At 40.6% G+C, this 54552-nt stretch overlaps 1 protein-coding gene across 2 annotated transcripts; it reads right to left on the bottom strand.

Moving 5' to 3' along the window:
• Nucleotides 1–1124: 1124 nt before the first annotated feature.
• On the bottom strand, nucleotides 1125–32277 carry pik3ap1 (phosphoinositide-3-kinase adaptor protein 1). Of its 2 annotated transcripts, none has more exons than XM_014199451.2 (17): nucleotides 32064–32277; nucleotides 30638–31063; nucleotides 28289–28518; nucleotides 26128–26272; nucleotides 25774–25916; nucleotides 24801–24933; nucleotides 21710–21906; nucleotides 21327–21513; nucleotides 21164–21235; nucleotides 18840–19088; nucleotides 18670–18732; nucleotides 18356–18555; nucleotides 18136–18208; nucleotides 16109–16276; nucleotides 15558–15628; nucleotides 14721–14821; nucleotides 1125–2057 (listed from the first exon to the last, which is right to left on the bottom strand). In XM_014199451.2, exons 2-17 carry the CDS (start codon nucleotides 31059–31061, stop codon nucleotides 1943–1945), a joined length of 2571 nt encoding a protein of 856 aa, XP_014054926.1. In that variant the 5' UTR covers nucleotides 31062–31063; nucleotides 32064–32277; the 3' UTR covers nucleotides 1125–1942. The 2 variants fall into 2 exon arrangements, with proteins under 2 accessions (XP_014054926.1, XP_014054916.1); XM_014199441.2 differs by having other exon boundaries at nucleotides 32001–32238.
• Between the last annotated feature and the right edge of the window lie 22275 nt (nucleotides 32278–54552).

Genomic DNA, 54552 nt, shown 5'->3' on the forward strand with positions numbered 1-54552 from the left:
TTTCGCCTACTGTTCTGACTTGATGGTGCACATGTAGCCTATAGCCTGTTTAAGAGAAATTGAATCATTGAATATTGTTAGAACTTTCATTGTCTGCTTATATGCCCATTTTATTGAACAAATAGTTATATTGACTACGTCCATCCTACCTCGCTCATTAAGGTCTTAAATCGAAATTACGGATTGCCTCTTATCCACTCGTCGTTCCCTAATGCCATAGTTTGTACATCTCAATTGTCAGTAGAAACCACATTTGTTTATTAAGCAAGTCAGCCATACCAGCTATGTTTTTTTAAAAGGCAGTAAATGAGGCTGAAGGAACTGTTTCGCTGCCAGACAAGGCTCCGCTGATAGCCAGGTGTAGCGGTGGTAAGGTGTTGGGACTGCTGTTGAGACTGCTGTTGGGACAGCTTTATGTCGGCCCTAACAGTGTGTGGGCACCGTTTGTCAGCATTATAATGCAATTAATGTATTGTTTAGTGTTGGGTTGTGGGTTTGCTGGCAGGCATCTAAAAAAAAAACATGTTGTTTGACACACCAAGATTTACATGCTAAAATCGCCACTGAACTCAACACATTTATTTTAAAATTGTACATGTTAGTCATTTAGCAGATGCTCTTATCCAGAGCGACTTACAGTAGTGAATGCATACATTTCATACATTTATTTTTGCCGTACTGGTCCCCCATGGGAATCGAACCCACAACCCTGGCGTTGCAAACACCATGCTCTACCAAATGAGCCACACGGGACGCATGCACAAGCTGTTACGACTTCTGCCGAAGTCGGCCCCTCTCCTTGTTCGGGCGGCGTTCGGCGGTCGACGTCACCGGCTTACTAGTCACCACCGATCCATGTTTCCCTGTTCGTTTTGTTTTGTCTTGATTATACACCTGTTTTCAATTCCCTTATTATGTTCCTTATTTAACCCTCTGGCTTACCTTTCTGTTTTGTCCGTGATTGTTCTTTGTCAGTGGTTGTTGGAGGTGTTTCTCCTCACCCTGTTAGTTTGCTGTTGGAGATTTTTGATGGTGTTTTTGAGTAAACAAGACTGTTTTTGCACTCAAACCTGTGTCCTGCGCCTGACTCCGCTACGTCTCCAAACCAAAAGCGTTACACAAGCTTGATAATAACAAACACAATCTTTATTTGATCACTTTGTTGAAAACCCTTTACAATTCTAACGCATGCAGTTATTACAAGATCCATGTACAGTATCAATGGGTCTATGGTAGGGTTGGGGTCAGTTAGAGTTCAATTCTGAAAATGATTGAAATCTAAAATTCTAAACAAATAAAAACTTTTGAAATGAATGGCTTCTTTTAATTTTATTAAGAAGTCATACAAAATGTTTTCCCTTTTTTTTATTACATTTCTACAGGCCCATCTCTCAGTGGTTCACCTAAAAAGTGACGTGGTGTGCTTTGTTGTTTGAATCCAAGATTGGCCATTTAAATTGTAATTTCAGTTTACTTCCTGAATTGACTGACTTGATGATCATGTTCTATGTGCTTCTGTTCTACACACTCAAACCTTCATGTCTGATGTTGATATAAATCAGCGATCATCAACTAGATTCAGCGATCATCAACTAGATTTATTGAGCAGGGGGCCGGGAACATAGTTACACATAATTTATAGACTGCAAATTGACCACAAGAAGCCCAAACAGATACAATAATTGACTAAAACATAATCATTTCAAACCCTGCTTACATGTGTATATGATCACATACTGTATATCTCTCTATTATGCATGGGAATAATTTGGAACAGATTTCAAAATAAAAATCAACTGATTGCAAATGATTTGCTGGTGTTTTTACAGTCTTTTATGCCCCCCCCCCCAAAAAAATAAAACTAATAAATAATACTGCCTGATTAGACATTGATATTCATTTTAAAGGGCAGACATTCAAAATGATACAGCAGAGATGTGCGTCACCGTGCTCTCCGGGGTATGGGAGGGGGAAAGGTGGTCCTCTGAGTTGGTCTTTTAGGAAGTGCTCGAGTGGGGCATGATGTGTAACGCTCCTGCAACAAACTCTCTGAAGCCCTAAAATGTATAACAGAGAACAACACGGTTGTTACACTTGGCATGGCAAATTAAACAGAGATTAAGCAATGCAGAGTGTATTCGTGTGAGTCACACAGTATTTTCAGTCATCTCAAATGAGCGTGTCTCTCAGGGGAATTATTAAAATAGTCAAGGTGTTGTGGAGGTGTCATTCTGTAGAACCCCTTATAAGCTGATTGTCTGTTTCACAGTTAGTCCAGTAAGTCTCAGCTTTATAATCATTAAGAAAACAGTCATGTCAGCAGCAGTAACTGGATGTGGGTTATGACACAGTTAAACTTACATCTAGGTTAAAGATCCATGAGAGCAGTTGTTTGGCAATCATTAGGGTCGGGTTGGTTTTGTGGTTGGCAGTTTTAAAATGCACATCGACTCGGATTACCCAAACGATTTCGTTTGACATACAAAATTCACAGAACTATCAACAGAAATATACCCAGACCAGTTTCATTACAAGTAAGAAGAATAAATGGTAACACTACATATGAATACCCTCTTCATGATGCATATTTAACTGCTTATGAGAAATCCATTACAATGGAGAAATTGGGCGCTAATAACTGCTCATAGACATTCAAACTGCATTATGACCAAGGCCATTGTCTTACGTCAGATAGCGCTTCAATTCCGCCTGCTCTGATCTGTCTCGTATATCGCAAAGGGTAATGGGATAGCTCGAAAGTAGTTCTGCTACTCTGAGTCGATATTCAGGTGATAATAAGGCATTCCACTAGACCACCATAGTCAGAGGCTGGCACTAAGATAGCGTTGAATGAGCTGTATTCTGCTATAAGCAAACTAGAAAACGCTCACCCAGAGGTCGCGCTCCTAGTAGGCGGGAACTTTAATACAGGGAAACTTAAATCAGTTTTACCAAATTTCTATCAGCATGTTAAATTGCAACCAGATGGAAAAGAACTCTGGACCACCTATACTCCACACAGAGATGCATACGAAGCTCTCCCTCGCCCTCCATTTGGCAAATCTGACGATAATTCCATCCTCCTAATTCCTGTTTACAAGCAAAAACTAAAGCAGGAAGCACCAGTGACTAGATCAATAAAAAAGTGGCCAGATGAAGCAGATGCTAAGCTACAGGACTGTTTTGATAGCAAAGACTGGAATATGTTCCGGGATTCCTCCAATGGCGTTGAGGAGTACACCACATCTGTCATTGGCTTCATCAATAAGTACATCGATGACGTCGTCCCCACAGTGACCGTACGTACATACGCCAACCAGAAGCCATGGATTACAGGCAGCATCCGCACTGAACTAAAGGCTAGAGCTGCCGCTTTCAAGGAGCGGGACTCTAACCCAGAAGATTATAAGAAATTCCGCTATGCACTCCGAAGAACCATCAAACAGGCAAAGCATCAATACAGGACTAAGATCGAGTCGTACTACACCGGCTCCGATGCTCATCGGATGCGGCAGGGCCTGCAAACCATTACAGACTAATAAGGGAAGCACAGCCGAGAGCTGCCCAGTGACACGAGCATACAGGACGAATAACACTGAAACATGCATGAGAGCACCAACTGTCCCGGAAGACTGTGTGATCACGCTCTCTGCAGCCGATGTGAGTAAGACCTTTAAACAGGTCAACATTCACAAGGCCACAGGGCCAGACAGATTACCAGGACATGTACTGCGAGCATGAACTGACCAACTAGCAAGTGTCTTCACTGACATTTTCAACCTCTCCCTGTCCGAGTCTGTAATACCAACATGTTTAAGCACCATAGTGCCTGTTCCCAAGAACACTAAGGTAACCTGCCTAAATGGCGACCGACCCGTAGCACTCACGTCTGTAGCCATGAAGTGCTTTGAAAGGCTGGTCATGGCTCACATCAACACCATCACCATCAGTCTGAATCTGATTAAGAGAATGCCAAGAGTATGCACATCTGTCATCAAGGCAAAGGGTGGCTACTTTGAAGAATTTCAAATATAAAATATATTTTGATTTGTATAACACTTTTTTGTGTTACTACATGATTCCATATGTGTTATTTCATAGTTTGATGTCTTCACTATTATTCTAAAATGTAGAAAATTGTAAAAATAAAGAAAAACCCTGGAATGTGTAGGTGTGTCCAAACTTCTGACTGGTACTGTATAGTCCATTTGTTTGTGCTGTTGGTCTTGGCAAGCTTAATGTTCTGGTCGGCTAGCTAGCGCTCACTCACTCACGTGGCTGCTAGCACCGTCAAGGTGTCATGAAAAGGGGCATGAGGGAAGCCCTACAATATTACGTTTTACTAAGTAGTGAGAACGCTCAGGAGCAGGCAATGCTGAAAAGTGATCTTTAGTCATGTACCTTATTAAATGTTGTTTTGTAATGGTCTAAAACAAACGGACAAAAAGACAATTGCATTTGAAAAAGGACAATTTTTTTTCTGTGAGCCAATGTGGTATTCTAGGTAAGCACAGGTTTTTTTCCCCCACAGACAGGCCGGACCACGACATTATATCTAATACCGACTGGGAGCAGTATTAAGTTTGACTATGGCATGAAAGCTAACATAAATGTGTCCTTTAACATTAGCTTGCTAATGCGTAAGCGGAGCCAGTCAATTAAATCATCTTTGACAGAAAGGATGCTGCTAACCAACCGGCTTCCTACTTAGCGCTGCACAGACAATGTTGAATATTCCAACAAAAGATAGCTAGCAAGCTACTATTGTGGCTAGTAGTGCCAAAGCTTGCACATTATGAGTTTTTATGAAGCAGTTGTTCTTCTGCCACGAGTCATTGCGGTAGCCTCCAGTCAGCGGCTGACTGTGCTCAGTTGACTCAACAATACGATCACGGAGAAACATGCTGATCTACGGACTGATTTTTGAAGTCAGTTCCTCTTATATGTGGGTCTACAACTTCAAGGTCATTTAACCTCTTTTAATAACCTTTTAGAACCGATAGTGTTTTTTTTAAATTACCATAGCAGCAGCCAACGGCTATGTTTTTTTAAACAATAATATCGCAAAATGAACTTGCTATTGTATTCGCGTTGCTGTTGTCATCAACCAGAAACCAGGTATGCTGTCATTTTACTTTTCAAAGTTTTTCTTACTTCATTTCTCAAAATGACGGCGCCGAAGCAGTCACGACATTTCACTGTGAAAGAGGCTTTATATATGTTGGTTGGTGATATGGATTTGCACATGTCCTTGGACTTTGAAAAGCGATGGTGTCGAGGTGAGTGAAGTTAGTAAACGGTAGATATATGTTTGGTCTTGTCGATGTTTGATGCTTTGAAATTTGGGGATTATTTCAGATTAGCAAATCCCATCATGTCATGATAACTTGGTTGGTACAGGCGAGCACATCAGCAGTAGCGCTTGAATTCTTGCTATAGCTAGCTAGCTAACTAGTTAGTCTGTCGGGCAAGAAAAGTTATTTGTAGCGGTAAAATTGGGTGTGTCAACCTCAGTCACTTTCACTAGCTGGCCATACAGACAACCAGCTAACTTGCCACCGAAATAAAGGCTAGAGCAGTGGTTCTTAACCTTGTTGGAGGTACTGACCCCCACCAGTTTCATATGCGCATTCACCGAACCCTTCTTAATTGGAAAAATAAAATTCAAAACATAGGTATATATTTTACTGGTGCACAAAATGAACCGTGCATCAACATCAGTGTTCAAAGAACAAAACCATTAAAACATGATTTTCACACAAAAACAAAAACATAATAATGAATATTTACTGCAAATCAGTGTGACTTCTGCTGTTGCCTTTCAGAGACCAGTTCAGAAATGGGCGGCTTCACCTTGGCAAGTGCCACTCTCATGTCATTTTCGCAGCAAAGTCTGTTCCTTTTCTTCGTTTTTATGTTCAGCATCCTCGAAAAGGATTGCTCGCAAAGATATGTTGTAACAAACGGTATGAAAATCTCCAGAGCTTTCTTAGCAATAACAGGGTACGTTACCATTTGTTGACACCAAAACGTTGAGAGCGTTGTTGTTCTGAAGAGTTGCTGTTGAACCTGGCTCTGCTGAATTTCAATGATTTCATCGAGGTATTCATCATTGACATCTGTTGTCTCAACACTAAACGTGAACGGCTGTCTCACCCATGCTGGATATGACTCTCTTGTAGGGAAGTATCCGTCGGGAGACTTTGCAAGCTCATCTAAGTGCGTGGCAATTGCTTGCTTCAGTTCCGCGGGTACACAAATGTCTCCGATTCCAGATACATCTTCGATCTTACTTACACAGTCGTCCAGCAGGGGAAAGTTTGCGAAGTTATCGTTCTCTGTTCGTCGTTTCCATAACGGTAGCTTTTTTTGAAAAGCCTTCAGGTTTTCTTCCGCTTCGATGATGTTGACTCCACCGCCCTGCATCTGTTGATTGAGATGATTGAGAGCTGCGAAGATATCAGCCATGTACGCTAAAATGAGAATGAACTCAGAATTTTTTAAGCAATCTGCATGACGATGTTGGTGCTCTTGCAAAAACAGGGCTAATTCCACACGCACGGCAAAAACACGATTCAGCACCTGTCCCCGGGATAACCACCGAACGTTAGAATGGTACAGAAGTACCTCGAATTCAGAGCCCATTTCTTTACACAGCTCACTGAAGATGCGGTGCCTCAGAGCACTATTTCGCACATAGTTCACGCATTCCACTACAATTTTTAATACTTCTGCCAGTTTTGGAGGCAAGGTTTTTGTTGCCAACGCATGCCTGTGCAGAATACAATGCGTAACAATGATGTGTGGTGCATCGGCTTTCACTAGCGCACCAAAACCAGACTTTCTTCCCAGCATGACTGGAGCTCCGTCCGAACAAACTGCAGAAACCATATCCCACGAAAGATTGTTGTCTTTGAAGAAGTCATCCACAAGTTTCTTCACATCGGCTGCCTTAGTTGTTGTCGTAAGAGGCTTACAAAATAAAAAAATCTTCCTTTATCACGACGTCTTTCACATAGCGCACAAATACAGCAAGCTGGCTTAGATTGGAAACGTCTGTGGTCTCGTCGAGTTGAAGGCTGAATTTTGCCGGGCTTGAAATCAGATCTGCAACTACTTGAGCCAAGATGTCTTTGCTCATGTCCTCTATTGTGTCGCTAATGGTGTCATTTGAAAGAGGAATTTGGGATAACTTAACTTCAGCCGCTTTTCCCAGTATGATATTCGCCATCTTCAACACAGCTGGTTTTATGAGTGTTTCACCAATGGTGTGTGGTTTGCCCTGCTTTGCGATCAGGTAAGCAACTTCGTACGATGCTGTGAGGATCGGTTTGTTGATGGGTACAAAGGCGAGAACAGGCAGAGTAGCCTTTTCATCGAATCTGGCTCTCTTCACCTTGAATTCAGCGAGCGTTGTGTTCTTGTATTGTCCATCTCCATGCAGCTTAAGGAAGTGTTCTCTTAGTTTTGCCGGTGCTAGACTAGAATTGCTCAACTTGGCATTGCAAATCATGCAGTTAGGACGCTGACTCTCATCACGTTCCGTTATACATGTGAATCCATATTGTACATATTCGTCCGACCACTTTCTTTTTTTGCTCGACATAGTTAGTATGAAGGGATTAAAATATTAAGAAAGAAATCACACGACGTACCATCACGACAGTCACAATTCGACTACTGAGCGCGCCAAATTCCCTGCAGCACAGATAGGCCAAGCGATGTTGCGTGATCACCTGCAGCCAATGATGGCCAAGCGGGGCGTGTCATCACGAATCATATGAGTCGGGTGTGTGTCTTGACCTCCGCCGAACCCCTGAGACTGACTCACCGAACCCCTGGGGTTCGATCGAACCCAGGTTGAGAACCACTGGGCTAGAGTAATTTGTGTTTATATGTTGGGTTTAGGTTATGGTTTGTCGTGTTTGCTAGGTGCAGATATTCATAGGCTATACATTGTCTCGTTTTACTATTATTTGACAGTTTAGCTGTCGTGTTAGGGTAGTAGATGCCCACGCATTGGAGCTCATATGATGAGTTGGATATTTGTTTACATAGCCAGCTAACATGTAGCTTGTTTTGTCCTGTTTCTACCGATGCAATTACTTTGGAAACTGGCCCAGTTTCACAACTAATCAGCTAACATTGGCAAACTCTGTAGTTAGTCTGGCAGGCAAGAAAGCAAGAGTTGATTGGAGGAGAGAGAGAGAGAGAGAGAGAGAGAGAGAGAGAGAGAGAGAGAGAGAGAGAGAGAGAGAGAGAGAGAGAGAGAGAGAGAGAGAGAGAGAGAGAGTGAAACTCTATTACACAATTTATTATGGAAACCCCTTATTAGGAAGAGAGTATGTGTATGGTTGAGAAAAATAAAGAGGAAGGAAGAGAGACAGTGTGAGGGAGAGAGAAAGTTGATGTTCCTGACTACAATTGTATTCTATTTGTTGCTCTTCTCCTTTTCCTCTGTTACTCTGCTCCTCTAGGTCAGTGCAAGTCAGGGAAGTCATGTGGAGAGTCAGGGCTCAGCAGCAAAAGGCAGGGAGGAAGAGGAGTTAGAGATGATTGGAGGGGTAGAGATGTGGAGTGGGAGAGAGGAAAAGGAGAGTGAAGAGGAGAGAGGGAGGGAGAGAGGAAGAGGGGACTGGAGGTAGAGAGAAAGAGGAGACTGAAGAGGAGATGGAGAGGGAGGGAGATTAGGAAGCAGAGAGAGCGGAGGGGAAGAGGGAGAGCACACCCGAGAGGGGCGCCTACGTCCCACCATCCTTGTACCACACAGCCTGGGCCTAAAGTGACAGTGGCAGGGGTTTTGGAGTTGTTTTTAAAAGTGGTAGGAACTTACAGTTGAAGTCGGAAGTCATTAAAACTTGTTTTTCAACTACTCCACAAATTTCTTGTTAACAAACTATAGTTTTGGCAAGTCGGTTAGGACATCTACTTTGTGCATGACACAAGTAATTTTTCCAAAAATTGTTTACAGACAGATTCTTTCACTTATAATTCACTGTATCACAATTCCAGTGGGTCAGAAGTTTACATAAGTTGACTGTGCCTTTAAACAGCTTGGAAAATTCCAGAAAATGATGTCATGGCTTTAGAAGCTTCTGAAAGGTAAATTGACATAATTTGAGTCAATTGGAGGTGTACCTGTGGATGTATTTCAAGGCCTACCTTCAAACTCAGTGCCTCTTTGCTTGACATCATGGGAAAATCAAAAGAAATCAGCCAAGACCTCTTTTTATTTTTATTTTTATTTTTTTTAGACCTCCACAAGTCTGGTTCATCTTTGGGAGCAATTTCCAAACGCCTGAAGGTACTACATTCATAGGTACAAACAATTGTACGCAAGTATAAACACCATGGGACCATTCAGCCGTCATACTGCTCAAGAAGGAGACACGTTCTGTCTCCTAGAGATGAACGTACTTTGGTGTGAAAAGTGCAAATCAATCCCAGAACAACAGCAAAGGACCTTGTAAAGGTGCTGCAGGAAACAGGTACAAAAGTATCTATATCCACAGTAAAATGAGTCCTATATCAACATAACCTGAAAGGCCGCTCAGCAAGGAAGAGGCCACTGCTCCAAAACCGCCATAAAAAAGCCAGACTACGGTTTGCATCTGCACATGGGGACAAAGATCGTACTTTTTGGAGAAATGTCCACTGGTCTGATGAAACAAAAACAACTGTTTGGCCATAATGACCATCGTTATGTTTGGAGGAAAAAGGGGGACGCATGCAAGCCGAAGAACACCATCCCAACCGTGACGCACGGGGTGGCAGCATCATGTTGTGGGGGTGCTTTGCTGCAGGAGGTACTGGTACACTTCACAAAATAGATGGCGTCATGAGGAAGAACAATTATTTGGATATATTAAAGCAACATCTCAAGACGTCAGTCAGGAAGTTAAAGCTTGGTCGCAAATGGGTCTTCCAAATGAACAATGACCCAAAGCATACTTCCAAAGTTATGGCAAAATGGCTTAAGGACAACAAAGTCAAGGTATTGGAGTGGCCATCACAAAGCCCTGACCTCAATCCTACAGAAAATTTGTGGGCAGAACTGAAAAAGCGTGTGCGAGGAAGGAGGCCTACAAACCTGACTCAGTTACACCAGCTCTGTCAGGAGGAATGGGTCAAAATTCACCCAACTTATTGTGGGGAGCTTGTGGAAGGCTACCCAAAACATTTGACCCAAGTTAAACAATTTAAAGGCAATGCTACCAAATTCTAATTGAGTGTCTGTAAACTTCTGAACCACTGGGAATGTGATGAAAGAAATAAGAGCTGAAATAAATCATTCTCTCTACTATTATTCTGACATTTCACATTCTTAAAATAAAGTGGTGATCCTAACTGACCTAAGACAGGGAATTTTTACTAGGATTAAATGTCAGGAATTGTGAAAAACTGAGTTTAAATGTATTTGGTTAAGGTGTATGTAAACTTTCGACTTCAACTGTATATCTGTTCCAGAGCTTGAGGAGCGATATTGAGCTATTACAATGTTGGTCACACAATGGTGGAAGTATGTGTTTGGGGGATGCTCAACATTGCCATCATAAATGCGTACATTGTGTGGTGGACCCTGCAAAGGCCCCTTCCCAGAAACCGCAGGCGCTGGTCCATGAAGGCATTAAAAATGCAGCCTGGGCATTCACTTTGGGATATGGCTACAGTGGCAGGAAGAGGTGAGCCAAGAGTGTGGCACCAGGGCATGTGGACCGAGTTGTAACTAATTTGAAAGCAGGTGAAGTTTGAAGGTTGCAAGAGAGGTTGTGTGTTGTGCATCCCAAATGGATGCAGGGTAAAGAGTGGGAGATGTATAGAAACCTCCTTTGGGTGCTCTACGTGTTCTGTGCCACTTTGCAGGGTAGGGCTGTGCTTCCAGAAGTTCCATGACATGTTGTAGGCTAAATGCAAACACTAAAGTGACAGTGTGAAATATGAATTTGTCCTATGCATCTTTTATTGCCTTTGAACAGTTATGTTTTGTATCTTCTCTCTATCTGTCTCTATCTAGTACTTGTTGCATCCACAGAATTGTTGTCAAAGTAGGCTAGTCTTTCTACATTTTGTGTCAGACCTGTTCTGTACTAAATCTTATTGAGAGTTTACCTACATTTTGAAACAGTCTCTGAATAGCTGTTTACATTTTTACATTGTTACAGAAGTATGAATTGTTGTCAATCAAATAGCCTACTTTATGTGGGTTTTGAAATACTTTCTGAATATTGTCCTCTGGTCACATTTTGGATAATTGTTTATTTATATGTAAATAATATTTACAAGTATAGCATATTATACTTGGTACATTTTCAGTGAGTAATTTAGTCACATTTACTTCAATTTAAATACTCTAGGATTATTATGAGTTATTCTGCCTATTTCATGGAGAGTCATATGAGGGCGCAGTGATATTGTTACAGTTTGTACTGTTTTCATTTTTTGAATGGCGGTTTGAATTTGAGTTCCATATCCTACAAGACAGATCGGCTGAGGGACGATCTTTACGGAGGAGTGACGGAATCTGACGTGAGACCATGGACCTTATGAAGCAAATTAACATAAAATTAGACAATAAAAGCTTTCTATGAGTTGCCTAATATACAGCAAGTTGTGGTAAAAGCCTTTTGATGTTAAACTCTAACTCAATATACACTGAGTGTATGAAACATCTGCTCTTTCCATTATATAGACTGACCAGGTGAAAGTTATGATCCCTTATTGGTCTCCTATTAAATCCACTTCAAATCAATGTAGATGAAGGGAAGGAGACAGGACAAACAAGGATTTTTAAGCCTTGAGACAATTGAGACATGGATTATGTATGTGTGCCATTCAGAGGGTGAATGGGCAAGACAAAAAATAGAAGTTCCTTTGAACAGGGTATGGTAGTAGGTGCCAGGCCCACCGGTTTGTGTCAAGAACTGCAATGCTGCTGGATTTTTCATGCCCAACAGTTTCCTGTGTGTACCAAGAATGGTCCATCACCCAAAGGATGTGGAACTTAATACACTGCTCAAAAAAATAAAGGGAACACTTAAACAACACAATGTAACTCCAAGTCAATCACACTTCTGTGAAATCAAACTGTCCACTTAGGAAGCAACACTGATTGACAATACATTTCACATGCTGTTGTGCAAATGGAATAGACAACAGGTGGAAATTATAGGCAATTAGCAAGACACCCCCAATAAAGGAGTGGTTCTGCAGGTGGGGACCACAGACCACTTCTCAGTTCCTATGCTTCCTGGCTGATGTTTTGGTCACTTTTGAATGCTGGCGGTGCTTTCACTCTAGTGGTAGCATGAGACGGAGTCTACAACCCACACAAGTGGCTCAGGTAGTGCAGCTCATCCAGGATGGCACATCAATGCGAACTGTGGCAAGAAGGTTTGCTGTGTCTATCAGCGTAGTGTCCAGAGCATGGAGGCGCTACCAGGAGACAGGCCAGTACATCAGGAGACGTGGAGGAGGCCGTAGGAGGGCAACAACCCAGCAGCAGGACTGCTACCTCCGCCTTTGTGCAAGGAGGAGCAGGAGAAGCACTGCCAGAGCCCTGCAAAATGACCTCCAGCAGGCCACAAATGTGCATGTGTCTGCTCAAACGGTCAGAAACAGACTCCATGAGGGTGGTATGAGGGCCCGACGTCCACAGGTGGGGGTTGTGCTTACAGCCCAACACCGTGCAGGACGTTTGGCATTTGCCAGAGAACACCAAGATTGGCAAATTCGCCACTGGCGCCCTGTGCTCTTCACAGATGAAAGCAGGTTCACAGTGAGCACGTGACAGACGTGACAGAGTCTGGAGATGCCGTGGAGAACGTTCTGCTGCCTGCAACATCCTCCAGCATGACCGGTTTGGCGGTGGGTCAGTCATGGTGTGGGGTGGCATTTCTTTGGGGGGCCACACAGCCCTCCATGTGCTCGCCAGAGGTAGCCTGACTGCCATTAGGTACCGAGATGAGATCCTCAGACCCCTTGTGAGACCATATGCTGGTGCGGTTGGCCCTGGGTTCCTCCTAATGCAAGACAATGCTAGACTTCATGTGGCTGGAGTGTGTCAGCAGTTCCTGCAAGAGGAAGGCATTGATGCTATGGACTGGCCCGCCCGTTCCCCAGACCTGAATCCAATTGAGCACATCTGGGACATCATGTCTCGCTCCATCCACCAACGCCACGTTGCACCACAGACTGTCCAGGAGTTGGCGGATGCTTTAGTCCAGGTCTGGGAGGAGATCCCTCAGGAGACCATCCGCCACCTCATCAGGAGCATGCCCAGGCGTTGTAGGGAGGTCATACAGGCACGTGGAGGCCACACACACTACTGAGCCTCATTTTGACTTGTTTTAAGGACATTAAATCAAAGTTGGATCAGCCACCAGTGTGGTTTTCCACTTTAATTTTGAGTGTGACTCCAAATCCAGACCTCCATGGGTTGATAAATTGGATTTCCATTGATTATTTTTGTGTGATTTTGTTGTCAGCACATTCAACTATGTAAAGAAAATTGTATTTAATAAGATTATTTCTCTCATTTAGATCTAGGATGTGTTGTTTAAGTGTTCCCTTTATTTTTTTGAGCAGTATATTAGGAAGGTATTCCTCATGTTTGGTATACTCAGTGTATATCCATCTCTCTATCTTTTGACAAGTTTTTTTTTTAGATAATAAAGAGAAAGTTGACATGAATATAGCTATCTTCAAACTTCAGGTTTCCTCTCTGGCAGTGCAGTCATCAGTCAGTGAATATTTCCCTTTATCATTTCCGTCATCTCACTTTTACCACTGTGTGTAATGCGCACTGATGTGTTTCTCAAGTTGGCTTGTCTTTTCAATATGTAATATTCTCAAATAAACTACTTGTTTTCATATTACTCTTTATTGAGCTGCTATCTAGATTACAGCATTAATACATCATATTGTAACATTGGTTGTTAAACTGCAATATTAGACCATTTGTGATTCTATACTGTCATAATACTCATATTGCTGTAGTACTATGATGGTGATTTTCCGTCTACCCCAGTGTTTTACTCAGGCTCAGGCTTCTTGTTGTCTCACTGGGCCATGGCTCTGGCGGAACTGCTCTAACTTGGAGCCAAGGCAAGGACTTAGGTACTTTTCAGCTGTCATTTCCGTAACAATGGCTAGCTGTGAACTTTAACACTTTCTCACAAAGCAACAGTCTTGAATGTCACACTCCAGATGGAAACACAATAACATTAAAGCTTACATTAACATAAAACACTGGCAGCCCACTGGTGTGGGGGAAAGTCTAATCAGAAAAGCATCATAAGTTGACATACATTTAAGTTACATTTTGTTGTTGATTTCTGTGTGCCGGAAGGCAAGTCTGCTGTTTGTGATGACGATGTGGCAGGTAGCCTAGTGGTTAGAGTGTTAGGCCCGTAACCGAAAGGTTGCTAGATCGAATCCCCGAGCTGACAAGGTAAAAATCTGTCGTTCTGCTCCTGAACAAGGCAGTTAACCCACTTTTCCTAGGCTGTCATTGTAATTAAGAATTTGTTCTTAATTGACTTGTCTAGTTAAATAAAGGTAAAATATTACTGATTCTATTTTTAACTCCTGCAATGTTGCCTTTCTGTAATTCCATGTTGCATTACATGCAATTACATTCTGTAATCAAGTTACATCAAGTTTCTGTGATCCTGACACAGGAACGTATGAAAGGGCCTCTCTTATCCAGAGAGAGGGCTTACCGGTCTGGGAGTCGTGGAGGGATTCTGGGGGGAGGAAGTAGAGGTGCAGACTCAGTGATCCTTGGAGGTCGTGGAGGAAGAGGGAGGAGGTCAACTGTGTCCTTTCCATGGATCAAATCAATATACAGCATAATTAATAATCAGGTTATCAACAAAAGCGCCATTGACAGAGTACATTGTAAATAAGTACCGTCGTGGCCAAAAGTTTTGAGAATGACACAAATATTAATTTTCACAAAGTTTGCTGCTTCAGTGTCTTTAGATATTTTTGTCAGATGTTACTATGGAATACGGAAGTATAATTACAAGCATTTCATAAGTGTCAAAGGCTTTTATTGACAATTACATGAAGTTGATGCAAAGAGTCAATATTTGCAGTGTTGACCCTTCTTTTTCAAGACCTCTGCAATCCGCCCTGGCATACTGTCAATTAACTTCTGGCAAAGGCAAAGAGGGACTTTGCAATTAATTGCAATTCATCTGATCACTCTTCATAACATTCTGGAGTATATGCAAACTGCCATCATACAAACTGAGCAGCAGACTTTGTGAAAATTAATATTTGTGTCATTCTCAAAACTTTTGGCCATGACTGTACATGCCTTCCTAAGTATGATTTTTTTTTAATCAAGATGCTTTAGATCAATTACAAAGGTGTTTATAACGTAATGCTTTTGCGGTGATTTGACTCAATTGGATTTAATGTCTCTCAGCAACTACATGTAGGAATAAGGATAAGCTATTTAGCTTTGTTGACTAAGCCATGTATTCACAAAGACAGAAATATACCAAAAGCGTGTTGGGTGAACTGGGCTTTGAAGAACAATTTGGCCTTACCTCAAACTCAGGCTCAGTTCCACTGCTGTAGCTAATGTTACTATGTGTGCTGAGTCTGTTACTGCCACTACCTGAGAAAGTGAAAGTAAAAACTATATGCTCAGGAAAGAAACACCAGAAGTAAATGTGAAACAATGTCTTGAAGAGTTAAGAGCCTGTAGTAGGATGTGATGAATGCCCCTCTTCAGACAGTAGGCTTAAGTGCACATTAATAGCTATAGATGAAGGCGACTCAGAGAGAGCAGCTGAGTAAAGCAACAATAATGGGGAGAGAAATGTAGCTACCGGTCTAATCTTTTAGACGTAATGACATAGATGATATGGAAATAATCAGAGTTGATCAGCACAACAATTGACCACGTGTTGCAGATTTCATCACCTCTGCGAAGAAAAGTATATTCTATAAGAACTAAAACAGATTTTTGATCAAGACAATCCACACTAACATCATCTTGTAATATATCCAACATCAAAACTACATCAGCTGTCATTTTTGACTGCCATCCTGACATAAGGATCATAGTGACATGAAAATGACAGTTAAGACTCACTGGATGTGCTGGAGGTACTGCCAGTCTTCCAAGTGTTTCTCTGGATTGGCCGGGCCACAGGAGGGGTTTCGGCCATGACCTGTGGTGCAGGATCGTACACAGAACACTCCACAGCCATGTTGGAGCCCCAGTGAAGGTTCCTCTGCAAAGGGGCGCTTATCTCCAGACCTCACAGGGAAGAGGCCAGATCAACAATAAGCTAAATGTCATATACAGTACATATATGTTCCAAAGTATTTCCATTTAAGTGTTTTACTGTAACATTATCATGATTTTATACTGGACAAAAATATATACGCAACATGTAAAGTGTTGGTCCCATGTTTCATGAGCTGAAATAAAAGATCCCATATGCACAAAAGATTTCCATATGCATGAAAAGCTTGTTTCTCAAAGAAAATGTGCGCAAATTAGTTTACATCCCTGTTAGTGAGCATTTTTCATTTGCCAAGATAATCCATCCACCTGACAGGTGTGGCATATCAATAAGCTGATTAAACAGCATGATCATTACACAGGAGCACATTGTGCTGGGGACAATAAAAGGCTACTTTAACTTCTTCTTTGTTTTTTTTGTACCATCATATTTGAAATGCAAGAGAAAGGCCATAATGTATTACTCCAGCCCAGGTGCAATTTAGATTTTGGCCACTAGATGGCATCAGTGTATATGCACAATTTTAGACTGATCCAATGAATCATTACATTTCTGTTCAATCAAGACTGCCCAAATGTGCCTAATTTGTTTTTTAATAACTTTTCATGTTCAAAATTGTGCACTCTCCTCAAACAATAGCATGGTATTCTTTCACTGTAATAGCTACTGGAAATTGGACAGTGCAGTTAGATTAACAAGAATTTAAGCTTTCTGCCAATATCAGATATATCTATGTCCTGGGAAATGTTCTTGTTACTTACAAGCTCATGCTAATTGCATTAGCCTATGTTAGCTCAACCGTCCCGTGGAAGGGACACCGATCCCGAAGAAGTTTAAAATGTGCAGTTTTGTCACAACACAATGCCACAGATGTCTCACGTTTTGAGGGAGCGTGCAATTGGCATTCTGACTGTAGGAATGTTCACCATACTTGAGTAAAAGTAAAGATACCTTAATTGAAAATGACTCAAGTAAAGTGAAAGTCACCCAGTAAAATACTACTTGAGTAAAAGTAAAAAAGTATTTGGTTTTAAATATACTTAAGTATCAAAAGTAAATGTAATCGCTAAAATGTACTTAAGTATCAAAAGTAAAAGTATAATTCATTTCATAGTCCATATATTAAGCAAACTAGACAGTACCGTTTTTTTTTGTATATACGAATAACCAGGGGCACACTCCAACACTCAGACATCATTTACAAACGAAGCATTTGTGTTTAGTAAGTCTGCCATATCAGAGGCAGTACGTATGACCAGGGAAGTTCTCTTGATAAATGTGTGAATTGGACAACTTTGCTGTCCTGCTAAGCATTCAAAATGTAACGAGTACTTTTGGGTCTTAGGGAAAATATATGGAGTAAAAAGTACATTATGTTCTTCAGGAATGTAGTGAAGTAAAAGTAAAGTACAGAAAAAATGACTTCAGTAGTACTTTAAAGTATTTTTACTTAAGTACTTTACACAACTGATCAAATGTGACCACTAATGCTGTCTTATGGACTGACATAATTGTAGGCATAGTCAAAGAGGAAAGGCCAATAAAATAAAAAATGTACACTTTTCAGTAGCCTGATAAATGAAATGTGCAAAGTTGTCATCAAGGCAAAGGGTGGCTACTTTGAAGAATTTCAAATATAAAATATATATTTGGATTTGTTCAACACTTTTTTGGTTACCACATTATTCCATGTGTTATTTCATAGTTTAACAATGTAGAAAATAGTAAAAATTAAGAAAAACCCTGGAACGAGTAGGTGTGTCCAAACATTTGACTGGTACTGTTATTGCAGTTAAAGTAACCTATAAAATACAGTATGTTCTTGTCACATGTAGAGGAAAAGTATAGAAGAGTCTCCAAATATGCCTACCAATCTCCTTCCCAATCTTCTCCCTCTCTTTATGGCGTCTGGAAATGCTGTCTCGGAGTCTTTTCAGATTTTCCTGTGACAAATAATATTTTCTGAATTCATGGAGGTAGTATTTCAGATAATCATTGTACCCCCAAAAGCTAGGCCCAGGCCACAGAAAATATCTGTTTCTTGTGTTCTGCCAAGAGATATGAGCATTAACTATAATCTACTACTGTACCTGTTGATAGCGCAGAGAGTGAGATCTCCTTTCCTGGTCACACTGCCAGGTCTTGAATTCCTGCACAGCATCATCCACACTCAGGACCCCCACCTTCACTTTCTCCTGCAAGGCTATGAGCTGCCTCTGGCCTGGGGTCTTCATTCCAGCATAGGGGTTGTGAGAAGAGGAGGTGGCGGCTCTGTCACTCACAGGCAACACTGGAGGTTTGGAGTCACATACATTGTTTACTAATTAGTGGAGACGCTGTGATTCAGGGCAATGTGCAATACATGGAAAATAACATCTCAAGTGATGTTCAATTTGATATGTACCTGTGTTTGTTGGGATATCTCTGAGGTTCCTCTGTGGATTTGATTCTTCATTTCCCGAAAACACTGTGAAAAGCATAGTCATTCACCTGGACCTTAAATACACTGCTGGTTTGGCGACTTATGCGCTAGCTAATAGCTTTGGAGAACACTTGTGCTGTTCAGTCATGTACCTCTTGAGATGTAGGTCTTGGACTCCTCAGGCTCTGAAAATGTTACAGGTCTCGGAATTGGAGCTGGTGGACGGTTTAAAATGTCTGGGATATAGGTCGCATTCTCGTCCACCGTGTCATAGATTTGATCTTGAACACACATGTTGTAAGGGTCTTCCTCCTCAAACCCCTCTGGTTCTTCCACCTGGTCTCCCACCTCTTCATTAGCTGTATGCGCCACAACTTGGGCCACACCTGCATCAGGTTTCCCTTAAAAAGCCACATCATTTGTAAAGTACAATGTAGTACAGTATTTTGTAGTGAAGTTTAGACAACTGTTGATTGCCCCTTGAGCCAGATGTGAATGCTCTGGGGACATAAACTTACCCAACCAGTTTAAATACAATGAGAACCCCATCAACCACTGAGGGCCCATAAGCAGACAATTATAGTGCATTCAGATAATATTCAGACACCATCATCAATAAACACTCAATACCCCGTAATGACAAACACAAACAGGTTTTAGAGATTTTTGCAAAGTTAATAAAAATCAAAAATGGATATATCACATTTACATTTAAGTATTCAGACCGTTAACTCAGTACTTTGCTGAAGCACCTTTGGCAGCGGTTACAGCGTGGAGTCTTCTTGGGTATGATGCTACAAGCTTGGCACACCTGTATTTGGTGAGTTTCTCTCATTCTTCTCTGCAGATCCTCTCAAGCTATAGGAGGTGGGATGGGGAGCATCGCTGCACAGCTATTTTCAGGTCTCTCCAAAGATGTTCGATTGGGTTCCATTCTGGGCTCTGGCTGGGCCACTCAAGGACATAAAGAGACTTGTCCTGAAGCCACTTCTGCATTGTCTTGGCTGTGTGCTTAGGGTCGTTGTCCTGTTGGAAGGTGAACCTTCGCCCCAGCCTGGGGTCCTGAGAGCTCGAGCAGGTTTTCATCAAGGATCTGTCTGAACTTTGCTCTGTTCATCTTTCCCTCTATCCTGACTAGTCTCTCAGTCCCTGCTGCTAAAAAACATCCTCACAGCATGATGCTGCCAACACCATGCTTCACCGTAGTGATGGTGCTTTGTTTCCTCCAGATGTGATGCTTCCCATTCAGGCCAAAGAGTTCAATCTTGGTTTCAACAGACTAGAGAATCTTGTTGCTCCATGGTATGAGTCTTTAGGTGCCTTTTGGCAAACTCCAAGCAGGCTGTCATGTGCCTTTTACTGAGGAGTGGCTTCCGTCTGGCCACTTTACCATAAAGGCCTGATTGGTGGAGTGCTGCAGAGATGGTTGTCCTTCTGAAAGGTTAGGACAACTCTGGAGCTCTGACAGAGTGACCATCGGGTTCTTGGTCACATCCCTGACCAAGGCCCTTCTCCCCGATTGCTCAGTTTGGCCAGGCGGCCAGCTCTAGAAAGAATCTTAGTGGTTCCAAATTTCTTAGATGAGATAACCTTTCAGAAGGACAACCATCTCTGCAGCACTCCACCCATCAGGCCTTTATAGTAGAGTGGCCAGATGGAAGCCACTCCTCAGTAAGAGGCACATGACAGCCCGCTTGAAATTTGCCGAAAGGCACCTAAAGGACTCTGACAATGAGAAACAAGATTCTCTGATCTGATGAAACCAAGATTGAACTCTTTGGCCTGAATGCCAAGCGTCACGTCTGGAGGAAACCTGGCACCATCCCTACGGTGTAGCATAGTGGTGGCAGCATCATTCTGTGGGGATGTTTTTCAGCGGTAGGTATTGGGAGACTAGTCAGGATCGAGGGAAAGATGAATGGAGTGAAGTACAGAAAGATCCTGCTCAGGACCTCAGACTGGGGCGAAGGTTCACCTTCCAACAGGACAACGACCCTAAGCACACAGCCAAGACAACGCAGAACTGGCTTCGGGACAAGTCTTTGAATGTCCTTGAATGGCCTAGCCAGAGCCCGGACTTGAACCCGATTGATACAGGTGTGCAAAGCTTGTAGCGTCATACCCAAGAAGACTCAAGGTTGTAATCTCTGTCAAAAGTGCTTCAACAAAGTACAGAGTAAATCTGAATACTACGTAAAGTCTGAATACTTACGTAAATGTGATATTTCAGTTTTTTATATGCAAAAATGTATAAAAAAAACTATTTTTACTTTGTTATTATAGGGCAATGTGTATAGATTGATGAGAGAAAAAAACAGTTAATACATTTTAGAATAAGGCTGTAACGTAACATAATGTGGAAAAAGTCAAGGATTCGGAATACTTTTCAAATGTACTGTTTATCGATATCAAACGATATCAATATCATATTGAATAATCGATATTGGTTCCCACCATTAGTATTTTGTCAATTTACCTTGAAAAAAATTTCTAAGTATGAATTCTTCTGGGTTATGCGACTCTCCTAATGCCTTCTCCATGTCCTCATCTGAGGGAAATAAATATTCAAAGATTATAGTAATCCATCATCATTATCATCATCATCAAAGGGAAATGGTACTTCATGTAATTAATCATACATAGGTCTTCCATGTAGTCTGGGTTTAACCCCATCATGGACTCATAGATGTCTTCTTGGCACCCGGGGTTTAGGGAATACTTCATGATGATATCTCGAGAGGAGTTGAACGTGGACTCGTACACATCCTCATCTTCTTCAGCCGAGATGGACTCATTGATATGAGACTTCAGCAGGTCAGCCGTCTCCTACATACGAGATATCGTGCACACAGTCCGTCTTCACTAATGATATGATTTCACAAAGTTACTACAATAAGATTTACCAGTGGCTGTTATTTGAAATCATTGTTGTGCAATCCAGAGCATTTTCCAAAATTGAGATCACACTAGAGAGATACAAGATAAACACATCACTGAATGAATATACTAACAATGGACTTACCACAAAGTCGTCCATGAACTGTCTCAGGTCAGAGAAGCCGCTCCTCTCTGCCAGTGTATTTGGGTAGTCTCCATTCTTATTCATCACGCTGTAGGCCTGCAAGGCACCTGGACACTGTAGCAGGACTGTGGTAAGCTTCTTCAGCCCATACTTTGCAGCAAAATGAAGCAGAGTGGGAAGCTCCTGCTTTCGCTGATCTGAGTGACAAAAACAGTCAACTGTGATCTATTCCACTCGTTATGAACGTTCTTGAAGTCTCAAAACCTTCAGGATATAAGTTGAACTTGATAAAAAAAAGAAATGTTCCCAATTCACCTAGAACACAGAATGTATTGACCTTTTGGACCTTGGATCATATCCCTGGATGTCAACATAACTCAATGGGGATAAGATTCTTGGACTCTTAGATAAAAAAATGTGGACATCATTTGATGGCATTTTTGGGTGATGTCCAGATAACATTTTTGGGTGATCAGTGGCCATGTCCCACATCACATTTTTGGATGTGCCAGATAAAAAATGTGGATGATTACAGCAGGTGAATGGTAGTTCATCGGTCAAATGAAAAAATCACATTTTGGGAACTTATTTTTCTCGAAGTGTCCCATTTATCCAATTTCATAACCATAACTGTCTGCTTTAGGATGGATTTATATACGTCCGACTGAACTAAGATGACTGTCAGAGTAAATGTAATATCACAATCTAATTAATTTAAGGCATAATCTGTAAAAGTTCCTGTAATTAAATGGTAATGCCAAATAATTAAATGAGAAAATAACTAATACAAGGCTTTTGGCCTTGCTTACTACAACTGTATTACACTGTCATAACCCAAATTGCAAGATTGTTTTTCTTCATTGTTTATGTTTTAGTGTCTTTTGATTCTCAATATATAGGGAATTTCAATCAACCCCCTATTTTTAAATGGAATTGACCCCAACTCTGCATAGAGCCACTGTCTGTATTTTTTCCCCCTTTAAAAAAAAAAAGCAAAAACAGTTGCGCTTTTCTGAAATAATTCCCTATTTCCTCTAAAATAAGTTGAAATTAAAATAACAAAATGTCTCCACTCATTATTGGATTTCAACATTGCAGAGCAAATTACATTTTTGTTAACTTAAGTTCTTAAAACAAATAGCATGATCAAAATGACTAGCCAAGATAACTGCCAACAAATGCTTCTTGTGAGCTTGATGCATCTTTTTACTGGAAATTTGGGCCACTCTCCAGCAGCAAACATATCTAATTATTCAATGTTTGAGGGGTGCCCTCCACCAACTGTTGTTTTCAGCTCTTGCCATAGGTTATGTATGTGATTCAGATCTAGACTCTTTGCTGACCACTCCAGAACAGTCCAGCGTTTCTTTTTTAACAATTCCAGGATGCTTTTGATGTGTTTTTGGGGTTGTTATCCTGTTGGAAGACCCACAACCTTCAACAGAGACAGTTTGCAGACATGGGTTGAACATTGCACTCCAAAACAACTTTTTACGCTGCTGCTACTCTCTGTTTATCATATATGCATAGTCACTTTAACTATACATTCCTGTACATACTACCTCAATTGGGCCGACCAACCAGTGTTCCCGCACATTGACTAACCGGGCTATCTGCATTGTGTCCCACCACCCGCCAACCCCTCTTTTACGCTACTGCTACTCTCTGTTCATCATATATGCATAGTCACTTTAACCATATCTACATGTACATACTACCTCAATCAGCCTGACTAACCGGTGTCTGTATGTAGGCTCGCTACTTTTATAGCCTATCTTTTTACTGTTGTTATATTTCTTTACTTACCTATTGTTCACCTAATACCTTTTTTGCACTATTGATTAGAGCCTGTAAGGAAGCATTTCACTGTAAGGTCTACACCTGTTGTATTCGGCGCACGTGACAAATAAACTTTGATTTGATTTGATCATCTGATGATCACATTCAAGGCTTTCAGTACCAGAGGCAGCAAAGCAACGCCACAGCATTATCGAACCTCCTCCATGTTTGATTGTACGGTAGGTGTTTTTTTCTTTGAATGCTTGATTTTGTCGTTGGTAAACAAATCATAGAAAGACTGCAATGCTGAAGGAGGCACAAGAAAGCCTGATTGAACTTCTCAAAAACCCACCTAAACAAGCCTAAATCCTCGGGAACATGTTGTGCGGACCAATGAAATGAAATTAGAGCTCTTTGTCAATACAGATCAGTGCTGTGTTTACTGACAAACAAATGAAGCATTCACAGAAAATAACAACCTCCCTACAGTCAAATATGGGGAGGTTTGATAATGCTGTGGGGTTGCTTTGCTGCCTCTGGTACTAGGAGCCTTGAATGAAATCATGAAATCAGCAGATTATCAGGTGTTTTGGAGTCCAATGTTCAACCCGGTGTCCAAAAACTGGGTCCCCATTGAAGGTTATGGGTCTTCCACCAGGAAAACGACCCCAAACGCACATCAGAAAGCACCCAGGAATGATTCCGTAAGAGATGCTGGACTGTTTTGGAGTGTCTAGCGAAGAGTCCAGATCTGAATCACATCCAAAACTTATGGCGAGATCTGAAAACAGCAGTTGGTGGAGGGCACCCTTTAAACATTGAAGAATTAGAGCAGTTTGTTGCTAAAAAGTGGGCCAAATTGCCAGTAGAAAGGTGCAGTAAACAAGAAGCATTTGTCTATCATGGCCAAAGGCTGTGCAACCAATTACTAGCTCCAGGGTGGCAATAATGTTGGCAAAAGCCATTTATCTTTATTTTCTCAATTAAAATAGTAAACTTAAGTTTAAAAAAATGTAATGTTGAAAATCCAATTACAAGGTCTGATGGCCAAATGTTTAAATGTCAACTTATTTTATAAGAAATAGGGGAAAGTGCAATGGTGCCAATATATTTGGCCGCAACTGTATCACTCCCTTTACTCTCTTGTGAAACATCTACAACAATGTAGTGTAAGTATTCACTAGAAACTAGCTAGCACATTGTTTTTCCTTACAACAAAAACACGCATAGCTGTGTCAATAGAACTGTTAGTGTGTAGACAAGCAAATGTATCATTCCATTATATTTTCTGGTCAAAATGTAAAGCACTTACATGCAGCCATATTGTCTTTCTCGATCTGTCTGATTCCAAACACATGAAGTCCACTTGCAGGAATCCTGCCTTTTAACGAGTCTGTCAGCATATTGTCAAGTGACTCTGTGGCACTGGATGTGATATTGAATGCCTAGAAACATAGAAATGAACAACACACTATTGAAGGAAATAGAATATGTTCTAAAGAATTTAAACATAAATGTTTTTTAGGTTTCCTTGAAGCTTTAGTCTGTGTGAAATGCAATGCAGCCTCCAATGAAAATGTAGACATTTGACATAACTGCAGGCAACAGGAGATGGCCTCTTTTGCCCTTTTAATTACAGCGTATTCGCCATATATTAGCGTTCAGTCAAACTGCACAAAAATGAAACCGAAACTTAAGTTTAGGCAGTAATTCCAACTGGTTAAGGTTAGGGTTAAGGTTTGGGATAGGGTTAAAACAGAAAAAACAAAAATAGCAAAACGAGTGCTTATCACTGGGATGGAACCCTCGATGCTTGGAGCCGTAGCTTGCATTTTAAGCCCATCCCCAGCACCTTAGCTTGTTGCAAGCCTAGTAAATGGTAACAGGGACTCGCATTTGTGGCACAAATCCCATTCAAGTCATGGTACCCATATTAGCGTTTTTCATACATCATGTTCAAATCATCTAAAAGTGATTTTGTTGAGCTTCACAATGAATTTGAGATACTTTCGGATGATTTGGACAAAATTCTAATATCGGTACCAGGACTTGGATTTGGCACAAATGATAATATGTTAGCATTTGGAAACAGTGCCATGGAAACTAAAACAAAGCATGGATTGCTGTCAAACCTTGTCCATAGACTGCTTACAGGGTAAAGAAACCAATATGTCATTTTGTATTTTAGGTGAATTATCCCTTTCAAATTAATTATTTAGAGGGGTTGAAAACAAAATTTGTCAGTCTTCAGTATTGTGTTTTTACTCTATACTCAGCACTCTCACCTGACACATAAAGTCCATGGGAGCAGCTGCAAGTTCAAGGTAACGACTGACTTCTCCCATGGCTGTGTAGTATGTTACAGGCCTCAAACAGACTGGTGAGTCGTTGCCATGCAGAGTGAGTGACATCTCTCCTGCTGGCATATCTGGTAAAGATAACATTTACCTGGGTTAGCATTCTTTATCTACTGTACAGAATAGTGGCAGGCAAATCACTTCAAGTTATTCACATTGGTCAAAGAAATGTCCACAATTAGAATGTAATAGTGAAATAGAATAATAAGTGAAACAGAAGACTGGGTCTAAATGTTCCTCTATAGCTTTGCGATCGAAAGTCTCTAAAGGTAGCATACTTACCAGGCGCATTAACACTGATGGTGTATTCATTCTCCAAAATCCCTAAAACCCGTTTCGCCGCTAAATCTTTTGAGGAAAACTCCACCTCCATTTTCAATTGGTTGTCCAGTTTATTCGAAAAGATTATGAAAATAGTTGCATGGTCCTGTAAAACATGTACAGTCATCATGGAGACATCAGATACCGGAAGAAATTGTAATCTAGGCTTAATAGGAGGTTGCTAAAAAAAAAATGCAATTGCAAATAAAGTTGTCCTTGGCTGACTATAATTTGAGTGTAATTTAAGGGTGTGCCTCGATATGGATCAAGAAATAATCAGACAAATTCACACACCAAAAATGATAGTAACAAAGAGGTGTGTGTGTGTGTGTGTGTGTGTGTGTGTGTGCTAGTGACCAAAAAATCTTATTGATGATGTTTGCCTGTTCTGGTCCGGCTCAGAAGATGAACTTATTTCCTTCCACCAATACCTTAACAGCATTAACCCTAACATCAAACTATCTATGGAGTACAGCAAGGATAACATTCATTTGTTTGGACATTGACATCAGTAAAAATGACAAAGGTTGTTTGCACACATCAATCTTTAAGAAGCCTAAAGACGGGAATACCATTCTGAGGGCAAACAGCTTTCCTCCCAAAAGGCTAAAAGAGAACATTCTATATGGCCAATTCCAAAGAGTCCGCAGACTTTGTGATCAGGAAACTACAGTGTCAAATCTGCTAAATTGGAGAATCACTTCTTGAATCGGGTCTACAGCGTTCAGGTCCTGAAAGATGCAGGTATAAGGGCCCGGGACGACTTGACAGAGAGAACTTGTTGCGAAGGGGAGTGACTCGTGATACATCAGAGAGAGTGTACTTTGTTGTCATTGCAGGCAATCTCAACGCTGTGCGTTACAGAGAAGACAGCCTCCTCCCTCATGTGATACCCTTCCTACAGGCTCATCCTGACATGACCCTCCAGCATGACAATGCCACCAGCAATACTGCTCGTTCTGTGCGTGATTTCTTGCAAGACAGGAATGTCAGTGTTCTGCCATGGCCAGCGAAGAGCCCGGATCTCAATCCCATTGAGTACGTCTGGGACCTGTTGGATCGGAGGATGAGGGCTAGGGCCATTCCCCCCAGAAATGTCCGGGAACTTGCAGGTGCCTTGGTGGAAGAGTGTGGTAATATCTCACAGCAAGAACTGGCAAATCTGGTCCAGTCCATGAGGAGGATATGCACTGCAGCACTTAATGCAGCTGGTGGCCACACCAGATACTGACTGTTACTTTTGATTTTGACCCCCCCTTTGTTCAGGGACACATTATTCAATTTCTGTTAGTCACATGTCTGTGGAACTTGTTCAGTTTATGTCTCAGTTGTTGAATCTTGTTAGGTTCATACAAATATTTACACATGTTAAGTTTGCTGACAGTAAATGCAGTTGACAGTGAGAGGACGTTTCTTTTTTTGCTGAGTTTGTTTAGACTGTTGTTGTCCATGTTTGCTGTGTACTATGGAAAAGATTGCTTTCCTTTTCTTGCCACTTTGCCCAGTCATATTTAAGGTTAGAACTGCCTTTCTAGGGGTTCTGATGCTTCTAGCTTGGAGTAAACAATGTTGATGAGATATCTACAGTATTTCACTTTTTAATGTGTATAGTAGTGCTTACTAGGTGTTGTCCAATCAATGTTGTAACCACTCCCTCTTCTAATTTGGGCTGATTAGAAAAAGCTGTTCAAAAGAGGACATTGTATTATAATTTCTTTTGTACTCCCTGATGAAGGCCATGCAGCCGAAACGCGTCGGATCTTTAAAACTTTGTTTCTATTGAACATGCCATACAAATAAAGACATTTCAATTAATTATATGAAGAGTGCCTTGGTCCGCCTTTCTTTTTGATGACCAATTTACCCCTTTTACCAAAGAGCACCTTCTGTCTACCAAAATGTACTATTGTGTACCTTAGTAGCGCTTCCCTTCCTCCTCTATTTCTTCTACAAGTTAATCCATTTTAAATTCAGTCTGCAAAACTACAAATGTGGAAATAATCAAGGGGTCTGAACACTTTCTAAAGACACTTTCCTTATGCTGTGCTGTACAGAAGAAATGTTTGAACTTTGTTCAGTGCCATTACAGCGTTGTCTATATAGTATATTAAGCAATTCTTACCCCACATAGAACTCTGTTTGGTTGTACAGTGAGGCAGGCGGGATATGTGGGGCTCGTTGCCTGGTTTGGGTGGACCTCTGTTCTCACATTGTCACTGTCATCCTGGACACACTCTGGTTCTGTCAATGACTCGTCCTCTATCCCCTCAGCTTTGGGGTTCTTGACCACAGGGATTTTTGCTTCTGTTTTTGCCATAGCTTCCACATCATGTTCAGCCTCTTCTGTATTACCTTTTGAATACAAAGTCAAAATAAAAACCTATCGGTAGGTCTCAGTTGAAAATTGTGAAATGGGTGAGTTTAATGAACTGAAAGTTTAGCCTGTAAGTTCACAACTAGATGGTACATTGAGGGAAAAAAGTATTTGATCCCCTGCTGATTTTGTACATTTGCCCACTGACAAAGAAATTATCAGTCTATAATTTTAATGGTAGGTTTATTTGAACATTGAGAGACAGAATAACAACAACAAAAAATCATGAAAAACGCATGTCAAAAATGTTATAATTTGATTTGCATTTTAATGAGGGAAATAAGTATTTGACCGCTCTGCAAAACATGACTTAGTACTTGGTGGCAAAACCCTTGTTGGCAATCACAGAGGTCAGACGTTTCTTGTAGTTGGCCACCAGGTTTGCACACATCTCAGGAGGGATTTTGTCCCACTCCTCTTTGCAGATCTTCTCCAAGTCATTAAGGTTTCGAGGCTGACGTTTGGCAACTCGAACCTTCAGCTCCCTCCACAGATTTTCTATGGGATTAAGGTCTGGAGACTGGCTAGGCCACTCCAGGACCTTAATGTGCTTCTTCTTGAGCCACTCCTTTGTTGCCTTGGCCGTGTGTTTTGGGTCATTGTCATGCTGGAATACCCATCAACGACCCATTTTCAATGCCCTGGCTGAGAGAAGGAGGTTCTCACCCAAGATTTGACAGTACATGGCCACGTCCATCGTCCCTTTGATGCGGTGAAGTTGTCCTGTCCCCTTAGCAGAAAAACACCCCCAAAGCATAATGTTTCCACCTCCATGTTTGACTGTGGGGATAGTGTTCTTAGGGTCATAGGTAGCATTCCTCCTCCTCCAAACACGGCGAGTTGAGTTGATGCCAAAGCGCTCCATTTTGGTCTCATCTGAACTCAATACTTTCACCCAGTTGTCCTCTGAATCATTCAGATGTTCATTGGCAAACTTCAGACGGGCATGTATATGTGCTTTCTTGAGCAGGGGGACCTTGCGGGCGCTGCAGGATTTCAGTCCTTCACGGCGTAGTGTGTTACCAATTGTTTTCTGCGTGACTATGGTCCCAGCTGCCTTGAGATCATTGACAAGATCCTCCCGTGTAGTTCTGGGCAGATTCCTCACCGTTCTCATGATCATTGCAACTCCACGAGGTGAGATCTTGCCTGGAGCCCCAGGCCGAGGGAGATTGACAGTTCTTTTGTGTTTCTTCCATTTGCAAATAATCGCACCAACTGTTGTCACCTTCTCACCAAGCTGCTTGGCGATGGTCTTGTAGCCCATTCCAGACGTGTGTAGGTCTACAATCTTGTCCCTGACATCCTTGGAGAGTTCTTTGGTCTTGGCCATGGTGGAGAGTTTGGAATCTGATTGATTGATTTGCTTCTGTGGACAGGTGTCTTTTATACAGGTAACAAGCTGAGATTAGGAGCACTCCCTTTAAGAGTGTGCTTCTAATCTCAGCTCGTTACCTGTATAAAAGACACCTGGGAGCCAGAAATCTTTCTGATTGAGAGGGGGTCAAATACTTATTTCCCTCATTAAAATGCAAATCAATTTCTAACATTTTTGACATGAGTTTTTCATGATTTTTTTGTTGTTATTCTGTCTCTCACTGTTCAAATAAACCTACCATTAAAATTATAGACTGATAATTTCTTTGTCAGTGGGCAAACGTACAAAATCAGCAGGGGATCAAATACTTTTTTCCCTTACTGTATGTAATTCTCTGAGTATAATTCACTAATGGTTACATGCACTTTAAACAGAGAAACAAAAACCCAAACGTAAACTTATGTCTGAATGTTATGAGAATCTGGCTATATCTGCCTCCCGAGTGGCACAGCAGTCTAAGGCACTGCAGATCAGTGCTAGAGGTGTCACTATGGACACCCTAGTTCGAATACAGGCTGTTTCACAACCGGCTGTGATTGGGAGTCCCGTAGGGCAGTGCACAATTGGCCCAGCATTGTCTGGGTTTGGCCGGTGTAAGCCGTCATTGTAAATAAGAATTTGTTGTCAACTGACTTGCCTTGTTAAATAAAGGTTAAAAAATAATAATAAAACGTAGTATACTTTCCCCAAACTTTATAAGGGTATTATAGTGAACATACTGTCAGCAATGGATTGTAGAATGGTGGAGATGTAGAGAGCAGGTTCATCTTCAGGGTAAAGTTTTCTCCAGCTCTGCCAGTCCTCAAACCATTCCGTCAATATGTCACCCTCTGACATTCCACACAACAGCGCCACCACTCTGTGTGGAGGGTGTAAGAGTCTCTGAAAAGTGCCTAGGACTTCAGGGTCATCTAGAATGTCTAGGATTGCAGCTGTCAGTAACAGCACAATGCATTTACTATTATGGAAAATGTTGAAGTCAAATCCATGTAGCTGATCAGCACAGTCAACTGCATACAATACGATAGACCTCTTGGGAAACTTCCGTGAAGACTTCAAGATTTTCTGCAGATACGTTGCCCATTCCTGAGCCTCGCTAGAATGGACAATCAACAGCTCGCACGTGGAGTGGAATCCAGACATTGCTGGAAGACAAATTATGGGATTTAATTCTATTTTATCAATTAGTTATTAAAAGATCTATAACTTTTATAAACATAACTGTACTTAATATGCCTACATTTATATCCAATTATCTTTATAGTTATTTTTTTCTCTTGAGAAAAAGAAAAGTCAGGGTATTAATGCTGGGGTTATGCTAAACGTTGCACTTAAACTGTACACGAGGCCAAGTGTCCAAAACAGCCTGAGCTATGAGATTTCAAGGTTACTGGGGTTAGCAGAATGAATAGGCATGCTGTTTGAGATGTCAACACTGAGTACAGTCCATACGGAGCTGAACAATAATTGACCAGAGTCAACATTGATCGGAGTAATTAGTTGTAACTCATTACGGTACTTTATCAAGCCAAGTTCATTCCTGTAAACCTAAAAGTTAAAGAAACAGCATATGTATAGCTTCTTTATTGTCAGAAACCACTACATTCATAGAATGAAGAAACATGTGTCATTTGTTTGAACCAACATATCCACAATCATAAATGTGCTTCAATCATAATGTACAGAAATTGTTTTGCAAAGCTTTTGCTGAGATGACGTGCAAAAACATGTCACCAATGCTAACTAACTACAGGAAGAGTAAAACACTAACTTCCTTATTTTTAAAAGCAAATCTGTAAATGGTTTAACATTCAGTCAAACTACAAAAAAAGCAATTTTAACAGATTCTTGAAACATTTTTAGGTATATGTCATATTTAAGTTTCTCAATGAAAACATTCATTAAAACCAAACCCCTCTTTCTTCCTCACTGAATTGTTGATTGACCAACAATAGGTTCTACAGTGTGCAGTGAGTGCTTATAGTATCGGTTTGTACAATTAGAAACATTTGTATATTGTTGTCAGGCTAACATCGGACAAAAAAGAAAGGCATTTAAGACGTCAACAAGTTCACTTCTTACCCGTTTCTGAAGACGAGACAACTCTATCCATTGTGAAGTTTGAGAACAGTTGCATCAACTCACCCCACAGCACAAAACATCTGTCCTCGTCAATGGCTGTCCTTACTTTTTGGAGTTAAGCCCTTCTTCCCTGCTGAATTTAGGCTCTTCACATGAACAGCTTTCACAAACTAACCCCCTGCGCTGTCATATTAATAGAAACAGTTTCCTGATGTTGAGTGGTATGGTGTCACTTCCTAAAACAGTTGCAGCAGTGAGACATTCCCCTGAGAGGAGTGTGAAAGAAATACAGACTGTATCCTGTAGTAATTTGTGTAGACATGAACTAGTGCTTGCGACATGAGTCATCTCTTCTCACAAAGTTTGGTTCGTACCAACAAAAACTAAAACAAAGTCAAAACAATAATGATAGAGCAAACATACGAAGACCACAAAATAGTCATTGTATTTGACACCACCAATAACACACACACACACACACACACACACACACACACACACACACACACACACACGCACACCTGATAGTTGTTACATGTTCCTTTTTTCACTTCCTCACAGATTAAAATTAGTGCTTTTCAATGTCAACCTGAAAATACGACAAAAAGCATGTCAGAGACTGAGGGCTCATGCAAGTTGACGGTATAGACATGTCTTGTGGTTCCACATCACTTACATATTAGACCAAAAGATGACCTCATCAAACAGCCTATTCAGTAAGCATTTATAAAAAAAAGAAAAAAGTTTGTAGTTCTATAGTTATGTGACTATATCGTCATGCATAAAGTATTCACGGCAAAACCACATTACAACACTCATAAGCACCTCTCAGAAGAACCTCTCCCTCAATGTAATCAAGACAAAGGAGATTGTGGACTACAGGAAAAGGAAGACCGAGCACGCCGCCATTCTTAACGATGGGGTTGTAGTGGAGCAGGTTGTGAGCTTCAAGATCCTTGGCGTCCACATCACCAACAAACTAACATGGTCCAAGCACACCAAGACAGTCGTGAAGAGGGCACTACAAAACCTATCCCCCCTCAGGAGACTGAAAAGATTTAGCATGGGTCTTCAGATCCTCAAAAGGTTCTACAATTCCACCATCGAGAGCATATTGACGGTTTGCATCACCGCCTGGTATGGCAACTGCTCGGCCTCTGACCGCAAGGCACTACAGAGGGTAGTGCGTACTGCCCAGTACATCACTGGGTCCAAGCTTCCTGCCATCCAGGACCTCTATACCAGGCGGTGTCAGAGAAAGGCCCTACCCCACGGCAAGCGGTTCCGGAGCTTCAAGTCTAGGTCCAAGAGGCTTCTAAACAGCTTCAACCCCTAAGCCATAAGACTCCTGAACATCTAATCAAATGGCTACACAGACTATTTGCACTGCCCCCCCCCTTTACACTGCTGCTACTCTCTGTTATTATCTATGCATAGTCACTTTAATAACTCCACCTACAAGTACATATTACCTCGACTAACCGGTGCCCCCGCACATTGACTCTGTACCGGTACCTCCTGTTTATAGCCTCGCTATCGTTATTTTACTGCTGCTCTTTAATTATGTGTTACTTTTATTTCTTATTTTTTAAGGTATTTTCCTTAAAATTGCATTGTTGGTTAAGGGCTTGTAAGTAAGCATTTCACTGTAAGGTCTAGACCTGTTCTATTCGGCGCATGTGACAAATAACATTTTATTTGATTTTGATTTGATTTCCAGAACTTTATAGTGTATACATTGACACATTCCCAGAATAGGGCTAGTGATGCCACCAGAGGGCAGCACGTCATTACTGAATACAAACACTAACTCCAGCTCCAACTCCACACACACTCATAACTATCATTGATCAAAATCCAATTCTAGAGTTATATGAGACCGATACTTCCACTAGGTTTTGTACTTATCTAAAAATGAAATCAGTTGGTGCTCCAGCCATGAAATCATACTGCACTTCTCTTTTCCGTTTAATAGCAGATTGTGTGTGTGTGTGTGTGTGTGTGTGTGTGTGTGTGTGTGTGTGTGTGTGTGTGTGTGTGTGTGTGTGTGTGAGTACAGTACCAGTCAAAAGTTTGGACGCACCTACTCATTCAAGGGTTTTTCTTGATTTTTACTATTTTCAACATTGTAGAATAATAGTAAAGACATCAAAACTATGAAATAACACATATGGAATCATGTAGTAATAAAAAAAATGGTTAAACAAATCAAAACACATTTTACATTTGAGATTCTTAAAAGTAGCCATCTTTTGCACATTCTTGGCATTCTCTCAACCAGCTTCATGAGGAATGCTTTTCCTTCACTCTGCGGTCCAACTCATCCCAAACCATCTGAATTGGGTTGAGGTTGGGTGATTGTGGAGGACAGGTCATCTGATGCAGCACTCCATCACTCCATCATAGTTGTGATGTCTTCTCTATTATTCTACAATGTAGAAAATAGTACAAATAAAGAAAAACCCTTGAATGAGTAGGTGTGTCCAAACTTTTGACTGGGACTGAATATATAATATGTTTTCCCTGAAAAGTATGTTGTCTTTTTAATAGTTCTAATAAACGCTCACTTCTGAAACTGCCTCTAAAGAGTCTGGTGATCCATGACCTGTCTCTAAGTACAATTTCCTGTGGAAAAAGTCCCCTAATTTCTTTTAACTCGGCCATTAGCTACCATAAGCATGACCGTACCTTTACCTTTTGTTTGGATTCCCTCAAAACCACTGTCTATTAAGTGGTTCAAGTCAAATCCCAGCAGCCTAAGTTTAATAAGAGCATATTTTGCTCCTATAGTTTAACCTTGTTATCCAATATCCTGTCTTTTATTCCTCAGTGAGCGTTCAGCACATGAGTTTGACCTTACCAGAGAGCCAGACTCCGTTCAGAGCAGGAGGCTGGGCCTACACTGCAGTATGTCAAAACACAAAAGTTCATTGTTTTTTAACTCTAGACTTTTTTTAAAGTATACTTCTGGACCATTGTTCTGTCAAGAAAACGTAAAAAAAACGACCAAAATTCAATATCTCTACAGATGCATTTCAGCGAGCTCAGAATTTGTACATTCTTTGATTTGAACCCAATTGTCAAGAGCATGATGAATCTGTGTGAAGTGTCAGTAAATAGTATCCTTGACTTTGTACTCCTCTGCATGTACTGTGTCAATGAAACAATACCAGCCATTGTCAATACTTCCCATTTGTCTTTTCCCTTCCAAACTGTTAGCTTCCACTGTATTGACCTCAACCCTGTAGTACCTGATATCCAGTAAGTTGACCTTGCAGTGTCACATTTCTATTGAGAGAAGAAATCATTTAAAGGTTGAATATTTGAGAGTCGGGAATCATGCCTAGTCTACTATAGGGAAATCTGTTATTCAGCTCAGTTGAATGCTTGGATATTGCATCATTTATAATTTGACAAAATTATAGAAAAGGTGTGACCCATATAATTATAACCCTGGCCACTGTTATTCTCAACAAAAGTTATACTTGTGCCATGTGTGCGTGTTCATAAACAGTGCAAATATTCAACCGCCATGAATATAAGGCAGCTTCTCTATCTGAAAATCTTACCGTAATCTCCCTGGGATATGTTTAACCTCTCATCTCAAAGATATGATTGGGATTTGAAGTGATATCTTGAAATATTCTTAAATGAATTAACTTTATCAGAAATGGGACATAATGTGTTGGGGATTTCAGTTAGGAAAAACACTTCTTAGAGTAGAGTGAGATATCATTTGAAAAAGGTGGAGTATGATTTTGCCTATTAATTTGACTCACACCAGGACAAAAGAGAACGATATTGCATTGCACGGCATGGACGGAGCCACGGGAGCACAATGGGCTAGACCAGAACTGGACATCTCACATTACAGGAAGAAGCTCATGTTACCTGCTCACTTACTGTACTTCCCCATCCTAGGAGACATATCTGGATCCACCCACATATCTGCATTAGTAATAAGGGAGTTTTTTCGGGAGTTTTAAGTGGAGATAAACCAGAAACAAGTTGCACTTACAACCTAAGGATGTGGAGTGAAATCTTGAAATGGAAAACTGAAATAGGGGGTGGGAGCTGAAATGTTATTTGGATGATAGCCTGGATAAAAAAAGTGACTATGAGTCAGCAGCAGGGCTCATTGTGATAAGGAAATACATCTAATGTTACCTGATCTGGTATAATGTGGACCAATTACCACTCCATTGCACTTCATTACAGGACTGTAATAGGGCCAGGTTCAGCTCTCCAGTTGGAGTGGCCGAAGCGAAATTGAGTCATCATTGATAATATGATAAAAAGTGATAGTGAGAGGCCCCTCCAACAAATTATTGAAATGTATAGTTGGTAGGGGAAACACTATAACCTCATTTGGTAAACAGCTGGCCAGCAGTTGTGGAAAGCTGTCGCTCAGACAGAATGAGATGCTTATGGAAGGAAATCTAAAACAATCTGAGAATAGTTTTAGACCTTGCACATGGAGTCTTGTACCTAATGAAAATATATTCAGGTGATTTTATTTCCACACTCACATTAGGCCACACAAATACATCTTCGGGAAATGTACTTCTGTGCTTGAGCTCTGTTTTGCTCTCAGAGGTTACTGTACAAAATATGAGAATATATTTGCAATTATTTTAATTGGTACTTAAATTTGGATCATCACACTGCATGTTTTTGTGCCTATTAATAATAAACTCTTCAACAAGTATTTCAAGTTTGAGCATCAGTACTGCACTTGGGACTGAGGATTTCCCAATATGGTCTCATTAGAACATTTCAAAGTAGTGACATTTTATCATTGTAACCTACATGTATACGTCACCAAAACTGACCCATTAGTAATATGTCATTTGCACCGACATATTACTTATATACTGTATTGTCTGGATTTCCAGAAATCATTAGATACAACACAGTGGCACAAATGACAAAACAAGTATAAGTATATTGTATATAGTATATTGTCACTCCAATATTCCCCCAGTGTTTTCATACTTTGAGGTAGAATATATCGTATGTTGTGCCTGAGTACCTGAGCAATGTTTGTTTCCCTTGATAAAACTGCTCCATTTGTAGCTCAGAAATAAATCAAATAAACCGATGTCAGACATACATTTTCCAATCCATCAAGGTAATCAGATTCTGCTTACCTGAATCGGAACTATTCTAAAATGTTATTAACAAGTTAAATGGAGTTCAGGTCGAGAAAACCAGCACAAGGGAAATGATGAGCAAACAGCAGGATAAGATTCCAATTATTATTTAAACAAGCATTGCATTGACTAGCAAGGAGGAAAATAGCATCGACATTTCCCGCAACAAGGATGTTCTATGCAGGCTTACTCGGAAGAGACAAGAACAAATCCTATTCATGGGGTTTTTAGATATTAGGTTGAGGTAGTCATTGGCAGAACAATACAAAGATAAGTGTGCCATTGAAGGGTCCTATTTCAATTGGCCATTGTCAAAATATATGGGGGTGGTTCCTAAACTGCTATCGTTTGACTGTTGTTGTAATCTTACGTTTTAGACAAGCCACTTTGCAATGTTATAATTAGCTAGATTTTATGTCATAAAGGGATAGTTCACGCTTTAGCTTATCCGTGCATTACCTAGCCTGTTGAAAACCAGTTTGAATGAAATGACAACACCCCTACGAAAATAAACTAAAACCTAAAGAAAAAGTGAACCATCCCTTTAAGTAGTCCTTCTAAAAACGACCTGTTTTACTAGAAAGAATGAGTGGCGGTTGCCATTGACAGTAAGTAATCTTGTACGATCCAGAACAGCCCAGGAGCCTGTCTCCTGTTTCTGTAGTGGGAGACAGTTTGATATACAAGTACACCCACTGAACAGGATACTAGTTTATCGCAGAGCCTTACTCCCAATCCATTTCCTTAATGCTGAGTGCCAAGCAGAGAGGCATCGGGTCCCTTTTGGTATGACTTGACTGGGAATTGAACCCCCAACCTTCAAATCTGAGGGCAGACACTAAGAAGGGCACTGAGATGGTCTGTTAATGCTAGTAGCCAAACGTATGACAAATTGTTACTTCTTATATTGTATATTTTAGTTTTATAAACAGCAGAAAAATTATGAAAACCAATATGTCTACATTCTTTAAAAAAATGCTTTGCTTTCTTTTGCAGTTTCCTCCACTTTCTACAGGCTAGAGCTGCTACAAGCTGCAGTCAGTAACATTGATAATACAATGACGTTTTAAAGAGATTATCGCTGAGGAAATATACTGATCGCTGCTCTGGCACCCCTATGGTGGAACAAGCTCCCTCACGACGCCAGGACAGCGGAGTCAATCACCACCTTCCGGAGACACCTGAAACCCCACCTCTTTAAGGAATACCTAGGATAGGATAAAGTAATCCTCCCCCCCCCCCCCCTAAAAGATTTAGATGCACTATTGCAAAGTGGTTGTTCCACTGGATATCACCAATTTGTAAGTCGCTCTGGATAAGAGCGTCTGCTAAATGACTTAAATGTAAATGTAAATGTAATAATTTCAAATATTTTACTGAGTTACAGTTCATATAAGGAAATCAGTCAACTGAAATAAATGCATTAGGCCCTAGTCTATGGATATCACATGACTGGGAATAAAGATATGCATCTGCTGGTCACAGATACCTTAAAAAAAAGGTCGCGACGTGGTTCAGAAAACCAGTCAGTATCTGGTGGGAACACCATTTTCGTAATGCAGCGCGACACATCTTTTTTGCATAGAGTTGATTAGACTGTTGATTGTGGTCTAGGGAATGTTGTCCCACTCCACTTCAATGGCTGTGCAAAGTTGCTGAATAGTGGCGGGAACTGGAACACGCTGTCGTACACGTCGATCCAGAGCATCCCAAAACATGCTCAATGGGTGACATGTCTGGTGAGCACGCAGGACATGGAAGAACTGGGACATTTTCAGCTTCCAGGAATTGTGTACAGATCCTTGCAATATGGGGCCGTGCATTATCATGCTGAAATATGAGGTGATGGCAGTGGAAGAATGGTATGACAATGGGCCTCAGGATCTAATCACGGTATCTCTGTGCATTCAAATTGCCATCGATAAAATGCTATTGTGTTTGTTGTCCGTAGCTTATGGCTGCCCATACCATAACCCCACTGCCACTGTGGGGCACTCTGTTCACAATGTCGACATCAGCAAACTGCTCGCCCACACGACGCCATACACGTTGTGAGGCCGGTTGGATGTACTGCCAAATTCTCTAAAACGACATTGGTAAAAAAAAATTACATTAAATTCTCTGGAAACAAATTCCTGCAGTTAGCATGGACATTCCTGCAGTTAGCATGCCAGTTGCATGCTCCCTCAAAACTTGAGATATTTGTTGCGTTGTGTGACAAAACTGCACATTTTCAAGTGGCCTTTTATTGCCCCCAGCACAAGGTGCACCTGTGCAATGATCTTGCTGTTTAATCACCTTCTTTATATGTCATGTCTGTCAGGTGGATGGATTATCTTGCCAAAGGAGAAATGCTCACTAACAAGGATTTTTAAAAAGTTGAGAAAAATGCTTTTTTGTGCGTATAGAACATTTCAGGGATCTTTTATTTCAGCTCGTGAAATATGGGACCAACACTTAACATGTTGTGTTTATATTTTTGTTCAGTGTATAATTTATGAAACATTTAAAGGACCAGCTGGTCCAGATTAGGCTATCTAAATAGGCAATATTGATCATATTGATGTAGAACCAATCATCCAGCCACCATCTTAAAATACTATTTAAAGATAATTTTGCTGTCATCTACCATTTCTGCTCTGCTGGAATCACTTGGACATGATAAGACATTCCATTTGGATGTCAGCTTTGGCCTACAGTAATCATGCTGTCCAGCAGATCATTCTTGCTTCATTTACTTATATTGGGCCGGGTGCGTGTCTAGTTAGAGATGTCTAGATGTTTATTTTTTTTAATAGAACGTTTGCAGAGTGGCCTCATTGTCAATGTAAAAGCGTTTATATTGTTCTTAGAGCATATCTAAATATAGAAAGATGTCAGTATACTATGTACAGATCCCCAAAAGGTACTAAGTTCACGGCGACACAAATTAGTGCTATATTCCGTATACATACTGACATTTTGTGCAATCCTTGACAAAGTGGTATATCGGAGGTACAGTATATTTTTTATTAATATGGTAAATAGTGAAGAGGTTTAGCAAGGTGCCACCCGTGGCAGGAGTATGGTTCAATGTATTACTCTGCTCACTCTTAAGGAGTTTGTACTCGTGGCCATGAAGCTGAACTATACTTGGCCTTATTTTTTGCTTAATCCAGTATCTAATTCAATGATGTCAAGGAGTAATAGATTGACAAGTGACTATGTAAAACTACCCAACTGCACCACAGAGGTGAGCTATCACAACTGGCTATGGCATGCAGCATACTGTTCAATCCTTGATTTTCCCCATACAGAATATACTGTAGTTGTCTGTAACATGTAATGGTTTTTGAATAATAGTATTGTGTAGGAATTCCTACTGTAGAGCTCTCATGAAACAGAATCTCAGCTCTCAATGCTGGATTATAAGTAGAAAATGTAACATTTTACATACATTTGATCAAATATGACCAAACAGCAAATTCATACTGTCCAATTGCACATACTATGAAGTCCAACAGTGACTTCAATGTTTTACATGGGTAGTGGGTTAAACGTGCATTAAATGATCTTGCCAAGTAGAGTGAAATGTAGTCTATCATACTTTGCATTCACAGAAACTCTATATACAGAATAATGTGCCTGAAGTTGGATTATTTTCACAGTGGCAAACATGATTCATAATTTGTTCTGCGTTTCTCGACGAAGTAGCATACTAGTCACTAGTGCACTACCTGGATGGTTCACAAGAGGTCAGAGCTCCACTGCAAATACATTTGCAGTTGCTCTCAATCTCATCTATGCAAGACATATGTGCACACCGTATGCAGCTCTCTGCGTATCAAGGCCAATGTGTATTGAAATAGGTTAGCATAAAGCTTCATTACAAATCCAAGTCATGATGTGATTAATCGAGATGAGCCGTGTGACAATACTGTAGGTTTAGTTTAATTTCATTTTTTTGGGAATAATGTCAGTCTGACTGTCACAGGTTACCAGGTAACAATCTGCCTTGATATTAAAGTGATGTCTAAATGGAGACATTTTAATCGATAGTAACCTCCAAATGCTTTATTGCAGACCGTCATTGCACAAATTATTTGAACGCATTCCACTACCTAGGTTTGGAAATGATCAAATAATTACTAAATAAAAAAAACATATTAAACTGTTATGAAAGGTATATAGTAGTAAGACTAATACTGTGGCCTGTGTGGTATGACACTTGTGCGTCTGTTTGTACATAATGTGCCCCTTTCCTGCATGGCGAAGTACAGGGACAGTAGTTCCCTTTAGTTGATATTCTATGCAGCATAAGACTTTTGCAATTGTGCTCATGTATGGTAAATAGCACACCTGAGGTGAGAAGAGAAGAACAAATCAAATATAAATGCGTCTTCCAAGCCTGGGTCATGGTTTGAAACCCCAAGAGTCAGTGTGTCATTCGAACCAAGTAAGTGAAAAAAATGTTTACTTAATTTTAGTCTTTATTTTCTGTTGATAAATCTGTTGGATTTGATCAGTCGACCCATTGAGGTAAATCAATAAACACAAGCTCTGCATGGGTAGGTATATCAGCCAGCTGATACCTACACTCTGGACTCTCTGACACCTGCACACAGGGGCCTCTCTAAAGCTGTGTTGTAGTTGCAGCTCAATACTCTTGGTATGACTGATAAGCGCTCTCTGTATACAGTCTATATTTCTATACAGTCTATATTTCTAGTGAAACATATGGATCATTACCAACTAGTCCATGGGAGGTCACCTCTTTTGTATGATAACGTTGGTTAATCTAGGACTAACCATTATGGTGTGTTTGTAGCTCAGGCTGTAAGTGACTGATTTAGACAAATACACTCCAACAGTAGGTTGCTAACTAAATTCAAAACAAACGGAGAATTGGGTCTGATCATGTGTCCATCGTCTTTCCTCTTCCCCCATAATTTGTCTCTGTAATCCGTGTGGCATCATTTAGATCCACATAGACAAAGATAATGCTGTTATGTTAGAAATGAATGATTTAGATATTCAGATATTGCCTCACTTACCCTTTTAGTATAACTACTTTATGTTTCCATTTTGGTCATAAAGTAGATCTAACTTTCAGAAAATGACAATGAACAAGAGGAGGTGAGACGGCACAGCAGACAGACGAAGAGCGTTCCAGTCTCGAGCTCTTAACAAGCATAATAATACATCAGTCAAAAGCAATAATTTTACAATTAATGAAATTCCAATTTGCCTTCAGTGCATTTTACTTTGACATTTTCCACATGGAAACAGTGCTTTGATAAAGTTTTTAAAATGCAAAAACGCATCTAAGAGGCTAAAGACCAGCCTGGGTGTCAACGTGCCTGGCAGAGGACTATGGTACTTAATTTTTATCGCCATGTGCCCGGGGTAATGGAAGCCTGAATGTTAACATTGGCTCCATTTTCATTATCACCATATGATTATGGATTTTACTGCATTTAGCTGATAATACAACTAGAAGCTCACCTTAAAATAAGTTGCTGGAAGGTTTCATTTCTGCCCAAATGAAATTTTCATTTGACAAACAAGTATAATGACGCTGTACTTCTTGTTCAGCGTCAGTCTGTTTTCTGATTGAACTTAGACCAATTTGCTGCCGCTAAATGAGTTTGAATAATTTCCATTCGGAATGTCTCGAGGACATTAGCTTAGGGAGAGCTAAGTGGCAGCATGCTTTTTGAAGTCGCTGATTATTTGATGCCTTCCCCTCTCTACCTATATGCGTTTTGAGCTACTTCAAAGTTAACTAGCAAAAAACCTACATACCTGGGAGTACAATGGGAACTTAAAAGTGTTTTGGCCAATTCTGGGAGGCAGAGAGAAAATGACTTTAATATGTGTGTAATGCACTTCGTTAGCTTCAATGCTCTTTGCTTTTTCACTTTATTTCTTTCATGCAACCAGTTTTATTGTATTGAATGAGTGGATTTGTTTCTGTTGAAACTGTACTCCTAAAAACTATAAAAACAGTATCAGTTTCAATTAAGAAGTAATACCTGCTAATTACAAATTAATAAGTTGTGAACCTGTGCGTCACAAGAACTGCCGCAAATTCAGAGCCTTTTATTTACAAAGTAGTGCTTGTAAATGATAATAATTCAACCATACCAAATAAATAACCTAGAAAAAATGGTAACACTTTGAGTGGTAGGCTAGCCTACATATGGACTTCATAATACATCCATAACACATTCATAAGCAGCAGCTCATAATTGTAGCAAGTTGATAAGGGCCATTACTGTGACATAACCAATATATTAGTTGTTGAGATAAGAATGATCCCCTGCTTGGGAATGTGTTATGAATGAGTTATGAAGTCTTAATGTAGGCACCCCTCATCATATTCAGTATGCAGGGACACCATTTCTAGAATCCAATCCTAAACTAAGGGCATTTTCACAAACGTTTCTATCCCTTATCTGCTTATTTCAAATGTAAAATATGAATAAATCCATAAATGCCCTATTGACCTCATCTGTTATTGATCTATGGTCAACCATTTTCAAGAACACATGCGATTAGGTCATAATATCACATGCTTTCTACATTTATTCATTAGGTATCCATAATTAGCATAAGATAATAGCCTCTCCTCCCAAGAAAAAGTTGTAGCTTTGTTATAAGTTAATTAAAGCATTATAGCATGCTTTTGATGAAAAGGTTGAGACACATTATTGTGAAGTCACAAAACTAAGCCTTTTACTAGAATCCAGAATGTGAAGAATTGCATCACAGTATGTTTCCGCCATGACCCATTGCTTCCCCTTCCATTTGACATCTGTTTGTTGTCAGTCCTGTAGGTAATCATTCAACAACACTCCAGCTCTCACCTGCATAGGGTGCTTATTTTAGTCTAATACAATAATGTAAATATATTAGGGAAGAAATAGTGTTACAGATTACCTCCTAACAATGGGCCACTAAGCTCTTGGCTCAGCTCCACATGATGAGGAACTGTTGAAAAACAGGTCACTGTGGACGGGAGAGAAAAGTGGGGTTATTTGTATGTTTTTTCTAAATGGATTTGCTGTTGACCTCAAATCATAGTTACAGCTATTTCAGTAAGAGTAGTCCATTCAATCCCTCAGAATTGAAACACCAACGCAAAGGAAACCGAGAGAGTGAACAGGGGAGAGAGAGAAGGAGGGATCACAAATACAGCAGCAGGGTGTGGGATGGATGAAAGGCACAGAGGATTTTACAATGTGATTACTAAGTAATGGGCTCAAAATTCTACTGAAGCATACCGGTACTGTAGAATAACAGTAATTCAATGTAGTAAATGTACTCAGAAAAGGTCAACTAGACCCACTTTAAACAAACAACTTATAAGGCTTAGACTTCACAACAATCGTATCAAGTAAATTTTCCCTCAACAAAGTATTTTTCAGCAAAGTCAGTGCTAGTAGTTATTAATTTAAAATGTTTGGTGGTGGGGGGCAGAGTTATTTAAGATACTGTAACCTACCTCTTTCAACAGTTTTGGTCGTTTTGAAAAATGGGCAGGGAGTGACTCCGCTCTCCAGGCTTTAGGGGGAAGCTTGTTCAACCATTTGGGTGCCAGGACAGAGAAGAGCTTTGACTGCGTTGAGCGGGAGCTGCTCTCCCGTAGGGGTAGGAGGGCCAAAAGACCAGAGATGGCGGAAAGGAGTGCTCGGGTTGGGATGTCGGGTTTGAACATAGCCTGAAGCTAAGGAAGGGCAGTTCCCTTTGCTGCACAATAGGCAAGCACTAGGGTCTTGAAGATTATGCGAGCTTCGACTGGAAGCCAGTGGAGTGTGCGGAGGAGCGGGGTTACATGGGAAACTTAGGAAGGTTGAACTCCAGGACGTCTGCAGCATTCTGGATAAGTTGCAGGGGTTTGATGGCACAAGCGGGGAGCCCAGCCAACAGAGAGTTGAAGTAGTCCAGACGGGAGCTGACAAGCGCCTGGATTAGGACCTGCGCCGCTTCCTGTGTGAGGAAAGGTCGTACTCTATGGCTGTTTTAGAGCATGAACCTGCAGGATCGAGTCACTGCTTTGATGTTTGCAGAGAAAGACAGGGTGTTGTCCAAGATCACGCCAAGGTTCTTTACACTCTGGAGGGGGACACCGTGTGTAGTGCTTATGATGTCTGCCAGGCACGCAATGAGACATAAACACCATGTATCACATTTCATTCTAAGAAAATGAATGGCAATATTTATATGTATTGTAGCCTACTTTTGTCATGGGTGCATTCAAGGTTATCCTTATAAAATATGCCTAGGGTACAAACTGGTAAGAAATAAACACCAATTTATTTACAAAGTTGCCTTTTCTGTGTTCAATAAAGGTATATGCGGGGAAGTGCTAAAAAAAACAATAGAGAATTCACAAACGCACCTGTTTGTGCCCTAGGACTTCAAGGCCATGAGGAAAAAAAAATACTTTGAAAGCAATAGAAGGACCTTACGCTGGGAAATTAACAGCTCATGGGGATGGATATAAAAACAAACAGCTCTACCCAGCAGGACATTCAGTTAGGCTATAACAGCTCTGTTAGTCTGAGTTCAAAGCAAGAGATGTTGCAAAGTTCCAAACAGTGAAAAATATATACTAGGGCGATTTGCTGTAGGACCATTGCTTATGACTTATGGAATGTCTGAAACGACAATGAATGAATGACATATCACAATTTTCGGCCAGTCCACACAAGTTTTAAAACAAATGAATGCAAGTTAGATATCCTTGGTAGGCTCCCTTGGTAGGGATCTCGAAAGATAAAATATCTGCTAAGCCATTCAACAAACAAAAGCTAAGTAATAAATCCAAAATCTGATTTTGGGTATCTACAGTCCACAGTGTATGCATCCCCATCCAAAACAGAGCTGCTTTGTGCTGGCAGCGACCACACTTCATACATTGCTCAACTTGTAATGGTTTCCAAATCTGTAGAAATCTCTACTCCGGGCCATTATAGTGCAAAATACAAGGTCCAATGCAAGGTCCAACCCAATGCAGGGTCCAACCCCCTGGAGTTGATGTTCGCACCCACGCGCCATTAGCATAATGAATCACTGTTTTATTCATCAAAATCTGTCAGTTAAACCTAGAGACTTCCAATGTTTGCATTGGCTGCGTCTCAATCCACTGCATCCGCCGGTGTCGGCTATTCGGCTGTGCGGTGGAATGCAGCAGAGGGACAATGCTGTTTGGGGGACCAGGACACATCCCGGAAACAGTTCTTCTCATGAAAATGTATGTAATGTCCAAACTGCTAGAAACTCTTTGGACACCGTTCTAAAAAGCTGAGACTCTCGCAAACGCGTCGTCCGTCCTGCTCTAAGACGCCCACAATTTTCACTGGACTAGTCTGATATTGGTTCCCTCGTCGTGTGACCTTTTTTTTTGTTGTAATACATTTCTGTATAGTCTGAATGGTTTGAGCAAGCTTCTCAAAACTCCTCAGAAGTTAACCTGGTACCTGGCGGTAAAAATGTATGAAAATGAATAGGCTTTTCTGGAAGGAGGGTTACACACTTAACCTTTCTTTTTGTCCTTGATGCTTTCCTATATCTCTTAGATGCATTTCAGACAACTCAAACCATACTCCTCAATTCCACCATTACCACGATCAAAAATACGATTTTACCATTAAAAGAGAGATCATAATAACCACTTTTGTTGCTGAAGGACATGGGAATGAAGCTTTATGATGGTCATACCAGAAATATACCACAACTAAAATATCTATAGGTCAACCAATGATATCTTATAGCTCAACCCTTCCTTGCACCCGTGACCGTGTGCTAGTAAGTGATTGACAGGTGCCACACGCCAAGGCACCTTGCTGCTTAGAGAGAGTGTTTGTTGATATCACTATGTTTTCGTTCTTTGAGCAACTTATCTGTAAGGTACACATAAAGGCCCTCCTTCAGCAACGTACACAGAACACTTCTATTGGAGTACATAAAAAATGTCCCCCTGCAACATTAAACAGCACGGAGGGGGAAGAGGGGGAATTTGGGAGAGTGGGGATGGGGGACAAGGGGGGGGGGGACTCAAACAAACACTGGAGAGTGGCAAGTTTGCATTGCCCATACCAACAAGCTCCTATCTCATTAACAAACCGCTGAAATAAAAGAGTGCTTTTTTGGCTCACAGCTATAAAAAAATTATCATAGTGATGATGTTCCTCAGCCGTCAACAGAGCTGCGATAACGTTGTTTGATGATGACTTTCCCATGAATGTTAAGCAGCCGCCGCCGCGGCAGAGAAAAAGAGCTTATCAGTGCCTAATGCCCATCTCTAATTCCTGCCCTTCTTGAACCAGCCATTTTCTAACAGCGTTAACTGTCAAATTTACATCCCGTCTTAATGCCACTAAAGAGTACGGGGGATGAAGAGTAAATGACAGCAGTGTAATGAGGAAGGAAAGGCATTCCTCTCCCTCTCTCGCTCTTACTCTAAAGGCAGGAGATTTTCCACAATCTGGGCGGGGGGGGTGTTCTCTCTCTCTGAGCTATGGTGGAGCTTACCTGAGCACTTTGCTGCAGATGAGCAAAATTAACAGAGGGAACTTTTAAACAAAAAGAAATGAAAAATCCTTCAAAGAATCAAAAAACAAACCTCAGGCTCAAGGAAAATAAACACCTAATAAGAAAATGATGATGCTGGTTCTGAGGTTCTGTCTCCATTCAAACAACAACAAGGTGTCTAACTAACAGCTAGTATATGAATCCGCAGTTGAGAAAGAATGTTATGCTGAACAAAGGATGATGCTAACAATGCTGGGGATCCCTGAAAGACAAAGATATACACAACATTGTATCCACATCATCAAAAATTCAATGTCATGATTTTGAATCAACATGGAAACTGATTGGATTTGCAAAAGTCATCAATGTAAAGGAATTTGGGGAATTTGTCTTTCTTTCACCCAACTTAAAACCTAAACCAATGACATTGCTGAAATGTTTGTGAATTTCACATTCAATTCATGTCAGTTGTCAACTCAATAACATCTATATCCAAAGACGTTGAACTGACATCTTTGGACTGTGGGACAATACTTTTGGGCATCAATACACTGTAGCAGGTTGTCATTTCAAAATGGACACCTGAGTGACATTCCTGTTGCTAACCCCGTTACAGTGATTTCCTAGTTGAATGAATGTTCAGAAACATTGTTGCCATAGGTGTTTTTTCTATCAATAACGCATTTTAATGACATGAACATTTTCAATGACCAAAATTAAAGCGATGATATCAGTCAGCCGAACATGTTTTATTTCCACTTTAAATTGACATTCCCTCGATTTAGCCAATTAAAATGACTGTAAAGAGTAATTTTCTAACAGAATGTAATCTCTGACATAAAAAATGTAATGAAAATGGAACAAGTTGTTGCGCTAATAATTTTATTGGGAAAATAAATGAGGTTTTAATGAATAAGGTGAAGCCTTTGATGTATTATTTTGTGTAAACTTTGCAGGGGTTATTTCCTTACAACACTAATGCTATTTAGTAGTACACTGTAAATGTGTTAACTGAAAACAAGGAAGTTATTAGTAATCTATTGCAGGAATACAAATTTAGTGCAGCGTGCTTCACATTGGGATTTGGTGACCTAGTATGACAATCCCTATCAAGACTGGTACCAACTTGTACTCTTTTCACACAATCAAGCCTAGCCAAGCTGTGCCATAGTTAAATGGTTTGACTCGATTGTGTGAAAAGATTCTAGCCATACTAGCCATATTATATTTTGTTATTATTACCTTAGGGACCAATTTATCCTGCGTATATGCCTGAAACACTGTCCAAACACAATAACGCAACTCTTTTTACACTGGTATGCTTTTATGAAGTCTATAACTTTTTTTTTTTAAGTGATTTGTTGCGCATACTGTATAAACCACTTTTGAAAGGAGTATTTTCACCTGCCAGAGGTCACACAGCAAAAGAAGTGTAACGCGGGTCGTATAAAGGGGACCCGCTAGAACAAAACGACCGACAACAGTTCCGTCAGGTGAAATACACTAAACAGAAAACAACTACCCACAAAACCCATGAAGAAAAACCCCTACTTAAATATGATCTCTAATCAGAGGCAACGAGGATCAGCTGCCTCCAATTAGAGATCAACCCCAAACAATCCCAACATAGAAATAGAAAAACTAGAACTTAAACATAGAAATAGAAAACATAGAAAAACACAAAAACACCCCCTGTCACGCCATGACCTACTCTACTATAGAAAATGACATCTTACTAGGATCAGGACGTGACAAGAGGTGACAAACAGAACCATTTATGATGATTGGTACACAATGATGCACTCCTTGTGATACAGTATGTGGACCAGTGCCACAGCTGGGTGCTAATGAGCAATCGCTTAATTGTTGGCAGTACATTTAAGTATGACCAAACAATAGAGAGGGATACAGTCTGTCATGGAGAAAAAAAGATTGTGGATAATGTTTTCTGCTCACTAATTATGTGATTTAGAATTTAGTAAAATTATTTCATCAATTAGCCTTCTCTGGGATTGTGCCGGCCTCTCTGAGAAGCAAGGCTACACTCAGTGCTCCTCTTATGCAAATGAGACAAGTTGAAAGTTTTCCCAATGCCTGCATGTAATTTAAGATGGCATTTAAGCTACTTACCCCAGATGCTATCGCGTAAATTAATTCATCAGGTAATATTTCCCATTATTCAAAGGCATTATTTTATGTCAGGCAAGGTAATGGAATGATTACAAGGCCATGCACACAAATTAGCAGCAAAACGCAACGTTCTCTCTGCTGTAAATGATACATTAAGCAGCTGGAAATGAATGAATAGGACTGTTTTATGCATTAACACATCTGAGAAGAGTAAACTAACTGAAGATCAGATGCTTTGTTCATATCCAGCCCAGCATCGTATTTCTCCTCCATGGGAGATGGGTTCTCCTCCCATTTGTTCTCATACTTCCAGACTCAATCAATGAGGGCCAATATCAATCTTCATTTTCACAGGAAATAGAAAAATGTATACATTTCTCCGCTGTTATAATCAACCATGTAAGTGAACCTATGAATATGTAGTCCATTTCATCAGAGGGGACTCATTCCGGTAGGGTAGGCAGCTGATGATTAAATCTCAGCTCATCTGATTTGGAGCATGTAAAGATTCAAACTGAGCTTAATTTCATGCTGATCTGGCAACATCCAGTGAAACTATCCAAAAGGCAAAGGCTATAATGATTTGGAAAGAAGTGAGACAACAGATAAATGGTGAAATAAAGTTAAAGGGCCCCCCTTACGGTACCTCAGAGGAGAAATATTTCAATTTAAATGTCTCATTTTATCAGGGTGTGATATACTGGTCCAGCTGTGCAGCTTGGAGATTAAACTAATTAAAGATGAACTGTGTGAAAGTTTTTGCAAATCGACATGTGTTTTACTGTAAATGGCTTGCATTTTTAAGCCAGTTGGGGGTGGCGGAGGATGTAACGTATTGTAATCTGCAGTTTGAATCCAATTGGGTTTTCGTTTTGACGTGGTTTAACCTCGAAACCTAACCCTTACCCCTCTCTAGCATGCCTAAACGTAACCTAACCCTTACCCCTCTCTAGCATGCCTAACCTTAACCCTAACCCCTTTCTAGCATGCCTAAACGTAACCTAACCCTTACCCCTCTCTAGCATGCCTAACCTTAACCCTAACCCCTTTCTAGCATGCCTAAACGTAACCTAACCCTTACCCCTCTCTAGCATGCCTAAACGTAACCTAACCCTTACCCCTCTCTAGCATGCCTAACCTTAACCCTAACCCCTTTCTAGCATGCCTAAACGTAACCTAACCCTTACCCCTCTCTAGCATGCCTAACCTTAACCCTAACCCCTTTCTAGCATGCCTAAACGTAACCTAACCCTTACCCCTCTCTAGCATGCCTAACCTTAACCCTAACCCCTTTCTAGCATGCCTAAACGTAACCCTAACCACTTGCTAGTACGCATGCCTAACCTATCGCACTTGGATGTCATAAGTGTAGGGAATGTATTTGGTACAGTGCATTCAGAAAGTATTCAGACACCTTCACCTTTTCGACATTTTGTTACGCTACAGCCTTATTCTAAAATGTATTAAATCATTTTTTTCCCTCATCAATCTACATACCGAACCTTACATACAATACCCCATAATAACAAAGCAAAAATAGTTTTTTTAGAAACGTTTGCAAATTTATAACAAATTAAAAACTATACTGAACTATCACATTTACATAAGTATTCAGACCCTTTATTATTCAGTACTATGTTGAAGCACCTTTGGCAATGATTACAGCCTTCAGTCTAGGGTATGACCCTACAAGCTTGGCACACTTGTATTTGGGGAGTTTCTCCCATTATTCTCTGCAGATCCTCTCAAGCTCTGTCAGGTTGGATGGGGAACATCACTGCAGAGCTATTTTCAGGTCTCCAGAGATGTTCGATTGGGTTCAAGTCCGGGCTCTGGCTGGGCCACTCAAGGACATTCAGAGACTTGTCCTGAAGCCACTACCGTGTTCGCTTGGCTGTGTGCTTAGGGTCGTTATCCTGTTGGAAGGTGAACCTTCACCCCAGTCTGAGGTTCTGAGCACTGGAACAGGTTTTCATCAATGATCTCCCTGTACTTTGCTCCGTTCATCTGTCCCTCAATCCTGACTAGTCTCCCAGTCGCTGCCACTGAATAACATCCCCACATCATGAAGCTGCCACCACCATGCTTCACTGTAGGGATGGTGCCAGGTTTCCTCCAACGTGACGCTTGGTATTAAGGCCAAAGAGTTCAATATTGGTTTCATCAGACCAGAGAATCTTGTTTCTCATGGTTCAAGAGTCCTTTAGGTGCCTTTTGGCAAACTCCAAGCGGGCTGTCATGTGCCTTTTACTGAGGAGTGGCTTCCGTCTGCCCACTCTACCATAAAGGCCTGATTGGTAGAGTGCTGCAGAGATGCTTTCCTCCTGGAAGTTTCTCCCATCTCCACAGAGGAACTCTGGAACTCTGTCAGAGAGACCATCGGGTTCTTGGTCAACTCCCTGACCAAGGCTCTTCTCCCCCGATTGCTGAGCTCTAGGAAGAGTTTTGGTGTTTCCAAACTTCTTCCATTTAAAAATGATGGAGGTCACTGTGTTCTTGGGGACCTTCAATGCTGCAGACATGTTTTAGTTCCCTTCCCTAGATCTGTGCTTTGACACAATCCTGTCTCTGAGCTCTTCGGTCAACTCCTTCGGCCTCATGGCTTGGTTTTTGCTCTGACATGCACTCTCAACTGTGGGACCATATATAGACAGGTGTGTGCCTTTCCAAATCATGTCCAATCAATTGAATTTACCACAGTTGGACTCCAATTAAGTTGTAGAAACATCTGAAGGATGATCAATGGAAACAGGATGCACTTCAATTTAGAGTCTCATAGAAAAGGGTCTGAATACTTATGTAAATAAGATATCTGTTTTTTATTTAGAAGAAATATGCAATTCAGGAACATGTTTTATGTAAACCATTTTAGAAAACGCTGTAGTATAACAAAATGTGGAAAAGGTCAAGGGGTCTGAATACTTTCCGAATGAACTGTAAGTAAAGATACTGCATAAACCTCACTATTCCTAGTTTCGTTTGAATTGGAACCAGCCCTTGTCTCAGACTAAGTATTTAGATCTGCTAAAAGATTACTTTTCATTGCTTTGTAATTTAACCAGACTTTAGTCTAAAAAGGTAATATTCCTGTGACAATTGTAACTTCACATGCGTTTGAAGGAATGTCTAGACTAACTTATGATGTCTTTATTCAGAAAGGTTGTCAATTGAAGACCAAATATCTTAGTCCTATCTTTACTTATGATTTCAGTTTCTCCCCCTTGCCTTCTGCAGAATTGATGGCGGCTTGCCTGTGTGTTGAGGAGAGCCCTGTATCTGCAGTTAGCTGAGATTTGCCTGTGGGCATGATGGATTTGACACTAGAGTGTTGATGAATCTCATCTGTATAATGTGTTTATGCTGGCTAAGCCCTCAAAGCTTATTGCTGTTCAATGGAGTGCTGCAAAGTTACCTCATTTCCCCGTTGTCCTCTCTCACTCCTCTCCCTCTCTTGGCAAGCCAAGTTCCCTGCTTAAACAGACATTAACTGCAACCCGTGGGGAGAAAACACAGATTGATTGGTTAAGTCTGAATGACTTTTGTACCTAACAGAATAAACTTTGACTGACAGACATATGGACAGACAGACACCGACAGACATACAGTACCAGTCAAACATTTGGACACACCTAATCAAGTGAATTTACCACAGGTGGACTCCAATCAAGTTGTAGAAACATCTTAAGGATGATCAATGGAAACAGGATGCACCTGAGCTCAATTTCGAGATTGAATACTCAGGGTCTGAATACTTATGTAAATAAGCTATTAAAAAAAATATACAGTACCAGTCAAAAGTTCGGACACACGTACTCATTCAAGGGTTTTTCTTTATTTTTACTATTTTCTACATTGTAGAATAATAGTGAAGACATCACAACTATGAAATAACACATGGAATCATGTAGTAACCAAAAAAGTGTTCAAACAAATCAAAATGTATTTTGTTATTTAAGATTCTTCAAAGTAGCCACCCTTTGCCTTGATGACAGCTTTGCACACTCATGGCAAACTTTTGATTGGTACTGTATTTTGCTATTTTTACACCTTAAATACAGTTCATCATTGGTTCTTTCCCATCTGCATTATCCCCTTTTACTAGTTTTTCACACTAAGTGCTTTATTCTTATTTCCTTTGCTCCCCTCATCTCCCTCATATGCAAACCAAAGGCATAGCCTGCGATAGCTAACACCCGGTATTACTTAAAATGTCATGCCTCCAAATCAATATTCTAAAACAGTTCAAAACACAACTCAACATAACTCCTGTGCTAAGGGCTTTTGGGTGACAGGTGAGTTGAAAGAAATAAGTATAGGAGAATGGCATGATGGAATTATCCAGAGAGTACATGTTTTATGACCCCCTATGTGTTACTTCATCTCTCACAATTGCAAATTATTCACACTGCCATGTACTCTGCTGTGCTCAACTGACATATCCGTAACAGGCCAGGGAGCTAGGTGCAAGAAACGTTTAGCTTCACTTATTTAACTGCTGTCTTTGTGTAACATTGACTAGACACTCATTTGGAAAGGTGCCCTGTCGGAGCGGAATAGATCAGAGTCCTTAAAATTGGATTTACCCATTTAGTCATGTGTGTTTATACATGTATTATTTGTGTCAGCGCAAAGGCTACAGTAGAACGCCGTCTTCTCCTGGGTTTATAACATTAGACATTTTTACTTCTAAACCATGAGAATACAAAACACAGCATCAATAGTTCCCATATGCCAAGGTCAACCCTCACCAT

The sequence above is a fragment of the Salmo salar genome, chromosome ssa01 (assembly GCF_905237065.1).
Source record: "Salmo salar chromosome ssa01, Ssal_v3.1, whole genome shotgun sequence".
Classification (NCBI taxonomy): Eukaryota; Metazoa; Chordata; class Actinopteri; order Salmoniformes; family Salmonidae; genus Salmo; species Salmo salar.

Excerpts from the sequence above, each read along its gene's own strand:
- pik3ap1 (XM_014199441.2), bottom strand. The coding sequence starts at position 32,055 with ATGCAACTGTTCTCAAACTTCACAATGGATAGAGTTGTCTCGTCTTCA. Across the intron at positions 25,917-26,127 it reads CATCAGTGTTAATGCGCCTG|ATATGCCAGCAGGAGAGATG; the intron begins GTAAGTATGCTA and ends TATCTTTACCAG. Across the intron at positions 19,089-21,163 it reads ACTTAGAAATTTTTTTCAAG|GGAAACCTGATGCAGGTGTG; the intron begins GTAAATTGACAA and ends TGGCTTTTTAAG.